The sequence below is a fragment of the Salvelinus alpinus genome, chromosome 37, assembly GCF_045679555.1.
Source record: "Salvelinus alpinus chromosome 37, SLU_Salpinus.1, whole genome shotgun sequence".
Taxonomy (NCBI): Eukaryota; Metazoa; Chordata; class Actinopteri; order Salmoniformes; family Salmonidae; genus Salvelinus; species Salvelinus alpinus.
This window is the reverse complement of record NC_092122.1, coordinates 69,190-141,278: the sequence shown is the minus strand read 5'-3', so window position 1 is coordinate 141,278 and position 72,089 is coordinate 69,190. Positions and strand designations below refer to the sequence as shown.

At 42.4% G+C, this 72,089-nt stretch overlaps 1 protein-coding gene across 1 annotated transcript; it reads right to left on the bottom strand.

The window, feature by feature from the left end:
* Positions 1 to 20,621: 20,621 nt before the first annotated feature.
* LOC139565660 (DENN domain-containing protein 2A-like) lies at positions 20,622 to 61,178 on the bottom strand. The gene is made up of 20 exons (XM_071386142.1): positions 60,788 to 61,178; positions 59,649 to 59,721; positions 53,516 to 54,837; positions 53,323 to 53,390; positions 53,142 to 53,239; positions 52,613 to 52,828; positions 51,492 to 51,585; positions 51,351 to 51,401; positions 50,989 to 51,200; positions 48,135 to 48,244; positions 46,447 to 46,516; positions 34,675 to 34,752; positions 34,376 to 34,516; positions 33,975 to 34,123; positions 25,699 to 25,876; positions 25,512 to 25,553; positions 25,258 to 25,366; positions 23,550 to 23,804; positions 23,380 to 23,466; positions 20,622 to 23,240 (listed from the first exon to the last, which is right to left on the bottom strand). The coding sequence occupies exons 3-20, from the start codon at positions 54,742 to 54,744 to the stop codon at positions 23,209 to 23,211; spliced, it is 3,219 nt and encodes a 1,072-aa protein (XP_071242243.1). The 5' UTR covers positions 54,745 to 54,837; positions 59,649 to 59,721; positions 60,788 to 61,178; the 3' UTR covers positions 20,622 to 23,208.
* Positions 61,179 to 72,089: the final 10,911 nt, after the last annotated feature.

Sequence of the window (72,089 nt, the reverse complement as noted above, 5' to 3'; positions counted from 1 at the left end):
CCGAGATTTCAAGGCTCTTAGCGTTGCATACTTTTGATGCCTCAAAAGCTGTGCTAGCAAGGTCTGAGATTGACAAACCAACATGGAAACATTTGTTTGAATGGTAATAGCTCTTCCATTTCTGTTTCAGTGAGTAGGCCAAAGTAAGCTGAACGAAGACGATGATAGTGTGCTTGTGGGTGTTCATTCCGAGCTTGTTTGACAGTGTTAGCCAGCGAGCTGTCGTATTTGCGAGTCACAGAACCATTGAATTCTATTTTCAAAGCCGTGGCAAGTTTAGCGTAATCGTTTTGCACGTGTTGCTGTTGTAGACGAATGAACCTTGTCACGTGTCTATTCGACGTTCGCTTCAACATGTAATGCCTTTCAGAACCTGTAGTGTTCGGGTAGCCATCCAAGGTGTCCTCTAAATCAGTTAAGAACGTCTCAGTGTCCTTTGGGCTTACCTGGAACGCGGTCAAAGGTGAGGAAGTTTTTGACGGGTTTGTCAAGGCGTTCCGTTCCAAGTGCGCCTAGAGGGTTGGCCTATTTCTAATGTGTCCATAATATTTGTGATTTCCTTAAGGGCACGGTGATGATAGTTTGTAGAGTGATTACCTTTACGGTCCATTGAGGTACTTAACACTGTGTTATAGTCTCCCACCATAATGATTAGATCATTTGTTGCCTGTAAATTCAATAAATTGGTATAAATGTTTTCGAAGAAGTGTGGATCATCCTGATTTGGACCATAAAGATTAATGAGACAAAAGTTGTTTTCGTCCACTTTCATATTCAAAAGGATCCACCTTCCTTGCGAATCATTCCTGACTATTTGCACATTTCGATCGAAATTTTTGTTAATTAATATCATCACGCCCTTTGAGTTCCTTTGTCCATGATAGAAAATGATTTCACCACCCCATTCCCTTTTCCACGCAACTTCATCTAAGGATGTAGAGTGAGTTTCCTGTAAACAGTATATGTTATATTCCTTTTCCTTGAGCCATGTAAAGACTGATCTTCTTTTTTTATAAACTGGCTATACTTATTTCACCCCTTACCACAACTAGATACTTTTTTCAGTCTAAATTGACCATAATTAGTGCTTGTAAAGTTACTGCCATCAGAGGTATTATGAAGGTCAAAACTAGAGCTTTCAAATGTCTGATATTTAGAATTCAAGAAATAGGTTCTAGCGATATTTATTTTATTCCCTTGCCTGTTTGCCTGTGAGCCAATGCCACAGATGTTAGAAAATTGAGACAAGATATTATGTGTGTAGCAAATCTGAGTAGGTTGATGTGTATGATATTGGATGTGATATAGTGAGAGTGTGTACGATGTCTGTATAAGAGTAAGACTATAATGTGTGATGTCCAAATAAATAATAACTCTGCTAATTTGCATGTTTGAGTGTCTATGTGTGTAACATGTAGTGCGTATAGCCTTAATATTCATGATGATAATTGTAATCCATATTGTATCACCATCATTGTTGCATCATAATTACCTTTACCATAATTGAAAAACACATCCCAGCATTTCCATAGCAAATTATGTTTCACATGACCTTGCATTACTCTAGAGACGGCTTCACTACAGTATTCCATACATTATGTTATTATTCCCCAATGCCCCTATTCTGATATCTTCCCCTTGCTTGTTGTAAACTTGTAGACAAATACATAAAAAAGATAGACATACAATAAACACATTAAATTATAAAACAGTTCTCGACAATAGAGCAAGATCAGGTGTGTGTGTATAAGTCCATATGTGTAAGCAAGCATGTAATTGAGTATGTGTGTGTTCATATCCACTTCATAATGTTCAGATATTTTTACAGTTCCCATACCTTCTTTTTTTTAGTAACATGAAGTCTCTGTAGATTTTAGTACAGCCACGGTGTTATGGAGCTGTCTCGGAATTGCTTTCAATCTATTTATTTTTATATTTTACTAGGCTAGTCAGTTCGGGGATTCGAACTTGCAACATTTACGGTTACTAGTCCAACGCTCTAACCACTAGGCTACACTGCCGCCCCCTATAAAGAGTTTGCCCACAATGATAAAGGCACGACTACCATCCTTCCTTTGTTGTCTTTGTATCGGTACAGTCTCTTACGAAGTTCGTTTATCTCCCTTGGAAATTGGTAATTGAGACTGAATTTGGTCCCATTAAGCTCCCTTCCTCTGCTTTTGATCAGCTCCTTTTGTAGGTAGTTCAACTTTTGCGATGATCGGTCGGGGACCCTTGGTCTAGTCGCTCCAAGCTCCAAGTCTGTGTACTCGGTGGAAAGCCACCTTGTTTACAGTCTCTATAGGAAGCTTCGAGGCGGATTGCATGAATTCTCTGATCGCGCCCTCTGGATTATTGGATGCGTCCTCAGAAATCGCAGGGAAAAAATGATTTTCACGCATGCTACGACTTTGTATGTCTAGTAGCGACTCCTTTATCACCCTGTTTTCCCTGAGTAGACAATCCATGTTGGAATCGTGGATTTTTACCTTGGCTGTGAGTGTCTTGTTTTCTCTTTGGAGCGTGAGAATTTCACTCTGGCTGAACTCCAAATCCCCCTTAGCCCTGCTAACTCCTCACACAACCTTTCCAGTGTTGCATGGATTCCAGCTAGCCTCTACCTCAGTGGTAAGTAAATCGTCCATGTCTGTCGATGAATCGTTTTTATTTTTTTTATTGGGTTAAAGTTATTTTGTGAGGTGGTCGGATCTTTCCATGATGGAGTATGTTGTTCCTCCAAAGCATAAAGCTGTTGGTACTCGTCGATTTCACTCAGGATCTCAGGCTTAAGCAGATCTGATTGAATAGAGCACTAAGTGCCCAACTGGCTGGGTCAAAAATAACCCAACGTGTGTTCTGTCTAATATTTATTTCCTCAGCGCTGGCTTGTTTTTAACCCAGCATTTTTTCGAGATGGCTAGTACACTCTTAGAAATGTTTTTGCTATCTAGAACCTAAAAGGATTATTCAGCTGTCCCCATAGGATAACCGTTTCTGGTTCCAGGTAGAAACCAAAAAGGCTTTTCCTATGGGGACAGCCAAAGAACCCTTTGGGAACCCTTTTTTCTAAGTGTAGGTAGTCTGTACTGTGTGAAGAGAGGACTTCCCAGCACTTCCTGTCAGCGTTAATTTGACCTGACGCCCCCTGCAGATGTGGAACAGCTCAGCAGCTTCCACTAATGGCTTGGGATGGCCCAGGTGCGGAGGGTGCCATTATCTCTGAGATGAGGGGTTGGATGTTGAATACTGACTTGTATCACGGGTGACCTGGCTGGTCAGGAATGATGTCATAAAACAATTATTAGCCAAATTATCTCCCACTTGTCAAACAGGATGAAGATTCAAAATGTCATTATAATTTAAAAAAAATCCTAATTGGTTCTTTCTTTTACAGCAGGATTGTTCTTGAAAACCTAATTGGCGCCGGAGGAGATGGCCTCCGTTTTACGGTCTCCTAACCAATTTTCCGCGATATTTGTAAATTATTTTGTACATAATGTTTCTGCAACCGTATCTTACGGAAGAAAAGAGCTTCTGGATATCAGGACAGCGATCACTCACGTCTGATTAGATGAAGATTTCTTCAACAACAACAACAGCAAGCAGGACTCACACGATATTCTCCAAACACCCCACAGGGCAGACATCCCAATTATTCGCAAAAGGAAGCGACGTAGAGGACGAAGAGCCGGATGCCTCGTCCTGACCCGCAGAAGACAGCTAGGAAAGCTGCCGTTACCGTCAATATTACTCGCCAACATGAAATCATTGGACAATAACCTAGACGAGGTAAGATCACGAATATCCTACCAACGGGACATCAAAAACTGTAATATCCTATGCGTCACGGAATCGTGGCTGAATGACGACATGGATATTCAGCTAGCAGGATACGCGCTGCACCGGCAGGATAGACAGCACACTCCGGTAAGACGAGGGGGGCGGTCTGTGAATATTTGTAAACAACAGCTGGTGCATGAAATCTAAGGAAGTCTCTAGATTTTGCTTGCCTGAAGTAGAGTATATTGTGATAAACTGCAGGCCACTACTTGCTAGAGAGATCTCAGCTGTACTTTTCGTGGCTGTTTATTTACCACCACAGACAGATGCTGGCACTAAGACCACACTCAGTTAGCTGTATAAGGAAATAAGCAAACAGGAAACCACTCACCCAGAGGCGGCGCTCCTAGTGGCCGGAGACTTTAATGCAGGGAAACTCAAATCAGTTCTACCAAATCTCTATCAACATGTTAAATGTGCAACCAGAGGGAAAAAAATTCTAGATCACCTTTACTCCACACACAGGGACGCGTACAAAGCTCTCCCTCGCCATCCATTTGGTAAATCCGACAACAACTCTATCCTCCTGATTCCTGCTTACAAGCAAAAATTAAAGCAGGAAGCACCAGTGACTCGGTCTATAAAAAATGGTCAGATGAAGCAGATGCTAAACTACAGGACTGCTTTGCTATCACAGACTGGAACATGTTCCGGGATTCTTCCGATGACATTGAGGAATACACCACATCAGTCACTGGCTTTATCAATAAGTGCATTGAGGACGTCGTCCCCACAGTGACTGTACATACATACCCCAACCAGAAGCCATGGATTACAGGCAACATTCCCACTGAGCTAAAGGGTAGAGCTGCCACTTTCTAGGTGCGCGACTCTAACCCAGAAGCTTACAAGAAATCCCGCTATGCACTGCGACGAACCATCAAACAGGCAAAGCGTCAATACAGGGCTAAGATTGAATCATATTACACCTGCTCCGACGCTCGTAAGATGTGGCAGGGCTTGCAAACTATTACAGATTACAAAGGGAAGCACAGCCGCGAGCTGCCCAGTGACACGAGCCTACCAGACGAGCTAAATCACTTCTATGCTCGTTTCGAGGCAAGCAACACTGAGGCATGCATGAGAGCATCAGCTGTTCCGGACGACTGTGTGATCACGCTCTCCGTAGCCGACGTGAGTAAGACCTTTAAACAGGTCAACATACACAAGGCTGCGGGGCCAGACGGATTACCAGGACGTGTGCTCCGGGCATGTGCTGACCAACTGGCAGGTGTCTTCACTGACATTTTCAACATGTCCCTGATTGAGTCTGTAATACCAACATGCTTCAAGCAGACCACCATAGTCCCTGTGCCCAAGAACACAAAGGCAACCTGCCTAAATGACTACAGACCCGTAGCACTCACGTCCGTAGCCATGAAGTGCTTTGAAAGGCTGGTAATGGCTCACATCAACACCATTATCCCAGAAACCCTAGACCCACTCCAATTTGCATACCGCCCAAACAGATCCACAGATGATGCAATCTCTATTGCACTCCACACTGCCCTTTCCCATCTGGACAAAAGGAACACCTATGTGAGAACACCTACAGTGGGGAGAACAAGTATTTGATACACTGCCGATTTTGCAGGTTTTCCTACTTACAAAGCATGTAGAGGTCTGTAATTTTTATCATAGGTACACTTCAACTGTGAGAGACGGAATCTAAAACAAAAATCCAGAAAATCACATTGTATGATTTTTAAGTAATTAATTTGCATTTTATTGCATGACATAAGTATTTGATCACCTACCAACCAGTAAGAATTCCGGCTCTCACAGACCTGTTAGTTTTTCTTTAAGAAGCCCTCCTGTTCTCCACTCATTACCTGTATTAACTGCACCTGTTTGAACTCGTTACCTGTATAAAAAACACCTGTCCACACACTCAATCAAACAGACTCCAACCTCTCCACAATGGCCAAGACCAGAGAGCTGTATAAGGACATCAGGGATAAAATTGTAGACATGCAACAGGCTGGGATGGGCTACAGGACAATAGGCAAGCAGCTTGGTGAGAAGGCAACAACTGTTGGCGCAATTATTAGAAAATGGAAGAAGTTCAAGATGACGGTCAATCACCCTCGGTCTGGGGCTCCATGCAAGATCTCACCTCGTGGGGCATCAATGATCATGAGGAAGGTGAGTTATCAGCCCAGAACTACACGGCAGGACCTGGTCAATGACCTGAAGAGAGCTGGGACCACAGTCTCAAAGAAAACCATTAGTAACACACTACACCGTCATGGATTAAAATCCTGCAGCGCACGCAAGGTCCACCTGCTCAAGCCAGCGCATGTCCAGGCCCGTCTGAAGTTTGCCAATGACCATCTGGATGATCCAGAGGAGGAATGGGAGCAGGTCATGTGGTCTGATGAGACAAAAATAGAGCTTTTTGGTCTAAACTCCACTCGCCGTGTTTGGAGGAAGAAGAAGGATGAGTACAACCCCAAGAACACCATCCCAACCGTGAAGCATGGAGGTGGAAACATCATTCTTTGGGGATGCTTTTCTGCAAAGGGGACAGGACGACTGCACCGTATTGAGGGGAGGATGGATGGGGCCATGTATTGCGAGATCTTGGCCAACAACCTCCTTCCCTCAGTAAGAGCATTGAAGATGGGTCGTGGCTGGGTCTTCCAGCATGACAACGACCCGAAACACACAGCCAGGGCAACTAAGGAGTGGCGCCGTAAGAAGCATCTCAAGGTCCTGGAGTGGCCTAGCCAGTCTCCAGACCTGAACCCAATAGAAAATCTTTGGAGGGAGCTGAAAGTCCGTATAGCCCCGCGACAGCCCCGAAACCTGAAGGATCTGGAGAAGATCTGTATGGAGGAGTGGGCCAAAATCCCTGCTGCAGTGTGTGCAAACCTGGTCAAGAACTACAGGGAACGTATGATCTCTGTAATTGCAAACAAAGGTTTCTGTACCAAATATTAAGATCTGCTTTTCTGATGTATCAAATACTTATGTCATGCAATAAAATGCAAATTAATTACTTAAAAATCATACAATGTGATTTTCTGGATTTTTGTTTTAGATTCCGTCTCTCATAGTTGAAGTGTACCCATGATAGAAATTACAGACCTCTACATGCTTTGTAAGTAGGAAAACCTGCAAAATCGGCAGTGTATCAAATACTTGTTCTCCCCACTGTATGTGTTCATTGACTACAGCTCAGCGTTCAACACCATAGTACCCTCAAAGCTCATCACCAAGATAAGGATCCTGGGACTAAACACCTCCCTCTGCAACTGGATCCTGGACTTCCTGACAGGCTGCCCCCAGGTGGTGAGGGTAGATAGTGTTGATGAATCGTTACTTGAGAAATGAGACCAAGTTGAGACGCTGGACGAGGTGGATAAGGTATAGTAAAGACAGTTTATTCGGAGGTAAAGATATCTGAGCAAAGCGTGCACGGGCTCGTTCATTTAGCTCAGAAGGAACTAGCAGAAGAGAGTCCCGAAACATAGTGTGCAGTACATTTTATACAGTGAATGACGTAGGTAGATTCTGGTAGTTCGTGCTCCTGACTGGTCGTTGTAAGTGGAGGCCCGTTCCCTCCACGCTGGTGTCAATGTCCCATTGGTTCTTGGCACTGTTCTTTGTTCTTGGAAACCCAGCCTGAAACAAGGGTGTGTGTGTGTGTGTGTGTGCATGTGCGTGCTCGTGTAGTGGCATGCCTGCCTGTGTGTTTCTGCAGTTACAAGATGTTGTTGCCGACACCAGCAGCTGGCGCCCGAGGTCAGAGCGCCCCCCCGCCTTATCAGTGCTCATGAAAGGTCTGAGTCAGCCATCCTCCCCTGCGTGTGGGAGTGAGGTTAGTATCTGTTACGGGCAGAACGTGTTTAACTGTGGGGTGTAGCAAAGTGTCACAACAAAGTCTGCTTTAACCTTTCACGAGCCTCTACCCCGGGTCCGGGATCACCCCCCACCCCCCCCACACACTGATTAGCATAGCTAGCATAGCTTCACAAGTAGATAGTAGCATCTAAATATCATTAAATCACAAGTCCAAGACACCAGATGAAAGATACAGATCTTGTGAATAAACCCATCATTTCTGTTTTTTAAAATGTTTTACAGGGAAGACACAATATGTAAATCTATTAGCTAACCACGTTAGCAAAAGACACCACTTTTTTTACTCCACCAGTTTTTTACTCCATCAGTAGCTATCACAAATTCGGCCAAATAAAGATATAAATAGCCACTAACCAAGAAAAAACCTCATCAGATGACAGTCTGATAACATATTTATGGTATAGGATAGGTTTTGTTAGAAAAAAGTGCATATTTCAGGTAGAAATCACAGTTTACAATTGCACCGACCATCACAACTCGACTAGAATTACTACAGAGAGCAACGTGTATGACCAATTTACTCATCATAAAACATTTCATAAAAATAGACAAAGCATAGCAATGGAAAGACCCAGATCTTGTGATTTCAGACAATATTTCAGATTTTCTAAGCGTTTTACAGCGAAAACACAATAAATCGATAAGTTAGCATACCACATGTGCAAACGTTACCAGAGCATCGATTCAAGCCAAAGAGAGCTATAACGTAATCATCGCCAAAATATATTAATTTTTTCACTAACCTTCTCAGAATTCTTCCGATGACACTCCTGTAACATCATTTTACAACATACATATAGAGTTTGTTCGAAAATGTGCATATTTAGCCATACAAAACCGTGGTTATACAATGAAAATAGTAGCAAATCAAGCCTCAAAATGTCGGACGTCATCTTTCAGAGTGATCTAGTTTAATCGAAAGCTAATCATATACTTGACTAAAAAATACAGGGTTGACAGGAATCGAAAGACAAATTAGTTCTTAATGCAACCGCTGATTTACATTTCTAAAATTATCCTTACTGTGCAATACAGGGTTCGCCAAGTGAAGCGATAACAAACAAAATGGCGGATTATGCGTTTAAAATATTTCAACAGAACAACGATTTATCATATTAAATATTTCTTACTATGAGGTGATTTTCCATCAGATTCTTGGGCAATGTATCCTTTCTTGGGTCTAATCTTCTTTTGGTCGATAGATGTCCTCTGTCCTTCGAAATGTCCACTAACATCGACCGAGACCCTGAAACGTGCCCAAAGCTTCAAAGTGCACGACAAAGAAATTCCTCAAAATCGCACTAAACGGATATAAATTGCTATAAAACGGTTCAAATTAACTACATTATGATGTTTTTAACAACTATAACGAGTAAAAACATGACCGGAGAAATATTACTGGCTAAACAACCATTTGGAAGGAGGCAAGTCCGATGTCCATCTTGCGTAAGACGCGCAAAGGGAAAGAACGGTACTTCCACGTTTTGTTGTTTTATAGTGGCTCTGATTGTGCAATCGACTCCATTCAAAGCGTGATGACGTACTGACACCCAGAGGAAGACGTAGGCAGTGTCGGTTTCTCCATAGCATTTACAGGCACCTTAAAACCGACCCCAGATCAGGGGTCAAAATTTCTGAAATCTGACTCCCTGTCAGGAAAAGTGCTGTAGAAGTAGTTCTGTACCACTCAGAGACAAAATTCCAACGGCTATAGAAACTAGAAAGTGTTTTCTATCCAATAATAACAATAATATGCATATTGTACGATCAAGAATTGAGCACGAGGCAGTTTAATTTGGAGACCAAAAAATGCTAATGCGGAACAGCACCCCCTATAGTTGCAAGAAGTTAACAAGGGAAGGCATTATATCAGTATTATAGCTATGTGTTAAGGTCAAATAAAAACAGCATTTATTACAATAGCAACACATCTGCCACGCTGATCCTCAACACTGGGGCCACACAAGGGTGCGTTCTCAGCCCTCTCCTGTACTCCCTGTTCACCCATGACTGCGTGGCCATGCACGCCTCCAACTCAATCATCAAGTATGCAGATGACACTACAGTGGTAGGCTTGATTACCAACAATGACGAGACGGCCTACAGGGAGGAGGTGAGGGCCCTCGGAGTGTGGTGTCAGGAAAATAACCTCACACTCAATGTCAACAAAACAAAGGAGATGATCGTGGACTTCAGGAAACAGCAGAGGGAACAGCCCCCTATCCACATCGACGGAACAGTAGTGGAGAAGGTGGAAAGTTTTAAGTTCCTCGGCATACACATCACGGACAAACTGAAAATGTCCACCCATACAGACAGCGTGGTGAAGAAGGCGCAGCAGCGCCTCTTCAACCTCAGGAGGCTGAAGAAATTCGGCCTGTCACCAAAAACACTCACAAACTTTCACAGATGCACAATCGAGAGCATCCTGTCGGGCTGTATCACCGCCTGGTACGGCAACTGCTCCGCCCACAACCGTAAGGCTCTCCAGAGGGTAGTGAGGTCTGCACAACGCATCACCGGAGGCAAACTACCTGCCCTCCAGGACACCTACACCACCCGATGTCACAGGAAGGCCAAAAAGATAATCAAGGACAACAACCGCCCGAGCCACTGCCTGTTCACCCCGCTATCTTCCAGAAGGCGAGGTCAGTACAGGTGCATCAAAGCGGTACCAAGAGACTGAAAAACAGCTTCTATCTCAAGGCCATTAGACTGTTAAAACTTCTTCTGGCTGCAAGCCCGACGTCGGTACACTTATGACAACAGCCAGCTCAAGAGCAGGGCGCGAAATTCAAAATATATTTTTTTGAAATATTTAACTTTCACACATTAACAAGTCCAATACAGCATTTGAAAGATAAACATCTTGTGAATCCAGCCAACTTGTCCGATTTTTTTAATGTTTTACAGCGAAAACACCACGTATATTTATGTTAGCTCACCACCAAATACAAAAAAGGACAGACATTTTTCACAGCACAGGTAGCATGCACAAAACCAACCTAACTAACCAAGAACCAACCAAACTAACCAAGAAACAACTTCATCAGATGACAGTCTTATAACATGTTATTCAATAAATCTATGTTTTGTTTGAAAAATGTGCATATTTGAGCTATAAATCAGTTTTACATTGCAGCTACCATCACAGCTACCGTCAGAAATAGCACCGAAGCAGCCAGAGTAATTACAGACACCAACGTCAAATACCTAACTACTCATCATAAAACATTTCTGAAAAATACATGGTGTACAGCAAATGAAAGACAGGCATCTTGTGATTCCAGCCAATATTTCCGATTTATTAAGTGTTTTACAGCGAAAACACAATATAGCATTACATTAGCTTACCACAATAGCCAGAAACACAAGCCATTTACCAGCAGCGAAAGTTAGCGATCGTAACAAACCAGCAAAAGATATATAATTTTTTACTAACCTTGATAAGCTTCATCAGGTTATACATACACTTATGTTTTGTTCGAAATTGTGCATATTTAGAGCTGAAATCAGTGGTTATACATTGTGCTAACGTAGCATCTTTTTCCCACAACGTCCGGATATTTTTCTGACACTCACATATTCTGACCAAATAACTATTCATAAACATGACTAAAAAATACATGTTGTATAGGAAATGATAGATACACTAGTTCTTAATGCAATCGCAGTGTTAGAATTCTAAAAATAACTTCATTACGACATCCAGCTTAGTTATAGCGAGAGAGTGCCCAAAATCTAGGCGCAAACTACTAGTACAACATGTTCGACAGATATATGAAATAGCATCATAAAATGGGTCCTACTTTTGATGATCTTCCATCAGAATGTTGTACAAGGGGTCCTTTGTCGGGAACAATCGTTGTTTGGTTTTAGAACGTCCTTTTTCCCTCTTGAATTAGCAAGCACACTAGCCAAGTGGCGCGAAGCGTGGCGCGAAGCTCTCCTTCCTGAACAAAGGCACACAACGCAACACGCCTAACGTCCCGAATAAATTTCTAATCTAATAAAACTATATTGAAAAAACATACTTTACGATGATATTGTCACATTTATCAAATAAAATCAAAGCCGGAGATAGTAGCTGTCTATAACGAAAGCTTTTCAGAAGGCAATCCCAGGTCCCTCCTCGCGCTTTCCAGGAAACAGGAAATGGGTGACACGTCATGCCAAGAGCTTTTATTCCACCTCAGACCAAGATAAACACTCCATTTCTTCTCTCACTGCCTCTTGACATCTAGTGGAAGGTGTATGACGTGCATGTATACTAATACATATCATGCCCATTTATAGGCAGGCCCTAGAACAGAGCATCGTTTTCAGACTTTCCACTTCCTGGTCAGGAAGTTTGCTGCCAAATGAGTTCTGTTTTACTCACAGATATAATTCAAATGGTTTTAGAAACTAGAGAGTGTTTTCTACCCAATAGTAATAATAATATGCATATTGTACGAGCAAGAATTGAGTACGAGACCGTTTGAAATGGGCACCTTTTTCCAAGTTACTCAATACTGCCCCTGCAGCCATAAGAAGTTTTAAACAGCCATCACTAACATTGAGTGGTTGCTGCCAACATACTGACTCATCTCTAGCCACTTTAATAATGAAACATTTATGTAAAAATAATTCACTAGCCACTTTAAACAATGCCACTTTATATAATGTTTACATACCCTACATTAGTCATCTCATATGTATATACTGTACTCTATACCATCTACTGCATCTTGCCTATGCTGTTTGGCCATCGCTCATTCATATATATTTATATACATATTTTTATTCATTCCGTTACACTTGTTTGTATTAAGGTAGTTGTTGTGAAGTTGTTAGATTACTTGTTAGATATTACTGCATTATCGGAACTAGAAGCACAAGCATTTCGCTACACTCACATTAACATCTGCTAACCATGTGTATGTGACAAATACAATTTGGATTTGATTTGTCCCTTCCACTGAATTCAAGGCACACTTAACCAGCATGACTACCACAGAATTCTGCAGCAATAGGCCATCCCGTCTGGTTTGCGCTTAGTGGGACTATTATTTGTTTTTCAACAGGACAATGACCCAACACACCTCCAGGCTGTGTCAGGGCTATTTGACCAAGAAGTAGAGTGATGCATGTGTAACCTTTATTTAACTAGGCAAGTCAGTTAAGAACAAATTCTTATTTACAATGACAGGCTACCAGGGAATAGAGGGTTAACTGCCTTGTTCAGGGGCAGAATGCCAGATTTTTATATTGTCAGCTCAGGGATTTGATCCAGGAACCTTTCGGTTACTGGCCCAATGCTCTAACCACTAGGCTACCTGCCGCCCCAAAGGCCAGGTCATCTGCTGACCTGGCCTCCACAATCACCTGATCTCAACCCAATTGAGATGGTTTTGGACGAGTTGGACCGCAGATTGAAGGAAAAGCAGCCAACAAGTGCTCAGCATATGTGAGAACTCCTTCAAGACTGTTGTAAAACATTACAGGTGAAGCTGGTTGAGAGAAATGCCAAGCGTGTGCAAAGCTGTCATCAAGTCAAAGGGTGGTTACTTTGAAGAATCTAAAATATGAAACACATTTTGATTTGTTTACCACTTTTTTTGGTTACTACATTATTCCATATGTGTTATTTGAATAGTGTTGATGTCTTCACTATTATTCTACAATGTAGAAAATAGTAAAAATAAAGAAAAACCCTTGAATGGATTATGTGTGTCCAAACTTTTGACTGGTACTGTATAATTTTCTCTTCCCTATCCCTTTCTCAATCTCTCTTTGCCCCTATCTCTCTCTTTCTCTCTCTCTGCAAATATTGCTTCTCTCTCAACAAGTATGAACACCTGGCATGCGGACAGTCCAGCTATGTTAAAAATATATATATTTGAATATCTTGCATTTACATTTGACAGACTTAAATTTAAATTAAACTACAAGTATGTTAAATGTTAAAATAACTTACTTCAGAGTCTTATTGGCCAGTGTGAGTGTGTAGGGTAAATACAGTTGTCACGATCGTGTGGAGGAGAGACGGACCAAAACGCAGCATGTGGAAAATAAGCCATCTTCTTTTATTTTACTACGAAGATGAACATGAAACAAAACACTATTACAAACTATACAAAAACAACACACGACCGTGAAGCTATAAACGTAGTGCACACAAACAGGCTACAAACGTTCAACATAGACAATTCCCCACAAACAGCTAAAGCCTATGATTGCCTTAAATATGGCTCCCAATCAGAGACAACAATAACCAGCTGTCTCTAATTGAGACCCAATTCAGGCAACCATAGACTTTCCTAGATACCTACACTCAACCATAGACACAGCTAGACTTCTATACTAACATAAACCCAACTACTCTAATAAACCCCCTAAACCTTACAACCACCCTAGACACTACAAAAAACACATACATTCCCCATGTCACACCCTGACCTAACTAAAATAATTAAGAAAACAAAGAATACTAAGGCCAGGGCGTGACATAACCCCCCCCTTAAGGTGCGAACTCCGGGCGCACCAGCACATAGTCTAGGGGAGGGTCTGGGTGGGCGTCCGTCCACGGCGGCGGCTCCGGCACTGGTCGTGGTCCCCACCCCACCATAGTCACTACCCGCTTACGTAGCCTCCTCCAAATGGCCACCCTCCACATTAACCCCACTGGATTAAGGGGCAGCACCGGACTAAGGGGCAGCACCGGACTAAGGGGCAGCACCGGACTAAGGGGCAGCACCGGACTAAGGGGCAGCACCGGACTAAGGGGCAGCACCGGACTAAGGGGCAGCACCGGACTAAGGGGCAGCACCGGACTAAGGGGCAGCACCAGGATAAGGGGCAGCACCAGGATAAGGGGCAGCACCAGGATAAGGGGCAGCACCAGGATAAGGGGCAGCTCCGGACTGAGGGACGGCAGCTCCGGACTGAGGGACGGCAGCTCCGGACTGAGGGACGGCAGCTCCGGACTGAGGGACGGCAGCTCCGGACTGAGGGACGGATCCTGGCTGGATGACTGCTCTGGCGGATCTTGGCTGGACGGCTCTGGCGGATCCTGGCTGGACGGCTCATGGCTGGCTGACGGATCTGGCTGCTCATGGCTGGCTGACGGATCTGGCTGCTCATGGCTGGCTGACGGATCTGGCTGCTCATGGCTGGCTGACGGATCTGGCTGCTCATGGCTGGCTGACGGATCTGGCTGCTCATGGCTGGCTGACGGATCTGGCTGCTCATGGCTGGCTGACGGATCTGGCTGCTCATGGCTGGCTGACGGCTCTGGCTGCTCATGGCTGGCTGGCGGCTCTGGCAGATCCTGTCTGGTTGGCGGCTCTGGCAGATCCTGTCTGGTTGGCGGCTCTGGCAGATCCTGTCTGGTTGGCGGCTCTGGCAGATCCTGTCTGGTTGGCGGCTCTGGCAGATCCTGTCTGGTTGGCGGCTCTGGCAGATCCTGTCTGGTTGGCGGCTCTGGCAGATCCTGACTGACGAATGGCTCTAGCGGCTCCTGACTGACTAACGGCTCTGACGGCTCGGGACAGACGGGCGGCTCTAATGGCTCGGGACAGACGGACGGCTCAGACGGCGCTGGGCAGACGGATGGCTCAGACGGCGCTGGGGAGACGGATGGCTCAGACGGCGCTGGGGAGACGGATGGCTCAGACGGCGCTGGGGAGACGGATGGCTCAGACGGCGCTGGGGAGACGGATGGCTCAGACGGCGCTGGGGAGACGGATGGCTCAGACGGCGCTGGGGAGACGGATGGCTCAGACGGCGCTGGGGAGACGGATGGCTCAGACGGCGCTGGGGAGACGGATGGCTCAGACGGCGCTGGGGAGACGGATGGCTCAGACGGCGCTGGGGAGACGGATGGCTCAGACGGCGCTGGGCAGACGGATGGCTCAGATGGCACTGGGCAGACGGATGGCTCAGATGGCACTGGGCAGACGGATGGCTCAGATGGCACTGGGCAGACGGATGGCTCTGGCCGGAATAGGCGCACTGTAGGCCTGGTGCGTGGTGCCGGAACTGGAGGCACCGGGCTAAGGACACGCATCTCAGGGCTAATGCGGGGAGCAGCAACAGGATGCACAGGACTCTGGAGACGCACAGGAGGCTTGGTGCGTGGTGCCGGAATTGGTGGTACCGGGCTGGAGACACGCACCATAGAACGAGTGCGTGGAGGAGGAACAGGGCTCTGGAGACACACTGGAAGCCTGGTGCGTGGTGTAGGCACTGGTGGAACTGGACTGGGGCGGGGAGGTGGCGCCGGAAATACCGGACCGTGCAGGCGTACTGGTTCCCTTGAGCACCGAGCCTGCCCAACCTTACCTGGTTGAATGCTCCCCCGTCGGCCTACCCGTGCGGGGAGGTGGAATAACCCGCACCGGGCTATGTAGGCGAACCGGGGACACCATGCGTAAGGCTGGTGCCATGTATGCCGGCCCGAGGAGACGCACTGGAGACCAGACGCGTAGAGCCGGCTTCATGACACCTGGCTCAATGCCCAATCTAGCCCTACCAGTGCGGGGAGGTAGAATAACCCGCACCGGGCTATGAACACGTACAGGAGACACCTTGCGCTCTACTGCGTAACACGGTGTTCGCCCGTACTCCCGCTCTCCACGGTTAGCCTGGGAAGTGGGCGCAGGTCTCCTACCTGCCCTCGGCCCACTACCTCTAAGCCCTCCCCCAATAATTTTTTGGGGCTGACTCACAGGCTTCCTACCGCGTCGTCGTGCTGCCTCCATTCGCCGGTATCCCTCACACTGCGCCAGAGAATCCCAGGCTGGCTCCGGCACTCGCCCTGGGTCGATCGCCCACCTGTCGATCTCCTCCCACGTAGTGTAGTCCATATTATGCTCCCAATTCCATTCCTCCTTGCGCTGCTCCTGTTGCCGCTTTTCACGCTGCTTGATCCCGCATTGGTGGGGAATTCTGTCACGATCGTGTGGAGGAGAGACGGACCAAAACGCAGCATGTGGAAAATAAGCCATCTTCTTTTATTTTACTACGAAGATGAACATGAAACAAAACACTATTACAAACTATACAAAAACAACAAACGACCGTGAAGCTATAAACGTAGTGCACACAAACAGGCTACAAACGTTCAACATAGACAATTCCCCACAAACAGCTAAAGCCTATGATTGCCTTAAATATGGCTCCCAATCAGAGACAACAATAACCAGCTGTCTCTAATTGAGACCCAATTCAGGCAACCATAGACTTTCCTAGATACCTACACTCAACCATAGACACAGCTAGACTTCTATACTAAACATAAACCCAACTACTCTAATAAACCCCCTAAACCTTACAACCACCCTAGACACTACAAAAAACACATACATCCCCATGTCACACCCTGACCTAACTAAAATAATTAAGAAAACAAAGAATACTAAGGCCAGGGCGTGACAACAGTATGCTACTTTATAGCCTCCCGTAATATGTCCTTATTTGACAGCCAGGCAACAAGCCTGATGATAATTTAAAAACACGTGTCATTATGGTCTGACTGTAATCATGTCAGTCATGCTGCTTTATATCACACTAGCCCCTGTAAAGCTGTCAGTACTGTCTAATAGAGTAGTTTCACAGGTCTGGTCCGGTCATGTTTCACTACTGTAAAAGGCATCCTTTGTGCAGATAGGAGGTCACAGTAGGCTATACTGTATGGCGTTATAATCACTGTGGCTTTTAATTTGTAATCATGTATTAGATTTTGTTGCTTTTGGCGTATGTAGGAATTCTTGAGACTACTGGTGTAATGGTGAGGCTAAATGGTGTTTTATTTGCTGTGGATGATAACTCAACGTATTCATGCAGTTACATACAGTACCTGCACGTACACAAACACACACACACCAGTGGTGGAAAAAGTACTCAATTGTCATACTTGAGTAAAAGTAAAGATACCTTAATAGAAAATGACTAAAGTAAACGTGAAAGTCACCCACTAAAATACTACTTGGGTAAAAGTCTAATAGTAGTTGGTTTTAAAAATACTTAAGTATCAAAAGTAAATGGAATTGCTAAAATGTACTTAAGTATCAAAAGTAAAAGTAAAAGTATAAATAATTTAAAATGCCTTATATTAAGCAAACCAGATGCCACAATTGTTTTTGTTGTTGACGGATAGCCAGGGGCACACTCCAACACTCATACATAATTTACAAACAAAGCATTTGTGTTTAGTGACTCCGCCAGATCAGAGGCAGTAGGGATGAGCAGGGATGTTTTCTTGATAAGTGTGTGAATTGCACAATTTTCCTGTGAATTGGCCAATTTTCCTTTTCCTTTTAGGTGTCAGGGAAAATGTATGGAGTAAAACGTACATTATTTTCTTTCGGAATAGAGTGAAGTAAAATTACAAGTTGCCAAAAATACATGAATAGTAAAGTACATATACCCCAAAAAACGGCTTAAGTAGTACTTTAATAAGTACTTTACACCACTGCACAATGAGAATGCTGTTCATAGACTACAGCTCAGCGTTCAACACCATAGTGCCCACGAAGCTCATCACTAAGCTAAGGACTCTGGGACTAAACACCTCCCTCTGCAACTGGATCCTGGACTTCCCGACGGGCCGCCCCCAGGTGGTAAGAGTAGGCAACAACACGTCTACCATGCTGATCCTTACGGTCAGATGCCGAGCCTCTCAGGGGTGTGTACTTAGTCCCCTCCTGTATTCCCTGTTCACCCCCGACTGCGTGGCTAAATACGACTCCAACATCATCATTACGTTTGCTGACGACACAACAGTGGTAGGCCTGATCACCGACAACGACGAGACAGCCTATAGGGAGGAGGTCAGAGACCTGGCCGGGTGGTGCCAGAATAACAACCTATCCCTCAACGTAACCAAGACTAAGGAGATGATTGTGGACTACAGGAAAAGGAGGACCGAGCACGCCCCCATTCTTATCGACGGGGCTGTAGTGGAGCAGGTTGAGAGCTTCAAGTTCCTTGGTGTCCACATCAACAACAAACTAGAATGGTCCAAACACACCAAGACAGTCATAAAGAGGACAAGACAAAGCCTATTCCCCCTCAGGAAACTAAAAAGATTTGGCATGGGTCCTGAGATCTTCAAAAGGTTCTACAGCTGCAACATCGAAAGCATCCTGACTGGTTGCATCACTGCCTGGCAATTGCTCGGCCTCCGACCGCAAGGCACTACGGAGGGTAGTGCGTACGGCCCAGTACATCACTGGGGCTAAGCTGCCTGCCATCCAGGACCTCTACACCAGGCGGTGTCAGAGGAAGGCCCTAAAAATTGTCTAAGATCCCAGCCACCCCAGTCATAGACTGTTCTCTCTACTACCGCATGGCAAGCGGTACCGGAGTGTCAAGTCTAGGACAAAAAAGCTCCTTAACAGTTTTTACCCCAAGCCATAAGACTTCTGAACAGGTAATCAAATGGCTACCCGGACTATTTGCATTGTGTGTCCCCCCAACCCCTCTTTTACGCTGCTGCTACTCTCTGTTCATCATATATGCATAGTCACTTTAATCATATCTACATGTACATCACTACTTTTATAGCCTCGCTACTGTTTATAGCATGTCTTTCACTGTTGTTTTATTTCTTTACCTACCTACTGTTCACCTAATATATTTTTTGCACTATTGGTTAGAGCCTGATTTGATTTGATTTTAAAGTCTGTTGTCAATTTGTTTACTATAAAATAGCATTGCATCTGCTCAAACACAATTTTATCCCCAAATGTTTACTAAGGGTTAGTAACAGGCTGATTGGTTGGCTATTTGAGCCAGTAAAGAGGGCAACAGTACATACCAAGACACAGTAAGACATACTTAATGTACAATTCACTACAGAGAGATTCAATAAAATAGTAATTGATTGATCATACAGTAGTTGTAGATTAGTTATCTTCCCTACCTCCCTTTATAAATCAAGTAATTAAGTAATCTGCATACCAAATGGCACCCTATTCTCCTCATAGTGCACAACTTTTGAGCAAGGCTCTTCCGCACTCTATGACTTTACTCTGGAAATAAAGTTTGGCTGTGGAAAATCTCTGGTATAGCAGGAGCAGCATAGGATGTCTTTGTAATGTGCTTTTAATGGGCTGTAATAGTGTGCTTTGTATAGCACTGAGTTGGTGGCCCTTGTTGCTTACAGCCCGCTTTCTTTTTTAAAACTGTTCAATTCCTTTCCAATGTTACAAATGAATGGTAAAAAAAAGGAATATCATGTCAAGGGTGAATACCAGCTCAGTTTTTACAGGAATGTCATACATGTAGACATGTTGGCCACCATATTATAGCTCAGGAGTCTACACATGGCTAAACCCCAGCACAACCAATTCCATCTGTATTAATGTTGTATTGAGCCCTCAGTAACAGGTCATTAGCATTGCATTAAGAACCAGGAGTCCTTGTTAGTAATCCACAACTGACATACTGACAAACAGACAGGTGGTTGCACTGCAGGTGTGCTGCATTGGATAGAATAACCAGGTAGCAACCCGGCTGCTATAGAGAGAGATCATTTTATCCTGGAATGAGGCAAACATCTGTCAACAGACTTCTTTCAACAGATGATTCATTTTCTTCAAACTATTGTGATATTTCATTGCATCCTGGGAGGAGTTTGCAGCAAGGTAATGGACGTCACTGTCTGATTTGATGGTACGATTATTTTTTGTTATCCTCTGACAGCTTTACGGTGCAAACTTGTGGCTGTGAGTTTGTTGTGTTGATGTGGATGTCCTTGGGGCATACAGGCTGGCTCACCGGGCAAAGGGTAAAGACGTGAGGCTGAGACAATACAACAGTATACTCAGCAGTCAGCAGCTGTGTTATGTAATGCTTTCCCCTAGTGAAGTATTTGATCCTCTCTGAGGATCTGTTGTGTTTCAATGACTCAAAGCCCAGAACAGATGTTAGACTATAAACTTTTAATTTTAAGTTCCAACCAAACACATTCCCCAAGGTTTATGAATACCAATGCCATCTATTTCTGTGAAACAACCTAATACCCTTTCAACTGTTTCTGTCTCAATGCGCATTGGAACTAAAACATATCCAGTTCCAAATCAGGACTCCAACCACTGAAGTAGTAGGGGCTAAGGGAAGGTGCTGGGGATAGGTGTTGGACTGTCCATGTTTCTGGAGAGTAGGAGGAGAGGAGAGGTGGAGAGTCCATGGGGTGACAGCTGATGGATGTCCATACAGCTGTCGCGTTGGACCTGGACATGAAACCCATCCAGAGCTAATGCGGCATTCATGTCATGTCGGAAACTCTGAAAATTCCGACTTGCTAACCTAGCAGGAGGAGTTGGATCCCGAGTTTCCCACTTGGGAGATACCAGAATCAACCAATAGGAGGCTCTACGCAAATAACTTACGTTCATTTTAACTCAGAGTTCCTGAGTTTCCAACTTAACATGAATGTGGCATAATGCCCTGCCTTTCTGCCATCCTAAACAAGCACAGCTTCAGTCTGCCACATAGACGTCTTCCTGCCAACTTTAAGCCTGCTAGCTAAATAGGTAGCCTGTTGAACATGTAGGCTGACAAACATGCATGCTAGGAATGAGTATGCATCTTCAACTTCATACAGTAGATTTTAAGTTGTCCGTTTTTTAGACCCTCACTGTACTGACATGTATTGTACACAACACTGAAATAAACAAAGGAATTCAAGGGAAACAAAAGCCGTTGGTTTTGTCCGCAAATAATTCTCCAGTCAGAGGGCAGCAGGACAAATCCCATACAGCCACTTTACAAGTCCAAACACTAAAATGATATTGATAGGCATAAATCTCTGAATCCAAATTAACATGACAACATGCATTAGCCTAACATCAATGGTTTGACATTTGAGAGTCATTATTTCGAAGATCGATAGATGATCCTTCACTTTCTAGCGCCGTTTTGAACTTCTAACGCAATAGGTATAATAAATAATGGAGTGGTTTGTGACACTCGAGCAGCCGCTCACCGATATGTCAGCTCATTCTGCAGTTACACCACCAATACATTTGCCATGTGGATATCGGTCAATGCTGGCTAACACTCAATCTGATTGCGTCCTGGTCAGAGTCTCATTCACAAGAACAATGGTCAGGGAAAAGTATCTGTATTCATCAAATCAACCATACTCATAGCAATTACATTATACATACACTGTAGTGCCATGTTAAAATAAAATGAACTACTGCCCTCCTGTGGCCTCTTAAATGCAGTTTGGATAATTTAGACTGGATAAGTACAGTATATAGTACAATACCAGTCTCTCTACAGGCTGTGCTATACAGTCTCCCAGTATACAGGATTATCTCTGTTGAGTCTATCATGTACACACTGCAGGCTTCATGTGTCCCTGAGGGCATGTCTACACTTGACACTTACATGCAACTTCTGCTATCAGAATATGAGGATCGGATTGAAAAGACAGGTGGTCTGATTGTGTTCAGAGATAGCTACCTTTTCATTATAACGTTGGAGGAAATATGTTTCTAGCGTGTGAGGAACGTTTGCTGGCCTCATAAATGCAAGCCAGAACACAATGTGGACACGGTAGACACATTTAAATGTAGGTGTAGATTCATGCTATCTTTTAAAAAGCATGTTGACGAGTTAGTCAAGCAATTACTATTTAAGTTGGGCTTAATAGGAATAGGGCCAACCTTTCTTTTAAATAGTAGAAAACAGATCATTCAGGCTACATTTATTCCTGTTATAGATTATGGTGATATTATATACATGAATGCTGCTACCAGTGTTTTGAAGCCCTTGGACACAATTGATCATAGCACATGTTTTATAACATCTGACAGTTTTGACACTCACCACTGCATCCTTTATCATAAAGTTGGTTGGACCTAGCTAAAAACACGTAGGTCACTTCGTTATTCTGTTTTTATTTATGAAGCCTTACTCAATAAACTACCAATTTACTTAACAGCATTGTTGAAATATAGAAATGCGGATTACAACATTAGGTCACAGGGTTGGTTACTGCTGGAGACTCCACGTGTATCCATAGAGTTGGGTAAATCTGCCTTTTCCTACCAGGCCCCTATCGTGTGGAATAATAATTGAATGTGCTGTTGTCTCTGGGTCAATTTAGGAGAAAGGCTGGGGATTTTTATATATAAATGTGTTTGTTTTTGTTTGATTGTTTATGTAATATTTTCTATTTATTAAATTTGGTGTTTTAAATAGTGTATAATTGTATTTCTGTATTGTTACCAGGGCACATTTGCAAATGAGACCTAGGTCTCAATGCGTTTTCCCCTGATTAAATACAGTTATATAAAATGTAATTATTTTTTCGAAATTCCATGATCAGAACTCCATGATCAGAATACAAAAACTGCATTAACTGTCAAGTCTAGACATGGCCTCTGTCACAACAAACTCATTGTCAGTCGGTCTCTTGGTTCTTCAGTCATTAATGTGTCCAGTCCCATCTTCATCTGGCTGTAGGCTACTGGTTTAACAGATTATCGGTCGAAGAGGGGATCACTTTTTGGACAGGAATTTCATTTTATTTCCTGGAGGTAAAAAAAACACACAAAAAACATGCCACCTTTTAGCACAGGTACATACTTAAACAATATGAGCAGCAGCTTGTCTTCTCACACTCTATTAACACTCAGTTCATACTCTCCAATGTAATGTTGTAATCCTTACCCAGTCCTTTGAGGAACTTGTTAACCCTGCGATGCTCATTACCATGAATTGAGTCCAAATACTCGTGCAACCTCACATCAAACAGTCCTGTAGAAAAACAAACACACGTTGTGTTATCTAAAGTTGGACAATAAAGCTTTAGAACTTTGACTCTGAACTTTGACCCGTACCTCTCAGTGCCTGTCTGTGGTGCTCTCTCTCCTGGATGAACAGTCCAAACATCTGTGTCTCCATGAAGACCTCCAGGAACTGCCTCAGACTCTTAGACGAGACAGACTTACGGAAGGACTCGCGTTGGAAGGAAGAGGGGATGGGGGAGGAGGCCTCAACCTCCCTTTGGGTGATGAAGAGCGGATAGTGGCTGACGAGTTCTACAAAGAAACGCACAAAGGCCTCGGACACAACGGTGCTGAGGTGGCCAGAGTCTGTGTGAGAGAGTGAGAGAGAGAGTCAAAATTGCTACAGTCCAAACACTGGTCTGTCTACCTCAAACTAATGGTCTCGAGGGTCTAAAAAGTTTGACCAGTTCTGAAATGGACCCGGGGGATGTCCTCCACGGACCCTACCTGAATAAATAAACATAGAGACCCGGTCCAAATGGCACTGAGGACAACCAGACCCAGCCCTGTATAGACCTGTCCAGACCAGACCTGATCTGAGCCGTCCAAGTGAGGGAACCAGAGGAAAAGTCCATTTTTAGCGACTTATAGCGAAAACTTATATTAATAGCCTGGTGTTTATATGCTTAAATCACTAAACACAACAGGCACTTAGAGACACGCTTCTATTTGAGTCAGGCATCTATATCCTTAATGCACACAGGTTTAGCAAATTTGCATACTTAATTGTTTCATTGCAGAATTTTTATCAATTTCTTAATTTACATTTTTGTCTTTTAGCAGATGCTTTATCCAGAGTGTCTTACAGGAGTGAGTGGATAATTCTTTTTCCTGGTCCTGGCATTGCAAGCACCATGCTCTACTAACTGAGCCACAGAGGACTATCATTTCCTGCACTAATGCGTTATCATTTACACACGGTCACATTTCTTTTGTCTTAGTATGCCTCTATTTCGAGAAGGAAAAATAAGTTTCCTTGACAGAATAATTATTCTCCTCTTTGACTGTGCATTTCAGCAGTTCTTACTTGCCGGTGTTTATTTGAAAGAGGCGTTTATTTGCTGAAATGTGTGCCGTTGCCCGGCTATTAGGGACAGTCGGCTATTGTTAAGGTAGGCTATTAACTTAAGCTGTTAATGCACAAGCCGGGACCCGAGGGAGAGAGGTATTCTAGGAGCAGGCGGGGGAGGCGCTGTGCATGGAGTGTGTGTAAGTAGCGTGAGGTGCAGGCAGCTTGGAGAAGGGAGAGAGACAGCAGCAACCAAGCTGAATCACACTAGTTACTAACTTCTAGCTGCCAAAGCTAGGTTATTTATCATCAATCTGATTACATAGTAACTGTTTTGACTGCATCAAACCCAGAAGAAAAGCTACGTAAACTAGCTACCTAGCTAGTAGGGTAGGCTAACTGAGGCTACATAGGCTGCTCTTTGCCCATCCTACACAATTACAACAACTCCATTCAGAGTATTAAGTAGCAGCCTACCTGTTGGCTCTTGGTCATTGTAGCCTATCCTTCTCATTAACTTTAATTCCGTCATTTTAGTTCATCTTCCATTGATCTCCTAACTTGTTTGCCACGGCACACAGAGCCAGATGCTAGTGCCATTTTATGCTGCTGCTCAGGTTTTTCACAAAAATGGCGTGTGTAGCTTGTTGTTGTTGTCGTCGGCCAATCACAAGTAATCAAAGGAGACAATTTTCTCTCTGGTTCTCTACTGCAGCAGTTGCGCGGGTTATCGCAACAGTATAATTGTACCATTAAGACCGTCTCCTCCTCGCTCTGACGCCAGTTCTCTCCTCCTCTCCAGGACTGTCTCTAGGGCTGACTGGAGTTTAGAAGGCAGGATAGAGTCCTCATCATCCAGCTGACATGGAAATTCAAGAGAAATACAGTATACATGATTAGCTAAATATCATAGACTTAGATGAAGTGTACTCAATGAAGCTGCATTTGAGTCCAGAACTAGGCTAAATGTGTGTCTTTCAGGGTAATCAGTGAAGAAACAGTACTTGTCTGAGGAAGCGACTGTTTCCAAGGTCAACCACCAGCACCTGTAGAGTAGGGAAAGCAGACAGGGTGTGTGAGTCCTGGCCATCAAACTTCAATTCCTTATGGATTACAGCACCCCAAAACATATCTACAGTACATATATTCTCCTGTTGAGATTCGACCACCAGACAGGGGTTGTATTCTCACCTCCTCTAGGGGTAGCTCTGTGAGCTGAGGGAGGGAGCTGGACAGTAGCCCTACGATGAAGGGGGTGGGGGTACACACTATGTCCAGCATCGCAGGGGGCAGTACGGGGATGTAGGTATACTGCCAGGTGAACGGGTAGAGTAGAGCCACCACCGCATGGCAGCACTGAGACAGAGTACTGCAGAGAAGAGAAATGGTAAGTGATTCAATTTAAAACAGTTAGTTACAGTGGGGAGAACAAGTATTTGATACACTGCCGATTTTGCAGGTTTTCCTACTTACAAAGCATGTAGAGGTCTGTAATTTTTATCATAGGTACACTTCAACTATGAGAGACGGAATCTAAAACAAAAATCCAGAAAATCACATTGTATGATTTTTAAGTAATTAATTTGCATTTTATTGCATGACATAAGTATTTGATACATCAGAAAAGCAGAACTTAATATTTGGTACAGAAACCTTTGTTTGCAATTACAGAGATCATACGTTTCCTGTAGTTCTTGACTAGGTTTGCACACACTGCAGCAGGGATTTTGGCCCACTCCTCCCTACAGATCTTCTCCAGATCCTTCAGGTTTCGGGGCTGTCGCTGGGCAATATGGAGTTTCAGCTCCCTCCAAAGATTTCCTATTGGGTTCAGGTCTGGAGACTGGCTAGGCCACTCCAGGACCTTGAGATGCTTCTTACGGAGCCACTCCTTAGTTGCCATGGCTGTGTGCTTCGTGTCGTTGTCATGCTGGAAGACCCAGCCACGACCCATCTTCAATGCTCTTACTGAGGGAAGGAGGTTGTTGGCCAAGATCTCGCGATACATGGCCCCATCCATCCTCCCCTCAATACGGTGCAGTCGTCCTGTCCCCTTTGCAGAAAAGCATCCCCAAAGAATGATGTTTCCACCTCCATGCTTCACGGTTGGGATGGTGTTCTTGGGGTTGTACTCATACTTCTTCTTCCTCCAAACACGGCGAGTGGAGTTAGACCAAAAAGCTCTATTTTTGTCTCATCAGACCACATGACCTTCTCCCATTCCTCCTCTGGATCATCCAGATGGTCATTGGCAAACTTCAGACAGGCCTGGACATGCACTGGCTTAAGCAGGGGGACCTTGCGTGCGCTGCAGGATTTTAATCCATGACGGCGTAGTGTGTTACTAATGGTTTTCTTTGAGACTGTGGTCCCAGCTCTCTTCAGGTCATTGACCAGGTCCTGCCGTGTAGTTCTGGGCTGATCCCTCACCTTCCTCATGATCATTGATGCCCCACGAGGTGAAATCTTGCATGGAGCCCCAGACCGAGGGTGATTGACCGTCATCTTGAACTTCTTCCATTTTCTAATAATTGCGCCAACAGTTGTTTCCTTCTCACCAAGCTGCTTGCCTATTGTCCTGTAGCCCATCCCAGCCTTGTGCAGGTCTACAATTTTATCCCTGATGTCCTTACACAGCTCTCTGGTCTTGGCCATTGTGGAGAGGTTGGAATCTGTTTGATTGAGTGTGTGGACAGGTGTCTTTTATACAGGTAACGAGTTCAAACAGGTGCAGTTAATACAGGTAATGAGTGGAGAACAGGAGGGCTTCTTAAAGAAAAACTAACAGGTCTGTGAGAGCCGGAATTCTTACTGGTTGGTAGGTGATCAAATACTTATGTCATGCAATAAAATGCAAATTAATTATTTAAAAATCATACAATGTGATTTTCTGGATTTTTGTTTTAGATTCCGTCTCTCACAGTTGAAGTGTACCTATGATAAAAATTACAGACCTCTACATGCTTTGTAAGTAGGAAAACCTGCAAAATCGGCAGTGTATCAAATACTTGTTCTCCCCACTGTAGTTATCCTTCAAGTTGAATCACAACAGGTTTCATGATATACTCACTGTATTCTTTGCTGCATACTAAAAAAGGGTCATGATTTGGCCTAGTTTTTTAGCTTGCTCATTAAGAAATGCAGCAGCCACGACCGTAGCCAAATGAAAGTTGTCTTGGGGGTTTGGTTTAATGTGGGTGACCTCGTGTGTGTGTGTGTGTGTGTGTGTGTGTGTGTGTGTGTGTGTGTGTGTGTGTGTGTGTGTGTGTGTGTGTGTGTGTGTGTGTGTGTGTGTGTGTGTGTGTGTGTGTGTGTGTGTGTGTGTGTGTGGCAAGCGTTTGTACATTCACTCTGCCAAAACAGTATAGAGTTATCTGGAAGGGTGAAAGACTAACTTTAAACAGTCTAACCTGTCTTGAAGTTGCCTAGGTTAGACAACTTATTTTGCCAATTAGCTTCAGTCTGCTGGTGTGCGACCGTGGCAGAGCTGGTTTGACCTTGGATGTCTAGCTCCGAGGCAAGTTAGGGACCATCAATAAATTACACAATGTAAATAGTTGCACACCTTTTAGTTGTCTCATTAATAGCCTTTTACTGCAGTGGGCTAAATCAGGGTCACAGTGTTTCTTGGTAGTCTTAAACAAATCTACTTTGAAACAAAAGTATACACCTCACACACATGGTTATGGGCTTAAAAAAAGAAAACACCTGTACCATGTCAGATATAGAGTTGATTTGTATTCCATTGTTTGTTTGCATTCCAATATTACACTATATAGATCACAGAAGACTGAACTATAACAAAACTGTTTGACATAGAAACACCGGATAAAAAAAGAAGAAAAGTTTATTATTTTGGTCATTTGACTGCAGGAAAGGGCTACATGCTTTCAATCTTTGTATATGCATTTTTAAATTGATATTTGGTTTGAGGTTAAGTCATTGAAATCTGAAGCTATTGACATTGAAAAATATTGTCCCATGTACATTGTGTAATGTACTGATGGTCCGTAACTAGCCCCATATGGATTATGTCAAACCAATTTGACCATGGGCAATACGTTCGGGTCGCATGCAGCTGCGCTCCAAATTGATGATTAATTGGGTGCTGCGGGCATGTGAGCAGGATTGAAATAAACCCAACCCCCAAAAAACATTAATGGTTACCCTTCATTCTGTGGCAATTTTTTTCTCTCCTAAATATCTCGCAAATCTCTGATTTATATATTTAAACTTTGTAGTTAATTTTGAATATATTTAGAATATATTTTAATGACTCATATTAATGACACATAGGCCATTTTGTACCAGAGAAGATGTTTATTGCCATCAGTTGCTCTTTAAAAAGTTTGTATTTGAGTATTTTCACCACTAGTGAGAAAGTGTGGTGTCAAATATTTATTTCTTGTAGCTGGGAAACACTATTGAAGTTCTATCAACACGTTGTCTGTAGTACTCGCACTACAAAAACTCTTGACCATTGTTACTTTCCCTTCCAGGATGGCTACAAGGCCCTCCCCCGCCCACCCTTCGGTAAAATCAGATTACGACTCCATTCTGCTCCGCCGTTCCTATAGGCAGAATCTCAAACAGGAAGTACCCGTGCTAAGGTCTATTCAACGCTGGTCTGACCAGCGTTCGCGGAAAACTGAAAGCGTGAACCACCGCATTTAACACGGCAAGGTGACTGGGAATGTGGTTGAATACAAACAGTGTAATTATTCCCTCCGTAAGACAATCAAACAGGCAAAATGTCAGTACAGAGACAAAGTGGAGTCGCAATTCAACAGCTCAGATTCGAGACGTATGTGGCAGGGTCTACAGACAATCACGGATTACATGTCGCAGACACCGACATCTTGTCCCCGGACAAGCTGAACACCTTCGCCTGCTTTAAGGATAACACAGTGCTACCGACGTGGTCCGCTACCAAGGACTTTGGGCTCTCGTTCTCCATGGCTGACATGAGTAAGGCATTTAAGCGTATTAACCCTTGTTAGGCTGCCATCCAGACAGTATGCCTAGCCACATCCTCAGAGCATGTGCAGACCAGCAGGCTGGAGTGTTTACAGACATATTCAATCTCTCCCTATCCCAGTCTGCTGTCCCCACTTGCTTCAAGATGTCCACCATTGTTCCTGTACCCAAGAAAGCAAAAGTAACTAAACTAAATGACTATCGCCCCGTAGCACTCACTTCTGTCATCATGAAGTGCTTTGAGAGGGTAGTTAAGAATCATATCACCTCCACCTTACCTGACACCCTAGACTCACTTCAATTTGCATACCGCCCCAATAGATCCACAGATGATGCAATCACCATTGCACTGCACACTGCCTATCCCATCTGGACAAGAGGAACACCTATGTAAGAATGCTGTTCATTGACAACAGCTCTGCATTCAACACCATAGTACCCTCCAAGCTCATCATTAAGCTCAGGCCCTGGGTCTGAACCTTGCCCGGTACAACTGGGTCTCTGACTTCCTGACGGGCCGCCCCCAAGTAGTAAAGGTAGGAAACAACACCTCCACTACGCTGATCCTCAACACATGGGCCCCACAAGGGTGCATGCTCAGCCCCCTCCTGTACCCCCTGTTCACCCATGACTGCATGGCCAAGCACGCCTCTAACTGAATCATCAAGTTTGCAGATGATACAACAGTAGTAAGCCTGATTACCAACAATGATGAGACAGCCTACAGGGAGGAGGTCAGAGACCTGGCAGTGTGGTGCCAGGACATCAACCTCTCCCTCAATGTGAGCAAGACAAAGGAGCTGATCGTGGACTACAGGAAAAGGAGGGCTGAACAGACCCCCATTAATATCGACAGGACTATAGTGGAGCGGCTCGAGAGTTTCAAGTTCCTTGTTGTCCAAATCACCAACGAACTATCATGGTCAAAACACACCAAGACAGTCGTGAAGAGGGCCCACAACATATTTGTCATGGGTCCCCAGATCCTCAAAAAGTTCTACAGCTGCACCATCAAGAGCATCCTGACCATTTGCATCACCGCCTGGTATAGCAACTGCTCGGCATCCGACCGTAAGGCACTACAGAGGGTAGTGCGTACGTCCCAGTACATTGCTAGGGCCAAGCTTCCTGCTATCCAGGACCTATATACTAGGCGGTGTCACAGGAAGGCCCAAAAAAGGGTCAAAGACTCCAATCACCCAAGTCATAGACTGTTCTCTCTGCTACCGCATGGCAAGCAGTACCGGAGCACCAAGTTTAGGTCCAAAAGGCTCCTTAACAGCTTCTACCCTCAAGCCATGAAGACTGCTGAACAATTAATCAAATGACCACCCGTACAATTTACTTTGACACCCCATTTGTTTTTCCACTGCTGCTCCTCGCCGTTTATTATCTACACATACTCACTTTACCCCTACCTATATGTACAAATTACCTTGACTAATCTGTACCCCCGCACATTGACTCAGTATCGGTACCCCCTGTATATAGCCTCGTTATTTTAATTTTATTGTGTTACTTTTGCTTTTTTACTTTAGTTAATATTTTCTTAAGGGCTTGTAAGTAAGCATTTCAAGGGAAGGTCTACACCTGTTGTATTCTAGTGAATGTGACAGATAAAATATGATTAGCCACTTTAATTATGTTTACTTACTGGGTTACTCATTTCATTTCTATTTACTGTTCTCTGCTGTATTTTAGTCAATGCCACTCAAACATTGCTCATCCTAATATTTACAGTGCCATGCAAAAAGTATTCATCCGCCTTGGCATTTTCCCTATTTTGTTGCATTACAACCTGTAATTTAAATGGATTTTTATATGTATTTCATGTAATGGACATACACAAAATAGTCCAAATTGGTGAAGTGAAAAAAATTACTTAAAAAATATAAAAACCAGGAAAGTGGTGCGTGCATATGTATTCATCCCGTTTGCTATGAAGCCCCTAAATAAGATATTGTGCAACCAATTACCTTCAGAAGTCACATTATTAGTTCAATAAAGTCCACCTGTGTGCAATCTAATTGTCACATGATCTGTCACATGATCTCAGTATATATACACACACACACACACACACACACACACACACACACACACACACACACAACACCAGTTCTGAAAGACCCCAGAGTCTGCAACACCACTAAGCAAGGGGCACCACCAAGTAAGCGACACCGTGATGACCAAGGAGCTCTCCAAACAGGTCAAGGACAAAGTTGTGGAGTACAGATCAGGGTTAGGTTATAAAGCTGCAAAGCTCCATAGCGGAGATTGGAGTATCTGTCCATGGGACCACTTTAAGCCGTACACTCCACAGAGCTGGGCTTTACAGAAGAGTGGCCAGAAAAAAAGCCATTGCTTAAGAAAACAATAAGCAAACACATTTGGTGTTCGCCAAAAGGCATGTGGGAGAAGCCCCAAACATATGGAAGAAGGTACTCTGGTCAGATGAGACTAATATTGAGCTTTTTGGCCATCAAAGAAAACGCTATGTCTGGCGCAAACCCAACACCTCTCATCACCCCGAGAACACCATCCCCACAGTGAAGCATGGTGGTGGCAGCATCATGCTGTGGGGATGTTTTCTATCGGCAGGGACTGGGAAACTGGTCAGAATTGAAGGAATGATGGATGGCTCTAAATACAGGGAAATTCTTGAGGGATACCTGTTTCAGTCTTCCAGAGATTTGAGACTGGGAAGGAGGTTCACCTTCCAGCAGGTCAATGACCCTGAGCATACTGCTAAAGCAACGCCCGAGATGTTTATTTGGAAACATTTAAATGTCTTGGATTGGCCTAGTCAAAGCCCAGACCTCAATCCAATTGAGAGTCTGTCGTATGACTTAGGTTCTGCTGGTGTACAGCAATCTTTATCACACTTGAAGGAGCTGGAGCAGTTTTGCCTTGAAGAATGGGCAAAAATCCCAGTGGCTAGATGTGCCAAGCTTATAGAGACATACCCCAAGAAACTTGCAGCTGTAATTGCAGCGAAAGGTGGATCTACAAAGTATTGACTTTGGGGGGGTGAATGCATGCTCAAGTTCTGTTTTTTTGTCTTATTTCTTGTTTGTTTCACAAAAAAAAATATTTTTCAATATTTTTCTCGGGGAAATGCCAAGGGGGTGAATACTTTTGCAAGCCACTGTATATATTGCTTAATTCCATTCTTTTACTATTACATTTGTGTGTATTGTTGTGAATTGGTAGATACTACTGCAGAGCTAGGAAGCTAGGAACACAAACATTGCTCTACACCTGCAATAGCATCTGCTAAATATGTGTATGTAACCAATGACATTTTATTTTATTTTGAGCGGATGGTCAGGTGGCCAGAACATAATTACAAATAATATGTAGACTGGAAATTGACCACAAGTAGCCCAAGCAGATATAAAATTTGACTAAAACCCAATCATTTCAAACATGCTTACATTTGTATACGATCACGTACACGGAGTATACAAAACACCTGCTCTTTCCATGACATAGACTGACCAGTTGAATCCAGGTGAAAGCTATGATCCTTTATTGGTGGTACTTGTTAAATCCACTTCAAACAGTGTAGATGAAGTGGAGAAGACCGGTTAAAGAAGCATTTTTAAGCCTTGAGATGGATTGTGTATATCTGCCTTTCAGAGGGTGTGTGGGCAAGACAAACCAAGCGCAACAGTTTGTGTCAAGAACTGTAACCCTGCTGGGTTTTTAATGCTCAACAGTTTCCCGTGTGTATCAAGAATGGTCCACCACCCAAAGGACATCCAGCCAACTTGACACAACTGTGGGAAGCATTGGATTCAACATGGGCCAACATCCTTGTGGAACGCTTTCGCCACCTTGTACAGTCCATGCCCCGATGAATTGTGGCTGTTCTGAGGGCAAAAGGGGGGTGTGGGGGTGTGTGTGCAATGTATGGTATACTCAGTGTATATCTCTCTATTATGCGTGGGAATACTTTGGAACAGATTTCCTCAATTAAAATCACTTCAAGCTGATTTGCTTTTGTTTTTACAGTCTTTTATGTACATCAATGTAACATTTTGTATCATAATCACCCGTGGGCCACCAGTTGGGGAACCCAGCTCTAGGACAACTATGTCATTCCATTCTGCGTACCTCTTCTCTATTACACTGACCCCAGTGGCCCTATTCATCTCTGGCTCTCACAGGCTTTTTCCAAAGAGAAATAAACAATTTCTAAAAGGGACAGAATCAACACAACAGCAGGCATCACTCATTATCTCCCTGTCACATTGAAGAAAAACATTTGAACCATGAGGCTGAGCCACTATTTTATTTTCTCTGTTTATTCTGTCTTGTGTTTTTCCTCTCAGCTATAAAATCCACAGTCCCAGCTTCACTACCCTCTTTGGGGATGCTTTGAAATAAAATATAATTGTCAAATAATACATCAAATTGTTTTGATTTCTACTTATTAACTTTGCCATACAGTAGCTGAGTAGCCTATCAGGCTAATGGCATCACACCTGAGTTTGTCTGCAGTGAAGATGACCCTACGTTCCAGCAGGAGAGAACCAAAGACCCTGAGTAGCAGACGCAGACTCAGACAGGAGAAGAGACACTCAAAGTCCACATGCTCCAGACGAGAGTCAGACGGACGACATAGCTCCATTACCTGAGACAGGTGGAGGGGTGGGTAGAAAGAAGGGGGGTAGGAGCAAGAAACAGACAGGGAGTGACATGGAAAGAAAGAGAACGAGAAGAGGAGAGAGAGAGAGACAAAGTGAATGGAGAGTGAGACATATTTTACTAAGTAATACAAAACGGATGCAGCATAGAAAACTTCAACTCAAACATTTTGCATGGCATCTGTATGTAATATTATTGTAAGTCTTCTTTGGCGACAAACGTAAAATCAAGGACCTACCGCAGTACCAGATCCGGGCAGGAAGGTTTTAATGGTGATGGGTCTGCCAGGAGCAGGGAACGGAGCTTCCATAATGGCCCTCATGAAGGGCTGGACCAGGGCTGGAGACAGGGCTCTCCTCCTCTCCACCTCATCCAGGATCTGACACACACACACACGGCAGGACAGAGAGATCAGCAGGTAGCCTAGACGTTAGAGAGATGGGCCAACAATGGAAGAGTTGCCAACATGAATCCTGCGCTTGATGGGAAACAGGATGAGAGGTGGCAACCAGGAGGCTGAAGTACAGTACATTATACCTTGGAGAAGAGGTGGAAGCATCCCAGGTGGCTGACGATGCAGTAGACTTCAGGGAGACGCTTTCCTTTCCCACTGGGCTGGGAGACGAGAAGAGGATATTTTAATGCTTTGTCATAGCCCCTCTAGGAAAAACTAAGCCGTGTCCCTGCTGTAAAACCCCCAGCATCTGCAAGAACCGTTTGGATCTGAATAAACCTTTTTGGAAGAGAATGATTCTTTGTAAGGCAAAGGGTTCTACCTAGAGCCTTTAACATCATAAGACCTGTTTTTGGAGGAAAGGGTTTTCTGATGATTCTTTGAAAGGCACGATGGATTCTTTGGAAAGCAAGAAGGGTTCTACATAGAACCATATATGGTCTCATCCAAGATGGCATAGCAGTCAGACGTCCTTTGTCCTTGTCTTGTCGTGTCCCGTATATATATATATATATATTTACACCTTTCTTCGCATATCTTTTGTATATTTTCTTTTCCAAAAACTCTACTTAAAAAACACTTTCCTGCAACCCGCCTCACCAATTACAAAAAAAAGTATTATTTACCTCAAATCTGAAAATCCACAATAGAAGCTAGCCAGAAGCTAACCAGAAGCTAACCAGAAGCTAGCCAGAAGCTAGCCAGAAGCTAACCTGAAGCTAGCCAGAAGCTACCCAGAAGCTAGCCAATTTACTGGCTAACGTTAGTATTTCAGCTAACCACGGTTTGTGGTCATCAGCTATTCCTTTAGCTCGATAATCTATCGCCACTTTTGTACAACGCGACTCAGACCAGAACATACCGGACCTATTTTTCTCCATATCCATATTTCAACCGCAAGCTCTGGACATTTACACCTTGATTTCGCAGCTAGCTAGCTGCTACCCGTGTGACTATTGGCTTACGTCAATCCCGGAGCAAACATCAATTATTCCGGAGCTAGCCAGCTGAAGATTTCCATCAGCCACTCCTGGGCGACAATCACCTATCCGGACCCGTTTTACTGCCAATGCGGAGCCCCACCGGGCCTTCACGACTGACTACCGACGTTATCTGCCCGAGGGAGTTATCCAACTGGCACCTCCGTCGCGACGTTACCTGAACGCCCATCTGCGGCCCGCTAATCGTTAGCTGTCTTATCGGCTGCTATCTGAATAAGCCATTAAACCCCTACAACTCATCCAGAACGCCGCAGCCCGTCTGGTGTTCAACTTTCCCAAGTTCTCTCACGTCACCCCGCTCCTCCGCTCTCTCCACTGGCTTCCAGTTGAAGCTCGCATCCGCTACAAGACCATGGTGCTTGCCTACGGAGCTGTGAGGGGAACGGCACCTCCGTACCTTCAGGCTCTGATCAGGCCCTACACCCAAACAAGGGCACTGCGTTCATCCACCTCTGGCCTGCTCGCCTCCCTACCTCTGAGGAAGTACAGTTCCCGCTCAGCCCAGTCAAAACTGTTCGCTGCTCTGGCACCCCAATGGTGGAACAAACTCCCTCACGACGCCAGGTCAGCGGAATCAATCACCACCTTCCGGAGACACCTGAAACCCCACCTCTTTAAGGAATACCTAGGATAGGATAAAGTAATCCTTCTAACCCCCCCCCCCCTTAAAAGAGTTAGATGCACTATTGTAAAGTGGTTGTTCCACTGGATATCATAAGGTGAATGCACCAATTTGTAAGTCGCTCTGGATAAGAGCGTCTGCTAAATGACTTAAATGTAATGTAAATGTAAGTCCATCGGACAATTTTTCTTGGGTCACTATAACTATATCTATTTTGCCAATTGGATTGATCCCCTCTACCACACGGAACCCCACTAATCTACCGACGGAAACGCACGAGGTGGCTAAAACACAGACCTCCATCCTATGCTAGCTTGCTACCGATAGCCCGGCTAGCTGTCTGAATCGCCGTGACCCCAACCAACCTCTACTCACTGGACCCTTATGATGATTTGACTAAGCATGCCTCTCCTTAATGTCAATATGCCTTGTCCATTGCTGTTCTGGTTAGTGTTTATATGCTTATTTCACTGTAGAGCCTCTAGCCCTGCTCACTATACCTTATCCAACCTTTCAGTTCCACCACCCACATATGCGATGACATCACCTGGTTTCAATGATGTTTCTAAAGACAATATATCTCTCATCATCACTCAATACCTAGGTTTACCTCCACTGTATTCACATCCTACCATACCTTTGTCTGTACATTATTCCTTGAAGCTATTTTATCGCCCCCAGAAACGTCCTTTTACTCTCTGTTCTAGACGTTCTAGACGACCAATTCTCATAGCTTTTAGCCGTACCCTTATCCTACTCCTCCTCTGTTCCTCTGGTGATGTAGAGGTGAATCCAGGCCCTGCAGTGCCTAGCTCTACTCCTATTCCCCACGCGCTCTCTTTTGATGACTTCTGTAACCGTAATAGCCTTGGTTTCATGCATGTTAACATTAGAAGCCTCCTCCCAAAGTTTGTTTTATTTACTGCTTTAGCACACTCTGCCAACCCGGAACACCTAGCTGTGTCTGAATCCTGGCTTAGGAAGACCACCAAAAATTCTGACATTTTCATCTCTAACTACAACATTTTCAGACAAGATAGAACGGCCAAAGGGGGCGGTGTTGCAATCTACTGCAAAGATACCCTGCAGAGTTCTGTCCTACTATCCAGGTCTGTTCCCAAACAATTTGAACTTCTACTTTTAAAAATCCACCTCTCTAAAAAGAAGTCTCTCACCGTTGCCGCCTGCTATAGACCACCCTCTGCCCCCAGCTGTGCTCTGGACACCATATGTGAACTGATTGCCCCCCATCTATCTTCAGAGCTCGTGATGCTAGGCGACCTAAACTGGAACATGCTTAACACCCCAGCCATCCTACAATCTGAGCTTGATGCCCTCAATCTCATACAAATGATCAATGAACCTACCAGGTACCACCCCAAAGCCGTAAATACGGGCACCCTCATAGATATCATCCTAACCAACTTGCCCTCTAAATACACCTCTGCTGTTTTCAACCAAGATCTCAGCGATCACTGCCTCATGGCCTGCATCCGTAATGGGTCAGTGGTCAAACGACCTCCACTCATCACTGTCAAACGCTCCCTGAAACACTTCAGCGAGCAGGCCTTTCTAATCGACCTGGCCGGTGTATCCTGGAAGGATATTGATCTCATCCCGTCAGTAGAGGATGCCTGGTTATTTAAAAAAATTGCCTTCCTCACCATCTTAAATAAGCATGCCCCATTCAAGAAATTTAGAACCAGGAACAGATATAGCCCTTGGTTCTCTCCAGACCTGACTGCCCTTAACCAACACAAAAACATCCTATTGCGTTCTGCATTAGCATCGAACAGCCCCCGTGATATGCAACTTTTCAGAGAAGCTAGAAACCAATATACACAGGCAGTTAGAAAAGCCAAGGCTAACTTTTTCAAGCAGAAATTTGCTTCCTGCAACATAAACTCAAAAAAGTTCTGGGAAACTGTAAAGTCAATGGAGAATAACAACATCTCCTCCCAGCTGCCCACTGCACTGAAGATAGGAAACACTGTCACCACCGACAAATCCACTATAATTGAGAATTTCAATAAGCATTTTTCTACGGCTGGCCATGCTTTCCACCTGGCTACCCCTACCCCGGTCAACAGCACTGCACCCCCCACAGCTACTCGCCCAAGCCTTCCCCATTTCTCCTTCTCCCAAATCCAGTCAGCTGATGTTCTGAAAGAGCTGCAAAATCTGGACCCCTACAAATCAGCCGGGCTATATAATCTGGACCCTTTATTTCTAAAATTATCTGCTGAAATTGTTGCCACCCCTATTACTAGTCTGTTCAACCTCTCTTTCGTGTCGTCTGAGATTCCCAAAGATTGGAAAGCAGCTGCGGTCATCCAACTCATCAAAGGGGGGGACACTCTTGACCCAAACTGCTACAGACCTATATCTATCCTACCCTGCCTTTCTAAGGTCTTCGAAAGCCAAGTCAACAAACAGATTACTGACCATTTCGAATCCCACCATACCTTCTCCGCTATGCAATCTGGTTTCAGAGCTGGTCATGGGTGCACCTCAGCCACGCTCAAGGTCCTAAACGATATCTTAACCGTTATCGATAAGAAACAATACTGTGCAGCCGTTTTCATTGACCTGGCCAAGGCTTTGACTCAGTCAATCACCACATCCTCATCGGCAGACTCGACAGCTTTGGTTTCTCAAATGATTGCCTCGCCTGGTTCACCAACTACTTCTCTGATAGAGTTCAGTGTGTCAAATCGGAGGGTCTGTTCTCCGGGCCTCTGGCAGTCTCTATGGGGGTGCCACAGGGTTAAATTTCTTGGACCGACTCTCTTCTCTGTATACAACAATGATGTCGCTCTTGCTACTGGTGAGTCTCTGATCCACCTCTACGCAGACGACACCATTCTGTATACTTCTGACCCTTCTTTGGACACTGTGTTAACTTCTTTGATATAGGGGGCAGCATTTTCACTTTTGGATGAATTGCGTGCCCATAGTGAACTGCCTCCTACTCTGTCCCAGATGCTAATATATGCATGTTATTATTACTATTGGATAAAAAACACTCTGAAGTTTCTAAAACTGTTTGAACGATGTCTGTCAGTATAACATAACTCATATGGCAGGCAAAAACCTGAGAAAAAATACTCCGGTTGGAACGTTATTGGATATACACTGCTCAAAAAAATAAAGGGAACACCTAAACAACACAATGTAACTCCAAGTCAATCACACTTCTGTGAAATCAAACTGTCCACTTAGGAAGCAACACTGATTGACAATACATTTCACATGCTGTTGTGCAAATGGAATAGACAACAGGTGGAAATTATAGGCAATTAGCAAGACACCCCCAATAAAGGAGTGATTCTGCAGGTGGTGACCACTTCTCTTCACTTTTGAATGCTGGCGGTGCTTTCACTCTAGTGGTAGCATGAGACGGAGTCTACAACCCACACAAGTGGCTCAGGTAGTGCAGCTCATCCAGGATGGCACATCAATGCGAGCTGTGGCAAGAAGGTTTGCTGTGTCTGTCAGCGTAGTGTCCAGAACATGGAGGCGCTACCAGGAGACAGGCCAGTACATCAGGAGACGTGGAGGAGGCCGTAGGAGGGCAACAACCCAGCAGCAGGACCGCTACCTCCGCCTATGTGCAAGGGGGAGCACTGCCAGAGCCCTGCAAAATGACCTCCAGCAGGCCACAAATGTGCATGTGTCTGCTCAAACAGTCAGAAACAGACTCCATGAGGGTGGTATGAGGGCCCGACGTCCACAGGTGGGGGTTGTGCTTACAGCCCAACACCGTGCAGGACGTTTGGCATTTGCCAGAGAACACCAAGATTGGCAAATTCGCCACTGGCGCCCTGTGCTCTTCACAGATGAAAGCAGGTTCACACTGAGCACATGAGCACATGTGATAGTCTGGAGACGCCGTGGAGAACGTTCTGCTGCCTGCAACATCTTCCAGCATGACCGGTTTGGCGGTGGGTCAGTCATGGTGTGGGGTGGCATTTCTTTGTGGAGCCGCACAGCCCTCCATGTGCTCGCCAGAGGTAGCCTGACTGCCATTAGGTATCGAGGTGAGATCCTCAGAGCCCTTGTGAGACGATATGCTGACACATGCACATTTGTGGCCTGCTGGAGGTCATTTTGAAGGGCTCTGGCAGTGCTCCCCCTTGGTCTGTGGTCACCACCTGCAGAATCACTCCTTTATTGGGGGTGTCTTGCTAATTGCCTATAATTTCCACTTTTCGTCTATTCCATTTGCACAACAGCATGTGAAATTTATTGTCAATCAGTGTTGCTTCCTAAGTGGACAGTTTGATTTCACAGAAGTGTGATTGACTTGGAGTTACATTGTGTTGTTTAAGTGTTCCCTTTATTTTTTTGAGCAGTGTATATGATAACAACATCCTGAAGATTGATTCTCTACTAAGTTTGACCAGTTTATTCGACTTGTAATATAACTTTTTGAAGTTTTCGTCCGACGTTTGCCTGCATCTGCGCGAACGTTTGGGCACGTGTACTACACATGCTAGCAAAAGTAGCTAATTGGACATAAGTAATGGACATTATCGAACAAAACAACGATTTATTGTGGAACTAGGATTCCTGGCAGTGCATTCTGATGAACATAATCAAAGGTAAGGGATTATTTATGATGTAATTTCGTATTTCTGTTGACTCCAACGGAGAAATGTTGTTAAATCTGAGCGCCGTCTCAGATTATTGCATGGTGTGCTTTTTACGTAAAGTTTTTTTTAAATCTGACACAGCGGTTTATTAACAACCCTTCAGGCGAGCTTCAATGCCATACAACTCTCCTTCCGTGGCCTCCAATTGCTCTTAAATACAAGTAAAACTAAATGCATGCTCTTCAACCGATCGCTGCCTGCACCTGCCCGCCCGTCCAACATCACTACTCTGGACGGCTCTGACTTAGAATATGTGGACAACTACAAATACCTAGGTGTCTGGTTAGACTGTAAACTCTCCTTCCAGACTCACATCAAACATCTCCAATCCAAAGTTAAATCTAGAATTGGCTTCCTATTCCGCAACAATGCATCCTTCACTCATGCTGCCAAACATACCCTTGTAAAACAGACCATCCTACCAATCCTCGACTTCGGTGATGTCATTTACAAAATAGCCTCCAATACCCTACTCAATAAATTGGATGCAGTCTATCACAGTGCCATCCGTTTTGTCACCAAAGCCCCATATACTACCCACCACTGCGACCTGTACACTCCTGTTGGTTGGCCCTCGCTTCATACTCGTCGCCAAACCTACTGGCTCCAGGTCATCTATAATTTTATGCTAGGTAAAGCCCCGCCTTATCTCAGCTCACTGGTCACCATAGCAACACCCACCCGTAGCACGTGCTCCAGCAGGTATATTTCACTAGTCATCCCCAAAGCCAACACTTCCTTTGGCCACCTTTCCTTCCAGTTCTCTGCTGCCAATGACTGGAACGAATTGCAAAAATCACTGAAGCTGGAGTCTTATATCTCCATCTGAAACTATAAGCATCAGCTGTCAGAGCAGCTTACCGATCACTGTACCTGTACACAGCCAATCTGTAAATAGCACACCAACTACCTCATCCCCAAATTGCTAGTTATCCTTTTGCTCTTTTGCACCCCAGTGTCTCAACTTGCACATCATCATTTGCACAACTATCAAATCAAATCATCAAATTAAATGTTATTTGTCACATGGTTAGCAGATGTTAATGCGAGTGTAGAGAAATGCTTGTGCTTCTAGTTCCGACAATGCAGTAATAACCAACGAGTAAACTAACCTAACAATTCCACAACTACTACCTTATACACACAAGTGTAAAGGGATAAAGAATATGTACATAAAGATATATGAATGAGTGATGGTACAGAACGCCATAGGCAAGATGCAGTCGATGGTATAGAGTACAGTATATACATATGAGATGAGTAATGTAGGGTATATAAACATAAAGTGGCATAGTTTAAAGTGGCTAGTGATACATGTATTACATAAAGATGGCAAGATGCAGTAGATGATATAGAGTACAGTATATACATATACATATGAGATGAGTAATGTAGGGTATGTAAACATTGTATTAAGTGGCATTGTGTTAAAGTGGCTAGTGATACATTTTTACATACATTTCCATCAATTCCCATTATTAAAGTGGCTGGAGTTGAGTCAGTATGTTGGCAGCGGCCACTAAATGTTAGTGGTGGCTGTATAACAGTCTGATGGCCTTGAGATAGACGCTGTTTTTCAGTCTCTCGGTCCCTGCTTTGATGCACCTGTACTGACCTCGCCTTCTGGATGATAACGGGGTGAACAGGCAGTGGCTCGGGTGGTTGTTGTCCTTGATGATCTTTATGGCCTTCCTGTGACATCGGGTGGTGTAGGTGTCATTTCAGTGTTAATGATAAATTGTAATTATTTCGCCTCCATGGCCTATTTATTGCCTTACCTCCCTACTCTTCTTCATTTGCACACACCGTACATAGATTTTTATATTGTGTTACTGACTGTACGTTTGTTTACGTGTAACTCTGTGTTGTTGATTTTGTCGCACTGCTTTGCTTTATGTTGGCCATGTCCCAGCTGTAAATGAAAACTTGTTCTCAACTGGCCTACCTGGTTAAATAAAGGTGAAATAAAAATATAAAAAACTTCCAAACTAGACCCTGTGTATTCTTCAAACATGTCAGAGAACTGTCTTATATGGGACACCATACGAAGCGATGACAACTAAGAGACAAAATTATGATAGTTACAGTATCTGTATCGGCAATGGAAGATATACAGTACCAGTCAAAAGTGTATTTTTACTGTTCTAGATTGTAGTACAATAGTGAAGACATCAACACTATGAAATAACACATATGGGATCATGTTGTAACCAAAAAAGTGCTAAACAAATCAAAATATATTTGAGATTTTAGATTATTTAAAGTAGACACCCTTTGCCTTGATGACAGCTTTGCACACTTTTGCTTTTGCATAAAGAAGTTCCTCATCTGTAATTTGGCCTTTACCTGAGTCTTTCTGTACAGCTGTTAGTTTTACATTATTAATAGAAAAAAAATCCATACAATTAACTTCGGTTAGTAGAGATGGAGGAGTCTGAAACGAAAACATATGCTTAAAGTAATTTTGCTTCCTCTTTCAAAATATAGTTTGGTGAATCATGGATGACTCCGTCATTTGTAACAAGTTTCAGTAAGTTATTTTTGGTAGCATTTCTATGTTGAAGATGAAAAAATAATATGGTGAATTTGGTGCACAAAACCTATTTTAATTGTGTGTAGAATATAACCACAGATATAACCCTTGTTCTATCTGTTGTTGTACTCTACACACAACTATAGAGTACAACCACAGATATAACCCTTGTTCTGTCTATCGTTGTACTCTACCCACAACTTATTTTCATTTGATAGGTAAAGTGTAACTAGCCAGTTGTAGAATATTGTGTTGTCAGTTGATATTGTTTCCACTGTAACATGTCTTTACTTTACTTTAGTAGCAAGGTGTTGTAGAACGAGTGCCTCATGAAACACATTCCAGACGCTGGTACTTCTTGCTATCTTGGCATAACTGTGATTTGACAGAGAAATATCAGCTACCTAGATATGCTAGCTATCCCCAAGCTATGCTAGCTGCTGTCAAGTATGCTAAAAACAAGAATATCTTCTGATGGCGAGTCAGTCAGGAGAAGTCCTCAACTTCAAAACTTAACTCCATAACAAAGCTAGCATAGCTTACCTCGCTGTCACTAAGTTACTCACTACTGCCCTTGTTTATTTGTTGTGATTGAATGGCAAAGACAGACCCAAGAAACACCGACATTAAACCACACTCCAAAGACAACCCGTTTGGGCTTCAGTAATAACCACTGCATTTCTTAATGAGCACCGGAACAAACACATGCAGAATCAGTCAGTGCAGTTCACCTTTATCACAGGCTCAATCTAATAAATAATATCAGTTACCTTTTTTTATTTAACCTTCATTTAACTAGGCAAGTCAGTTCAGAACAAATTCTTATTTACAATGATGGCCTACACCGGCCAAACCAGGACGACGCTGGGGCAATTGTGCTCCGCCCTATGGGACTCCCAATCACGGCCGGTTGTAATGCAGCCTGGAATCAAACCAGGGTGTCTGTAGTGACGCCTCAAGCACTGAGATGCAGTACCTTAGACCGCTCCGCCACTCAGGAGCCCCAAAAATTACATTACCTTTATGAATTTTCAAGCCATTATGTGTTTTATGTGGTTGCTTTGATTACAAAAATGCTTCAAAATTCACAAGTGCTGTCAGCTGATGAAGATGATCTCATAGAACGAAACGCATAAGATCTCCCAAGCCTGAGTTTACCACAGATCTTATTTTCCGTGTTTTTTCAAAAACCCTACAAAAAAACATACATTTCTCCATAGGCTTTGGCCAACGAGCCATGGCGGAGTTATTGCCTACAAAAAAAAGCCATTACTATTGCTCTCTCTTCTGAATGTAGCTTGTGAAAATCCACTCTGGCTGGCCAGCATAATGTGTTTTGATGCTGGTTTTTGCAAAGGCTGGTCACCTGCGAGAACACAACGAAGGCTGGTCACCAGCAAAAACACAACAAACGCTGGTCACAAGCGAAAACACAATGAAGGCTGGTCTGCCAGCATAACCAGCTAGACCATGCTGATCAGACCAGCTTGACCAGTTAGACCATGCTGGTCATACCAGTTTGACCAGCATCTGAACAGCACTAACCAGCATAGAGCAGCACTGACCAGCTTGAAATGTATGCTGGTCTATGCTGTTTTTTTCAGCAGGGTGAAAGAGACTGAGGATGTTTTCACAAAAATAACAACACACAAGCATCTACAACACTATACACACAGTAAAGCACACACATAAGCGCACACATACACACACATATTTCCGCTGAATCCATCTCAGGGAATAACTTTTTCCCACCAGTCCATCTCTATTTGCAGTATCATGGTTATTTACTCAGCCAACATCATAGATAACCACTTCCTGTCCGTGACTCTGTCTGTCTGTATGGTACACTATAGATATACACAAAAGTATGTGGACACCCCTTCAAATTAGTGGATTTGGCTATTGCAGCCACACCCATCGCTGACAGGTGTATACAATCGAGCACACGCCATGCAATCTCCATAGACACACATTGGCAGTAGAATGGCCTGAAGAGCTGAGTGACTTTCATCGTGGCACCGTCATAGGATGCCACCTTTCCAACAAGTCAGTTCATAAAATGTCTGCCCTGCTAGAGCTTCCCCGGTCAACTGTAAGTGCTGTTATTGTGAAATGGAAATGGCTAGGAGCAACAACAGCTCAGCCACAAAGTGGTAGGCCACACAAGCTCACAGAATGGGACCACCGAGTGCTGAAGCACGTAGCACATAACATTCATCTGTTGCTACACTCGCTACCAAGTTCCAAACTTTTTCTGGAAGCATCATAAGCACAAGAACTGTTTGTCGGGCACAAGCCTAATATCACCGTGGACAATGCCAAGCGTCGGCTGGATTGGTGCAAAGCACCATTGGACTATGTAGCAGTGGAAACGCGTTCTCTGGAGTGATGATTCACGCTTCACTGTCTTGCAGTCCGACTGACAAATCTGGGTTTGGCGGATGCCAGGAGAGCGCTACCTGCCCGAAATGCATAGTGCCAACTGTAAAGTTCGGTAAAGGAGAGGAATAATGGTCTGCAGCGGTTATTCATGGTTCAGGCTAGGCCCCTTAATTCCAGTGAAGGGAAATCTTAACGCTACAGCATACAATGACATTTTAGACGATTCTGTGCTTCCAACTTTCTGGCAACAGTTTGGGGAAGGCCCATTGCTATTTCAGCATGACAATGCCCTCATGCACAAACGAGGTCCATACAAAAATTGTTTGTCAAGATCGATGAGGAAGAAACTGACTGACCTGCACAGAGCCCTGACCTCAACCTCATCAAATACCTTTGGGATGAATTGGAACACCGACTGCGACCCAGGCCTAATCGCCCAACATCAGTGCCCAACCTCAATAATGCTCTAATAGCTAAATAGAAGCAAGTTCCCACAGCAATTTTCCAACATCTAGTGGAAAGCCTTTCCAGACAAGTGGAGGGGCAGACCAACTCCATATTAATGCCCATGATTTTGGAATGAGATGTTCAATGAGCAGGTGTCCACACACTTTTGGTCAAGTAGTGTATATGTGTACTGAAGGAATACATGTAAAATGTACCAGTAGACGACGACAGTATCCAAACTTCCTGCTTCCATCTTCGCCAGTCAAAACAAAAGAGAACATTTCACTGTGGAAAAATAAAATACAATAAATGTATGTATAATATGCTTATTGGATTGTGATATAAACCCCCCAGAAAACATGTTCACATTGGTATGATGTGGGCCCATTGCAGGCAAACATATTGTCCCCATGCTGACTCCCCATATTGGGCCAATGTGCCTTTGCTCAACAGCTCCCCGTTGGCCCCCAAGGCATTGGCCCAGTGTGACCCAATGTGGGCAGCCCTCACTTTGCCTGGAATAAGCCTGTCCTTTCCCAGCAAACATGTCCATATTAGAACGATGTGGGCTCAATGCGGACAAAAATATTGGCCCCATGTAAGCTGCCCACATTGGGCCGATACGCTGTTGCAATTTCATAGGAATATATTTATTTATAATTAATTAATTATACTTTATTTCAATGCATAAATTGCATAATTGTCAAGACTTAAAGGTATTTAGGGGATCATGGACGACCAAGATGTTGCTTTCAAAATATATTTTTACAAGAGAAACTGTTAAGTTTCTCATATATCACATTTGTCACTTATTTAAGTAATTTTATAGACCTCATCTTTGGCAGTGTACAAGATCCCCCAAAAATGTCTCATCACATAACAGAACACAAAGTCACTGTCCAGTGTTTTCTGATTTTTATGAAATATGACCAATAATTAATTACAATATGAGTGAAATAATTTTTATTCCATAAAAGTTGAATTAAGTATGTTAAAAAGTCGCTTTTCTGTGAGTAGACCGCTGATTGGCCAGCTCATCTATGACGAAATGGCAAGCATTTTTAAGTGGTCTGTTTGAGATACAAGTTTGAGATGTTTTAAGTGTTTTTTCCCCCCTCCAATGTATGCTTTGGCCACAAATACATAGGATGTATAGGATGAGTCAACAACATTATTTTGTTATGAGTTAACATAATATGAACTTTTAAAAGTGAGATTTTCACAGGACAGGTACTATAAATTTTCCCGAAAAGAACTGTGTGCAAACCATGCCCGACAAATATTGAAATGAGCCACTTGGTGTGAGCTGGCCTGTGTTGGGCTGTAGTGGGCTAGCCTGTGTTTGGCTGTAGTGGGCTAGCCTGTGTTTGGGTGTTGTAGGTTAGCCTGTGTTGGGCTGGTGTGGGCTCCAATGTGTTGGCTAGCCTGTGTTGGACTGGTGTGGGCTTGGCATGGGCTAACCTGTGTTGGGCTGGTGTTGGCTAGCCTGTGTTGGGCTGATTTGGGATTGGTGTAGGACTGATGTAGGATGGGTGTAGGATAACTTTTGTTTGGTTGGTGTAGGCTACCCTGTGTTGGGCTTGTTGTGGACTAGCCCGTTTGGGGCTGGTGTGGGCTTAGTGTGTTGGGACGTTGTTGGATTGCTATGGGCTAGCCCGTGCCCACCTTGCCCATTGAATACCGACATGGGGCCAATGGGGTAATGTTTACTGGGCCACATAGTCTCCAAGGTCCGTATTTTGGTTTATGAGGTTAATAAGAGTAAAGTATGGTACAGATCCATAATAAATAGCTAAATACATTCTATCTATAAAGTGCTTTTCTCAAACATTAGAACTTTGTATGATTACAAAGACATGTAGGTTATATTAGATTAGTGCATTATGAGTGTGATCCTGCTGACCTGGGGTAGTTCTCTACTGGCTTCAAGTCCTTAGCATCAGGGAAACAGAACTGGGGGATGATCCTTAGCTGGTCCTCTGTCTCCTTCATGAACTTGAAGCTCCGCTCCAGCTGCAGACAGAGCAGGACAAAGCATAAGTCTGGGTCAAAATACGAAATAACCGAGTCTAGTCCCGACCAAAATCAACACTTAGCCTTTAACTTCTAAACACTTTCCTGAAGACCCATTGCAGATCTCAGAGGATTACCCAATGGTAACGACAATTGGAAGATTAAGTGGAACCATCAACAGATTGCTAACTTTCCTGTCACTTTAAAATTCATAACATTTTTATACTCCCCAAAGTGCAATTTCTGTGCAGCATAATTTTATATCTGCAAATCGAAAAGAAGAAGGGATTAGGTCAGGACACATTTTCTGTCCAGGCACTCAAATCAAATCACATTCTATTTAGCCTTACTTTATTGGTCCTTTTCCAACAATACAGAGTTAAGATAAAGATATAAAATAAAACATGTAAATAGTAACACGAGTAATACACAGTGAATAATAATAAAGAAAAAAGTGACATGGCTATATACAGGGAGTACCAGTACCGAGTCAATGTGCAGGGGTACAAGGTAATTAAGGTTAGCTATGTACATATACTGTAGTTAGAGGATAAAGTAACTAGGCAAAGGATAGATGATAGACAGTAGGAGCAGCTTATGTGGTGTGCGTGTGTGTGTGTGTGTGTGTGTGTGTGTGTGTGTGTGTGTGTGTGTGTGTGTGTGTGTGTGTGTGTGTGTGTGTGTGTGTGTGTGTGTGTGTGTGTGTGTGTGTGTGTGTGTGTGTGTGTGTGTGTGTGTGTGTGTGTGTGTGTGTGTGTGTGTTAGGATGTCAGCGTAAGTATGTGTTAGTGTGCGGGTAGAGTTCAGTGTGTCTGCATAGAGTCAGTGCAAGAGAGTTAGTGCAAAAAAGGGTCAATGCAGGTAGTCCAGGTAGCCATTTGATTAGCTATTTAGCAGTCTTGTTTAGTATTCTTAAGCTTGAGGGTAGAAGCTGTTCAGGGTCCTGTTGGTTCCAGACTTGGTGCACTGGTACAACTTCCCTTGCGCTAGCAGAGAGAACAGTCTATGGCTTGGGTGGCTGGAGTCTTTAACAATTGTTTGGGCCTTCCTCTGACTCCGCCTGGTGTAGAGGTCCTGGATGGCAGGGAGCTCAGCCCCAGTGATATACTGGGCCGTGCTCATCACCCTCTGTAGCACCTTGCGGCCGGGTGCCTTGCAGTTGCAGTACCAAGCAGTGATGCAGCCAGTCAAGATACTCTCAATGATGCAGCTGTAGAACTTTTTAAAGATCTGAGGGCCCATGCCAAGTCTTTTCAGCCTCCTGAGGGAGAAGAGGTGCTGACGTGCGCTCTTCACAACTGCGTAAGGTGTGTTTGGACCATGTTAATTCCTCAGTGATGTGGACACAGAGGAACTTGAAGCTCTCGACTCGATTCACTACAGCCCCATCGCTGTGGATGGGGGCGTGCTCGCACCGTCGTTCGTTTCCTGTAGTCAACGATCAGCTCCGTTGTCTTGCTGATGTTGAGGGAGAGGTTGTCCTGGCACCACACTCCCAGCTCTCTGACCTCCTCCCTAAAGAATGCCTCATCGTCATTGGCTATCAGTCTTACCACCGTCGTGTCATCTGTAAACTTGATGATGGTGTTGGAGTTGTGCATGGCCATGCAGCCCTGGGTGAACGGGGAGTACAGTAGAGGACTAAGCACCCACCCCTGAGGGGCCCCGTGTTGGTTAGTGTGGCGGATCTGTTGTTCCCTACCCGCACTGCCTGAGTGTGGCCCGTCAGGAAGTCCAGGATTCAGTTGCACAGGAAGGTGTTCAGTCCCGGGGTCCTGAGCTTGATGATGAGCTTGGAGGGGTCCATGGTGTTGAATGCTGAGATGTAGTCAAAGAACAGCATTCTTATGTAGGTATTCCCTTTTGTCCAGGTAGGTGAGGGCAATGTGGAGTGCAATAGAGATCATCTGTGGATCTGTTGTTTTCAGTTAGGATCTCAGCGATCACTGCCTCATTGCCTGCATCCGCTATGGGTCCACGGTCAAACAACCACCCCTCATCACTGTTGGGGCAGTGCACAAATTGGAGTGGGTCCAGGGTGTCTGGGATGATGGTGTTGATGTGAGCCATGACCAGCCTTTCAAAGCATTTCATGGCCACTTCCAATGAGCATCAGAGTCAGCGTAGTAGGATTCGATCTTCGTCCTGTATTGGCGCCTTGCCTGAACTATGGCTCACCGGTGGTCGTTGTGAGATTTCTTATAAGCGTCTTGATTAATGTCTCGCTCCTTGAAAGTGGAAGCCTTTAGCTCAGTGCTAATGTTCGCTGTAATCCATGGCTTCTGGTTGGGTTATGTACATACAGTCACAATGGGGATGACGACGTCGATGCACTTATTTATGAAGCTGGTGACTGATGTTGTAAATCTCAGAACATATTCCAGTCTGTGCTATACCAAAACAGTCCTGTAATTTAACATCTGTTTTGTCAGACCACTTCCATATTGAACTACGCTCGCTTCGAGGTAAACAACACACTACCTCCTGTTTGAGTTTTTTTGCTTGTAAGCAGGAATCAGGAGGATCGAGATATGGTCTGATTTGCCAAAGGGAGGGCAAGGGAGGGCCTTGTATGCAGGTTATTGATCGCTGTTCTGATGTCCAGAAGCTGTTTTCGGTCATAGGAAATTATGGCGGAGACATTATGTGCAATAAAATCTAAGATCAGCATAGACAATTATTTTAAAAACAGCAGGAGCCTCTAAGACGGCAGCTCCAAGTTCAAACTCCTTCATTCTCCTCACCTTGAGGGGAAAGTGCTGTGTGACCTCCGGCAGGTAGTGGACGCCAGCCTTGGTGCTGTGCAGCGCCACAACCAGAAAGTACTCAAAGAGCTGGCGTTGATGTAGCTCCTTCAGATTCCTGTTGAGGTCCAGAGAGCTGTGTTTGTTACAGTACTGACCCTCACCCGGCTGGCTCAGGATAGACTGGACTAAGGACAGACGCTGCCGATGGGCTGAGAGAGGGGAAGGAGGGTATGGAAGGAAAGGAAGGAAAGGCAACGGTAATGAAAGAGAAGGAGAGGGGTAGATAAAGGGAATATTAATTTGATACTGACAGAAGCACTTCATGGAAATGTAAAAGATGTCAGTTGGTCACATAGTACCTTTAGCCCTGTCCTCTGTTTCACTCTCTGAGTCAGTCTTTTCATCTGTGACTGCAACAAAAATGAAAAAAGTCTTACAAAATGGAGAGCATTGAAATAATGTTAATCAAGTTTTGGGGGTTGAAAGAATCTCACACTCACCTCTCCCTGAGCTGGTCTCAGCAATGTGATAGACCCTCCTCAGATGTTTCTTTCCAACACGAGCCTCGAAGATGCTGTTGATTTTAAGCACATCCTGTTGGAAGAATGAATGTTAGAAATATCAATATTGGATATGCACAGAGTATACAAAACATTAAGAATGCCATTCCATGACATAGACTGACCAGGTGAATCCAGGTGAAAGCTATGTTCCCTTGTTGATGTCACTTGTTAAATCCACTTCAATCAGTGTAGATGAAGGGGAGCAGACTGTCACGCCCTGGCCATAGAGAGGTTTTTATTCTCTCTTTTGGTTAGGCCAGGGTGTGACTAGGGTGGGCCTTCTAGTTTCTTTATTTCTATGTTTTCTTTTTCTTTGTGTTTGGCCGGAAGTGGTTCTCAATCAGAAGCAGCTGTCTATCGTTGTCTCTGATTGAGAACCATACTTAGGTAGCTCTTTTTTCCACCTGTGTTTGTGGGAAGTTGACTTTGTTTAGGGCACATAGCCTTTAGCTTCACGTTTTTTGTTTGTTGTTGTAGTGTTTATTGTTTAGTTCGGCGTCATTTTTATTGAATAAAAGAAAATGTACGCTCAACACGCTGCACCTTTGTCCACTTCTTTTCACGGCCGTGACACAGACAGGTTAAAGCAGGATGTTTAAGCCTTGAGACAATTAATATATGGATTGTGTATATGTGCCATTTAGAGGGTGAATTGTCAAAAAAAATATTTAAGTGCCTTTTGAATGGGGTATGGTAGTAGGTGCCATGCGCACCGGTTTGTGTCAAGAACTGCAATGCTGCTGGGTATTTCACACTCAACAGTTTCCCATGTTTATCAAGAATGGTCCACCACCCAAAAGATATCCAGTCACCTGGACACAACTGTGGGAAGCATTGGAGACAACATGGGCCAGCATCCCTGTGGAACTCTTTCAACACCTTGTAGAGTCCATGCCCCGATGAACTGATGTTGTTCAGAGGGCAAAAGGGGGGAGGGGGTGTGCAACTCAATATTAGTAATGTGTTCCTAATGTTTGGTATACTAGTGTATAGGAGAGGAAACGAGGAGAGGAGATGAAGCCACTTAAGACTATTGAGATTCCCCCACAGTCTCTTACTGTTGGTATCCTCCTGCAGGCGGGGTTATAGGAATCTCCTCCAGACAGCCAGTGGGGCAGCTCATCTGCGCTGTGAGGGGTGGACGGGGGGCTGAGCCGGGGGGGAGATGCTACTCCTCCACTATCACTACGGTGGTGGTTGGTCTTACGCAGATCTGGAAGCTTGAAACTGCAACTCCCACCAGAGTTCTGTCTGAAGAAACCAGGCCTGGAGATCTGCACAGAGATTAAAAATAATCAGATCAATCTGTGAAGTAAAGTCATTAGCTAATGTTAAGGACATCACACTGCTTGCTTAGCGAGTTCCTCCTGATTTGGCTCATAAAACTCAAACCCAGATCTTTGCCCCGCAAACACACATGACCATCTTACCCAGTCATGCAACCGAAAAGCTGGCTTTCTAACAGCGCATGTGGAGACTCTTCAGGCTGAGGAGTGAGCATCACAGATCCCCATCTGCTACACTGACACAAACTGTCATGACTGTTGATGACATCTGTTATGTCATCATTAAGACAGTGTTATGTACCTTGGAGCATTCTGACCCAGGAGAGGAAGGTAGAGAAGGTTGTGATGAGCAATGACTGGATACCTCAATGTCCTCATATGGGTTCTCCTTGGAAGAGTCTGCAGAAAGACCAAAGATAATTAAACACTATTGAATTTAGGTTCAAATATTATTTGTGATCAATCAGTAGTTTATTCTTCACCTGTAATAATTTCATAATGATGATAAGGCGGATGACATGATGGAATGTCCTCGAACTCAAATGATTTCCTGTGAAGGAACAAAAGAAAGAAAGGGGAAAATAATTAGAATATATTGTGTGTATGTTTATATGAGAGTGAATTAATTACTGTTAGTGTGAATTTAGTGTTGTCTGTTCTGTATGGCTATTTTACCTCTTGGGGTTGTCTCTATCTCTTTGTCTGTCTGTTCTGGGTCTCCTGTAGATGTTGGGGGAAGGCTGGTTGGACAGAGGTGGAGGGAAGATGGAAGGCAGTGGGGGCAGATTCCTCTGCCCTTTCCCATGTCTCGGTAATGAGCGGGTCCTCGCTTCAAATTTGGAGAGATGCTGAAAGGTACATTGCTGGAAGGTGCGCTGGGGTTTGGGGACCGGGTTTATGGGTGGTGACCCTGGCTCTGTGTACACATTCTGTAGGTCTCGTCCCTCTTGCCCACCTTGCCTTGACTCCCCAAACATCTGGTCAGCGTCCAATGTTCCTAAAATGGATTCTATCTCTCTTCTCTTGGCCTCTACTTGTGCATCTCTGCTAGGAGGGCAGAAGTAGTTGCCAGGTAGCTCTAGAGGACTCTTGCTGGGGTTCTCCTCCCTCATGGTCTGCTCCAGCTTCTTGAAGAGAGTGAACACAGCTCTCTGCTCCACCAGTCTCCTACCGTTGTCTTTCTTCAGCATCCCCATCACCTGCTCCTTCACAGGCTCCACAGTAGGCCAAGAAACGCCAGCCCTTCCTATGATCGCTTTCCCAAAGTTCCGCTGCTTTTCCCTGCTGGCCAGCCTGCTGCAGTGTCTTTTATGCTGCTCCTCAGAGGGTCTGACATCCTTCTTCTGCAGGGATTCAGTTATTTTCACAGTAGTGTCCTTTACAGGCCCCACAGGCGAGGTATTCCTCAAATTCCCAGCCATTCCTACATTATCTTTCCCATGGTTCTGATGTGTCTCCTTGCTGGCTGGTCTACTCCAGTGCTCCATGGTGGGTCTGGCGTCAATCTTTTTCAGGGATTCTGTTATTTTCCCAAGAGGAACTGTAGGGACTGTTGGGGAGATATGTATTGAATCCTCAGCCTTTCCTATGTTCTCCTTCCCATTGTTCTTCTGCTTCTCCCTGCTGGTTGGTCTTTTGCAGTCCTCCATGGTGGGTTTGGAATCACTCTTCATTAAGGAGTCAGTTCTTTCCACAATACTCTGAGTGGGCGTAGTTGTAGCTGTTGTTAATGTTGGGGATGGGGAAGACTCCTTTCCTTCCCACTTTGAGATCTTGTCTTTGATGGTGGCATGGGGAGGTTTGGAGAGTGTTCTACCCCCAGCCAAGGTGTTCCTCTCAGCCTGCATAGTTATGCTTGGGACCTCCAGCTTGTTGTTCAGGTTGTCTAGGGAGATGAGGGGCATCTCGGTTGCCCCTCCCTGTCCTGGCACTGCCCTGGCCTGTTGTTAGGGTCTGTAGGTGCACTGTCCCCTTTCAGCAGGTCACGACGCAGTGGTCTGAAATATCAGTCCAAATGGTAGTCAACACAACGGCTACAAAACCATATTAACACAGGCAACTAAAACTTTTAGACCTCAAACACAACCTTGAATGTTCAATTCAGGCAAAATAGACTTTAAATATATTGTAGACCTCAAATTCTCTATTTCGTTAACATAAAAAGACACCACAGACTCATTTAACTTCGTATGGCTGCAGGAGCAGTATTGAGTAGCTTGGATGAAAAGGTGCCCAGAGGTGCCCAGAGTAAACTGCCTGCTCCTCAGTCCCAGTTGTTAATATATGCATATTATTAGTAGTATTGGATAAAAAACACTCTGAAGTTTCTAAAACTGTTTGAATGATGTATGTGAGTATAACAAAACTCCTATGGCAGCCAAAAACCTGAGAAAAGAATCCAACCAGGAAGTGGGAAATCTGAGATTGTAGGTTTTCAACTCATCGCCTATCGAATACACAGTGGGATATGGGTCAGTCTGCACTTCCTACGGCTTCCACTAGATGTAAACAGTCGTTAGAACCTTGTCTGATGCTTCTACTGGGCCGAAGGAGAGAGGAATGAGTAAGGTCTGCCATGAGCTAACCATGCTCTGACCATGCGCGCTTACATGAGAGGGAGCTCTGTTCCATTGCACTTCTGAAGACAATAGAATTCTCCGGTTGGAACATTATTGAAAATTATGTTAAAAACATCCTAAAGATTGATTCAATACATCATTTTACATGTTTCTACTGACTGTTACGGAACATTTTGACATTCCGTCTGCTTTTAGTGAACACGCTTCCTGACTTTGGATTTGTTTACCAAACACGCTAACAAAAGTAGCTGTTTCAACATAAATGATGGACATTACCGAACAAAACAAACATTTCTTGTGGAAGTGGGAGTTCTGGGAGTGCATTCCGACGAAGATCAGCAAAGGTAAGGGAAGATTTATAATGCTATTTATGACTTTTGTTGACTCCACAATTTGGCGGGTAACTGTATGGCTCCCTTTTGTTACTGAACGCTGTTCTCAGATTATTGAATATTGTGCTTTTGCCGTAAAGTTTTTTTGAAATCTGACACAGCGGTTGAACAAGTTTATCTTTAATTCTAAGTAAAACATGTATCTTTCATCAAAGTTCATGATGAGTATTTCTGTTATTTGATGTGGCTCTCTGCAATTTCTCCGGATATTTTGGAGGCATTTCTGAACATGGCGCCAATGTAAACTGAGGTTTTTGGATATAAATATGAACTTTATCGAACAAAACATATATGTATTGTGTAACATGAAGTCCTATGAGTGTCATCTAATGAAGATTATCAAAGGTTAGTGATTCATTTTATCTCTATTATTGCTTTTTGTGACTTGTGTCTTTGGCTGGAAAAATGGCTGTATTTTTCTGTGATTTTGCGGTGACCTAACATAATCGTTTGTGGTGCTTTCGCTGTAAAGCCTTTTTGAAATTGGACACTGTGGTGGGATTAACAAGAAGTGTATCTTTATTATGGTGTGAAATACTTGCGTGTTTGAGGAATTTTAATTATGAGATTTCTGTTGTTTGAATTTGGCGCCCTGCACTTTCACTGGCTGTTGTCATATCGATCCCGTTAACGGGATTGCAGCCATAATTAACTTCTTATACCATTTTAAAGGTAATATTGTTGTTAATCCCACCAAAGTGTCCGATTTCAAATATGCTTTTCAGCTAAAGCAATTACAAACGATTATGTTAGGTCACACCAAACCACAATAAGCACAGCCATTTTTCCAACGAAAGATAGCAGTCACAAAAAGCACAAATAGAGATAAAATTAATAACTAACCTTTGATGATCTTCATCAGATGACACTCATAGGACTTCATGTTACACAATACATGTATGTTTTGTTTGATAAAGTTCATATTTATATAAAAAAATCTGAGTTACATTCACTAGTTCCAAAAACATCAAGTGATTTTGCATAGCCACATCGTTTCAACAGAAATACTCATCATAAATGTAGATGATAATACAAGTTATACACATGGAATTATAGATATACCTCTCCTTAACTTCTCACGAGTCACCAACCCTGATCCGGTAGCACCCCCCCCCCCCCCCCCCCCCCACTGAGTAGCATAGCTAGCATAGCGTCACAAGTAACTTGTAGCATCTACATATCATTAAATCACAAGTCCAAGACACCAGATGAAAGATACAGGTCTTGTGAATAAAGCCACCATTTCAGATTTTTAAAATGTTTTACAGGGAAGACACAATATGTAAATCTATTAGCTAACCACGTTAGCAAAGGACACGATTTTTTTACTCCCAATAGTTTTTTCCTGCGTCAGTAGCTATCACTAATTCGACTAAATAAAAATATATATAGCCACTAACCAAGAAACAACTTCATAAGATGACAGTCTGATAACATATTTATGGTATAGCATAGTTTTTTGGGGGAAAAATGTGCATTTTTCAGGTATAAATCACAGTTCTACATTGCAGCTGCAATCTGAAATAGTGCTGACCCAGCCAGAACAATTACAGAGACCAACGTCATATAACGAATTACTCATCTTAAAACATTTCAGAAAAATACACAGCGTACAGATATTGAAAGCCCAACATCTGGTGAATCCAAACAATATTTCAGATTTATTAAATGTTTTATAACGAAAACAAAATGTAGCGCTAAATTAGCATAGCTATACCAGGCAGATTCGGCTAGGCGCCCACGGCCAGTTCACATGCACAACAGATATGATATAACATCGTAAATTGGGTCTTACTATGGCTGATCTTTCATCAGAATGTTGATCAAAGTGTCCTTTGTCAAGATGAGTCGTTGGTTCCGTTCAGAATTGTTCCTTTCCCACTCCATTTAGCACAGGTACTGGTCGAGTAGCACGGATCTCTCAAACGTAAATAAAATCAGACAACGGAACACCACAAAACTCCCGAAAAAATTCAAATAATCTGATTAAACTATATTGAAAAAACATACATTACGATGATCTGGTCACATGTATCAAACAAACTTCGAGACGGAGATAGTTTTCATCCATAATGGCCGCACAACAGAAGACAATCGCAGCTACAAGTCGCACGATTTAGAGAACCGGAAGTTGTCGGTCACGCCAAAGAATTAGCTCTCATTTCACGTCAGTCCCAGATAAACAAGATATTTTTCCTCTGACGTCCTCTTGACACCCAGAGGAAGGCCAATGAGGTGTGTTTCGGGTCATAGGGGGCACGACCATATATAGGCAGAGCGTTGAAGCTGGCATACACATCTTGCTTTTTTCTTCTTGGTCATGGAAAGTGCTGTCAAATGACTTCTGTATCACTCAGAGACAAAATTGAAACGGTTTTAGAAACTAGAGATTGTTTTCTTTCCAATGGTATTATTTATATGCATATAGTAAGAGCAATAATTGAATAAGAGGCAGTTTAATCTGTAGAGCAAATTATGCTAATGGAAAAATAGCACCCCCTGTTTTCTCAAGAAGTTAATGCAACCGCTGTGTCAGATTTCAAAAAAACTTTACGGAAAAAGCAAACCATGCAATAATCTGAGACGGAGCTCAGAACAATAGTCAAATTAGCCACCATGTTGGAGTCAACAGAAACCAGAAGTTACATGATAAATATTCCCTTACCTTTGATGATCTTCATCAGAATGCACTCCCAGGAATCCCATGTCCACAATAAATGCTTGATTTGTTCGATAATGTCCGTTATTTATGTCCAATTAGCTACTTTGGTTATCGCGTTTGGTAAACAATTCCAAAATCACGAAGCGTGTTCACTAAAACCTGACGAAATGTCCAAAAGTTCCGTAACAGTCAGTAGAAACATGTCAAACGATGTATTGAATCAATCTTTAGAATGTTGTTAAAATAAATCTTGAATAACGTTCCAACCGGAGAATTACATTGACTTCAGATGAGCGATGGAATGGAGCTGCCTCTCATGTGAATGCGCATGGTCAAAGAATGTTCACCTCATGGCAGTGGTGACTAATTCTCCTCTCTTTCGGCTCCCCTTCACAGTAGAGTCATCAGACAAAGTTCTACAGACTGTTGACATCTAGTGGAAGCCGTAGGAAGCGAATACTCATTCATATCTCACTGTGATTTCAATGGAATCTTGGTTGAAACTCGACCAGCCTCAGAATTTCCACTTCCTGTTTGGATTTTTTCTCAGGTTTTTGCCTGCCATATGAGTTCTGTTATACTCACAGACATAATTCATACAGTTTTAGAAACTTCAGAGTGTTTTCTATCCAATACTAATAATAATATGCATATATTAGTAACTGGGACTGAGGAGCAGGCCGTTTACTCTGGGCACCTTTCATCCAAGCTACTCAATACTGCCCCTGCAGCCATAAGAAGTTAAGGAACATTCCAGTGTGTTCAGTCATTGATGGGAAAGTCAGGGTCTTTAGTCTGGCGGTAGCATAGATGTCATGAGGACAGGCCTGTGACTGACCATATTCTTCTCACAGAGCTTCAGTAAACAAACACATACTTGGACCAGAGCCACTTGGACCAGAGACATCTAAAAATGTTTTGTTTTAGATGGAAATAAGCAAATAGAGGAAGTAAGCATTCTGCACCCAAATAAAAACTTAACGGTCGTTAATTAAAGAGAAACTGAATTAGTTGTATGTGTGTTTGAATTGGGAAATGTATTAGTAGTTGAAAGAATAGTATGGCTTAAGGGTAACCACTTTACGTTGTAACCATGATCTTCTTGGTGATCTTTTTTTCAATGGACCCATAAATATTCCCCCAACATTACAGGTCCCCACTCTCATCATACTCACTTGTTGACAATTTGGTAAATGGCAGTCCTGCCCTGCAGTCATCCTGCTAGCAAACTCCATTCTCAGCATACACCTGTAGATAGAGAGACAGGAAGATAGAGACAAGTTTTAAATTACAGTTACACACAAAGGGATACAGCAGAAAGAGAGAGAGAGATCAGATATTTTGGATTCCCTTAATCCTAGTTCTAGAGTCATGTAGATATGTCTATGAAGCCCATAAAATCCCTAGCCAGACATCTAGAGTGGAGGCATCTCTGTCCCAGTGAGACTGGATCAGTGTAAGAATAGTATTCTATAACTGATTTTCCACCTCTCATTCATATCTCACATCTGGTTTCCTACAGTATATTGCACAGCCAGTTAAGTCTCATACAAAACCATGACAAAAGTAGTTCAGATCCCATGAGGGGCTAAGTCAGCACACAAATAAAACATTAGAGTCACAAATCACTATTGGAGAGGGAGTACTGATACTTTTTAACCCCTGTCACTGTCACAATGGCGAATAGAAATGTTCTAACCACCCAGCTCGCTCCTCTATGAGAGTCAACTCTGTCTCTGTCTTTCGGGTCTCAGGGTGTTGTCTCTCAGCTCACTGGCCTCTGAGAAGATCTTGAGTAGAGTTTCCCAAGCAGCCCCTTTTAGACTGCATATCTGCCACTTGAATAATGTTTACATGTCCTACATTACTCATATCATATGAATGTACTGTATTTTACACTATCTATTGCACCTTGCCTATGCCACTCGGCCATCGCTCATCCATATATTTATATGTTCATATTCTCATTCACCCCTTTAGATTCGTGTGTATTAGGTAGTTGTTGGGGAATTGTTAGATTACTTGTTAGATATTACTGCACTGTCGGAACTAAGAAGCACAAGCATTTCGCTACACTCCCAACATGTGTATGTGAACAATAAAATGTGATTTGATGCTGTATACTATGTCGTAGATAAGATGAAAAAGCACCAGGGGTTCACAAACTTCTGGATATACAGCAGGACATACATAATATCACATTATTCTCGTTCATCAGCCTTGTAGAGGTCCTAGAATTTTGACACAGGACAATAAATTAATACAATATTATAAAACTCAGCCAATGTACAAGTAGTCATCAAGTCGTCCTTACCTTTCTCTGTTGCACAGACCTTGTGAGTCTACCAGTGGAACAGGAGCTCATTTCCACATTAGTGACCCTTGATACAACAGCATCATTATCCATAACATCCTCAATCACAAGCAGGTCAACTCCTCTCTATATTGCCATACTAAGATCTGCCTCTCCTTTCCCACGACTCCAACACTAGTCATCAATCATCTCTCACACACTGTGGAAAACATCTCTTGGCTTATTATGAAGAAGTGTATCTCAAAGGTTGCATTAAGTCCAACGCAGCTCCAAGGCTTTAGTAGTCTGATTTAGTATTTCCCTCTATATTCTTTATTTGCCATGTATCCTAAAGGAATAGCTGACCCCTTTCTCCTAAGCTCGCTCTCCCACTATAGCTGCAGACCCCTCCCACTCTTACACAATGGTCCCTTCCCAGCTAACTGAAAGTTCTGGTTCCTCTCCACCACTTCTCATCTTAAGCCAGATCATTGAACCAGAAACGGTGACTCCGGTCATGACGAACTAGCGACATTCCGGATAGGCCTAACAAAAGATTTTAAAACAATTTTCACGAAAAAGTTAAGATTTCTTTTTTGCATATTCGTGACCCAAAAACAGTGACTCCGGTCATGCCGAACTAGTGACTATGCGAATAGGCCTAAAAATATATATTTTTAACTATTTCACGAAAAAGTGCAGATTTTTTTTCATATTCGTGACCCAGAAATGGTTACTCCGGTCATGCCGAACTAGCGACATTCCAGATAGTTCTAAAAAAAGATTTAAAAACCGTAGTCACGAAAAAGTGCAGTTTTTAATTTTTTTTTTGTTACCCAGAAACGGTGACTCCGGTCATGCCCGAACTAGCGACTTTCTGGATAGGCCTGTAAAAAGTCACCGTTTCTGGGTCACAAATATATAAAAGAAATCTGCACTTTATTTAGTGAAAATGGTTTTTTAATCGTTTTTAGAACTATACGGAATGTCGTTTTTTTTAGGCCTTTCAGGAATGTTGCTAGAGTCACCGTTTTTGGGTCACAAATATGAAGAAAAAAAAATCTGCACTTCTTCGTGAATATGGTTTTTAAATATATATTTTTTTGCCTATCCAGAATGTTGCTAGTTCGTCATGACGGAGTCACCGTTTCTGGGTCACGAATATAAAATTAAAAAAATCTGTACTTTTTTGTTTTAAAATATGTTGTTTTAGGCCTTTCCGAAATGTCGCTAGTTCGGCATTTTTGGGTCAAGAATATGAAAAAAATAATATCTGCACTTTTTGTGAATATGGTTTTAAATATTTTTTATTTGCCTATGCAGAATGTTGCTAGTTCGGCATGACGGAGTCATCGTTTCTGGGTCACGAATATGAAAAAATGTAATCTGCAGTTTTTCGTGAAAATTGTTTTAAAATCTTTTTTTATGCCTGTCCGGAATGTCACTAGTTCGGCATGACCGGAGTCACCATTTCTGGGTCACGAATATGAAAAAAATACTACCTTTTTGTGAAAATGATTTAAAAATATTTTTTTTAGGCCTTGCCAGAATGTCGCTAGTTTGGCATGACCGGAGTCACCGTTTTTGGGTCACGAATATGAAGAAAAAAAATCTGCACTTTTTGGTGAAAATGGTTTTAACATATTTTTTTTAGGCCTTTCTGAAATGTCGCTAGTTTGGCATGACCGGAGTCACCGTTTCTTGGTCACGAATATGAAGAAAAAAAACGTCACTTTTTTGTGGAAATGGTTTTTAAATATTTTTTAGACCTATCCGGAATGTTGCTTTTTCGGCATGACCGGAGTCACCGTTTCTTGGTCACGAATATGGGGGGAAAACAATTTTTTTCTCGTGAAAATGGTTTTAAAATATATTTTTTAGGCCTTGCCAGAATATCGCTAATTCAGCATGGGTCACGAATATGAAAAAAAATCTGCACAAATTCGTTAAAATGGTTTTACAAATCTTTTTTAGGCCTATACAGAAGGCCACCATTTATGGCTCACGAATATGAGAAAAATGTTTTTTTACTTTTTCATTAAATAGTTTTGAAAATATTTTTTTAGGCCTTTCCAGAATTTTGCTAGTTTGGCATGTCCGGAGTCACCGTTTCTGCGTCACGAATATGAAAAGAAATCTGCACAGATTCATTAAAATGGTTGAACATGTTTCGGCATTTGACAAGTAGAAGTAGAGGAAGGATTTAATCCAAAATATTTTTGTCTAATTCTTTGGTTTAGTGGTCAAAATGATAGTTGTTTGGAAATGAATTAATATGCTAACTTCTGACATGTTTTACAGAGGCTTGAAAGACAGGCGATGGGTAACAAAAATAGCTCTAGTTACAGATTGGTCGCCCCGATTTGAAATCCGACTTCGTACTTGAAAAGCAGACAAGTAGGGGAAGATTTTACTAAGCTAACATTTTTTTCTGTAAAATGTTGCGAAAGGGGTCAAAACGGCAGTTGTTTGGGAAAGTTTAAAAAAACACATGGTAGTGCATTTAGTAAAACTGCTGTAACGTAAGTTCCATACTGAATAAACTTTTTCGGCATTTGACAAGCAGAGAAGTAGAGGAAGTTTTAATCCAATATATTTTTGTCAAACTCTTTGGTTTAGTGGTCAAAATGATAGTTGTTTTGAATTTAATGAATCTGCTAACTTCATACATGTTTTACCGCAGTCAGATAGACATGTGATGGGTTACGAAAATAGCTCTAGTTACAGATTGGTAGCCCCGATTTGAAATCCGACTTCGTACTTGAAAAGCAGACAAGTAGGGGAAGATTTTATTAAGCTGACATTTTTTTCTGTAAAATGTTGCGAAAGGGGTCAAAACGGCAGTTGTTTGGGAAAGTTTAAAAAACACATGGTAGTGCATTTAGTAAAACTGCTGTAACGTAAGTTCCATACTGAATAAACCTTCTCCGCATTTGACAAGCAGAGAAGTAGAGGAAGTTTTAATCCAATATATTTTTGTCAAACTCTTTGGTTTAGTGGTCAAAATGATAGTTGTTTTGAATTGAATGAATCTGCTAACTTCATACATGTTTTACCGCATTCAGAAAGACATGTGATGGGTTACGAAAATAGCTCTAGTTACAGATTGGTAGCCCCGATTTGAAATCCGACTTCGTACTTGAAAAGCAGACAAGTAGGGGAGGATTTTATATAGCAGACATTTTTTTCTGTAAAATGTTTTGCGAAAGGGGTCAAAACCGCTGTTGTTTGGGAAAGTTTGAAAAACAAGTGGTAGTGCATTTAGTAAAACTGCTGTAACGTAAGTTCCATACTGAATAAACCTTCTTCGCATTTGACAAGCAGAGAAGTAGAGGAAGTTTTAATCCAATATATTTTTGTTAAACTCTTTGGTTTAGTGGTCAAAATGATAGTTATTTTGAATTGAATAAATCTGCTAGCTTCTTACATGTTTTACCGAAGCCAGAAAGACATGCGATGGGTTACGAAAATAGCTCTAGTTACAGATTGGTAGCCCCGATTTGAAATCCGACTTCTTGCTTGAAAAGCAGAAGAGTAGGGGAAGATTTTATATAGCAAACATTTGTTTCTGTAAAATGTTGGGAAAGGGGTCAAAACGGCAGTTGTTTGTTAATGTTTAAAAAACACATGGTAGTGCATTTAGTAACACTGCTGTAACGTAAGTTCCATACTGAATAAACCTTCTCCGCATTTGACAAGCAGAGAAGTAGAGGAAGTTTTAATCCAATATATTTTTGTCAAACTCTTTGGTTTAGTGGTCAAAATGATAGTTATTTTGAATTGAATGAATCTGCTAGCTTCTTACATGTGTTACCGAAGCCAGAAATACATGCGATGGGTTACGAAAATAGCTCTAGTTACAGATTGGTAGCCCCGATTTGAAATCCGACTTCGTATTTGAATAGAAGACAAGTAGGGGAAGATTTTATATAGCCAACATTTTTTTCTGTAAAATGTTGGGAAAGGGGTCAAAACGGCAGTTGTTTGTGAAAGTTTAAAAAACACATGGTAATGCATTTAGTAAAACTTCTGTAACGTAAGTTCCATACTGAATAAACCTTCTTCGCATTTGACAAGCAGAGAAGTAGAGGAAGTTTTAATCCAATATATTTTTGTCAAACTCTTTGGTTTAGTGGTCAAAATGATAGTTATTTTGAATTGAATAAATCTGCTAGCTTCTTACATGTTTTACCGAAGCCAGAAAGACATGCGATGGGTTACGAAAATAGCTCTAGTTACAGATTGGTAGCCCCGATTTGAAATCCGACTTCTTGCTTGAAAAGCAGAAGAGTAGGGGAAGATTTTATATAGCAAACATTTGTTTCTGTAAAATGTTGGGAAAGGGGTCAAAACGGCAGTTGTTTGTTAATGTTTAAAAAACACATGGTAGTGCATTTAGTAACACTGCTGTAACGTAAGTTCCATACTGAATAAACCTTCTCCGCATTTGACAAGCAGAGAAGTAGAGGAAGTTTTAATCCAATATATTTTTGTCAAACTCTTTGGTTTAGTGGTCAAAATGATAGTTATTTTGAATTGAATGAATCTGCTAGCTTCTTACATGTGTTACCGAAGCCAGAAATACATGCGATGGGTTACGAAAATAGCTCTAGTTACAGATTGGTAGCCCCGATTTGAAATCCGACTTCGTATTTGAATAGAAGACAAGTAGGGGAAGATTTTATATAGCCAACATTTTTTTCTGTAAAATGTTGGGAAAGGGGTCAAAACGGCAGTTGTTTGTGAAAGTTTAAAAAACACATGGTAATGCATTTAGTAAAACTGCTGTAACGTAAGTTCCATACTGAATAAACCTTCTTCGCATTTGACAAGCAGAGAAGTAGAGGAAGTTTTAATCCAATATATTTTTGTCAAACTCTTTGGTTTAGTGGTCAAAATGATAGTTATTTTGAATTGAATAAATCTGCTAGCTTCTTACATGTTTTACCGAAGCCAGAAAGACATGCGATGGGTTACGAAAATAGCTCTAGTTACAGATTGGTAGCCCCGATTTGAAATCCGACTTCTTGCTTGAAAAGCAGAAGAGTAGGGGAAGATTTTATATAGCAAACATTTGTTTCTGTAAAATGTTGGGAAAGGGGTCAAAACGGCAGTTGTTTGTTAATGTTTAAAAAACACATGGTAGTGCATTTAGTAACACTGCTGTAACGTAAGTTCCATACTGAATAAACCTTCTCCGCATTTGACAAGCAGAGAAGTAGAGGAAGTTTTAATCCAATATATTTTTGTCAAACTCTTTGGTTTAGTGGTCAAAATGATAGTTATTTTGAATTGAATGAATCTGCTAGCTTCTGACATGTGTTACCGAAGCCAGAAATACATGCGATGGGTTACGAAAATAGCTCTAGTTACAGATTGGTAGCCCCGATTTGAAATCCGACTTCGTACTTGAATAGAAGACAAGTAGGGGAAGATTTTATATAGCAAACATTTTTTTCTGTAAAATGTTGGGAAAGGGGTCAAAACGGCAGTTGTTTGTGAAAGTTTAAAAAACACATGGTAATGCATTTAGTAAAACTGCTGTAACGTAAGTTCCATACTGAATAAACCTTCTTCGCATTTGACAAGCAGAGAAGTAGAGGAAGTTTTAATCCAATATATTTTTGTCAAACTCTTTGGTTTAGTGGTAAAAATGATAGTTATTTTGAATTGAATAAATCTGCTAGCTTCTTACATGTTTTACCGAAGCCAGAAAGACATGCGATGGGTTACGAAAATAGCTCTAGTTACAGATTGGTAGCCCCGATTTGAAATCCGACTTCTTGCTTGAAAAGCAGAAGAGTAGGGGAAGATTTTATATAGCAAACATTTGTTTCTGTAAAATGTTGGGAAAGGGGTCAAAACGGCAGTTGTTTGTTAATGTTTAAAAAACACATGGTAGTGCATTTAGTAACACTGCTGTAACGTAAGTTCCATACTGAATAAACCTTCTCCGCATTTGACAAGCAGAGAAGTAGAGGAAGTTTTAATCCAATATATTTTTGTTAAACTCTTTGGTTTAGTGGTCAAAATGATAGTTATTTTGAATTGAATAAATCTGCTAGCTTCTTACATGTTTTACCGAAGCCAGAAAGACATGCGATGGGTTACGAAAATAGCTCTAGTTACAGATTGGTAGCCCCGATTTGAAATCCGACTTCTTGCTTGAAAAGCAGAAGAGTAGGGGAAGATTTTATATAGCAAACATTTGTTTCTGTAAAATGTTGGGAAAGGGGTCAAAACGGCAGTTGTTTGTTAATGTTTAAAAAACACATGGTAGTGCATTTAGTAACACTGCTGTAACGTAAGTTCCATACTGAATAAACCTTCTCCGCATTTGACAAGCAGAGAAGTAGGGGAAGTTTTAATCCAATATATTTTTGTCAAACTCTTTGGTTTAGTGGTCAAAATTATAGTTATTTTGAATTGAATGAATCTGCTAGCTTCTTACATGTTTTACCGAAGCCAGAAAAACATGCGATGGGTTACGAAAATAGCTCTAGTTACAGATTGGTAGCCCCGATTTGAAATCCGACTTCTTGCTTGAAAAGCAGAAGAGTAGGGGAAGATTTTATATAGCAAACATTTGTTTCTGTAAAATGTTGGGAAAGGGGTCAAAACGGCAGTTGTTTGTTAATGTTTAAAAAACACATGGTAGTGCATTTAGTAACACTGCTGTAACGTAAGTTCCATACTGAATAAACCTTCTCCGCATTTGACAAGCAGAGAAGTAGAGGAAGTTTTAATCCAATATATTTTTGTCAAACTCTTTGGTTTAGTGGTCAAAATGATAGTTGTTTTGAATTGAATGAATCTGCTAACTTCATACATGTTTTACCGCATTCAGAAAGACATGTGATGGGTTACGAAAATAGCTCTAGTTACAGATTGGTAGCCCCGATTTGAAATCCGACTTCGTACTTGAAAAGCAGACAAGTAGGGGAGGATTTTATATAGCAGACATTTTTTTCTGTAAAATGTTTTGCGAAAGGGGTCAAAACGGCAGTTGTTTGTGAAAGTTTAAAAAACACATGGTAATGCATTTAGTAAAACTGCTGTAACGTAAGTTCCATACTGAATAAACCTTCTCCGCATTTGACAAGCAGAGAAGTTAGAGGAAGTTTTAATCCAATATATTTTTGTCAAACTCTTTGGTTTAGTGGTCAAAATGATAGTTATTTTGAATTGAATAAATCTGCTAGCTTCTTACATGTTTTACCGAAGCCAGAAAGACATGCGATGGGTTACGAAAATAGCTCTAGTTACAGATTGGTAGCCCCGATTTGAAATCCGACTTCTTGCTTGAAAAGCAGAAGAGTAGGGGAAGATTTTATATAGCAAACATTTGTTTCTGTAAAATGTTGGGAAAGGGGTCAAAACGGCAGTTGTTTGTTAATGTTTAAAAAACACATGGTAGTGCATTTAGTAACACTGCTGTAACGTAAGTTCCATACTGAATAAACCTTCTCCGCATTTGACAAGCAGAGAAGTAGAGGAAGTTTTAATCCAATATATTTTTGTCAAACTCTTTGGTTTAGTGGTCAAAATGATAGTTATTTTGAATTGAATGAATCTGCTAGCTTCTTACATGTGTTACCGAAGCCAGAAATACATGCGATGGGTTACGAAAATAGCTCTAGTTACAGATTGGTAGCCCCGATTTGAAATCCGACTTCGTACTTGAATAGAAGACAAGTAGGGGAAGATTTTATATAGCCAACATTTTTTTCTGTAAAATGTTGGGAAAGGGGTCAAAACGGCAGTTGTTTGTGAAAGTTTAAAAAACACATGGTAATGCATTTAGTAAAACTGCTGTAACGTAAGTTCCATACTGAATAAACCTTCTTCGCATTTGACAAGCAGAGAAGTAGAGGAAGTTTTAATCCAATATATTTTTGTCAAACTCTTTGGTTTAGTGGTCAAAATGATAGTTATTTTGAATTGAATAAATCTGCTAGCTTCTTACATGTTTTACCGAAGCCAGAAAGACATGCGATGGGTTACGAAAATAGCTCTAGTTACAGATTGGTAGCCCCGATTTGAAATCCGACTTCTTGCTTGAAAAGCAGAAGAGTAGGGGAAGATTTTATATAGCAAACATTTGTTTCTGTAAAATGTTGGGAAAGGGGTCAAAACGGCAGTTGTTTGTTAATGTTTAAAAAACACATGGTAGTGCATTTAGTAACACTGCTGTAACGTAAGTTCCATACTGAATAAACCTTCTCCGCATTTGACAAGCAGAGAAGTAGAGGAAGTTTTAATCCAATATATTTTTGTCAAACTCTTTGGTTTAGTGGTCAAAATGATAGTTATTTTGAATTGAATGAATCTGCTAGCTTCTTACATGTGTTACCGAAGCCAGAAATACATGCGATGGGTTACGAAAATAGCTCTAGTTACAGATTGGTAGCCCCGATTTGAAATCCGACTTCGTACTTGAATAGAAGACAAGTAGGGGAAGATTTTATATAGCCAACATTTTTTTCTGTAAAATGTTGGGAAAGGGGTCAAAACGGCAGTTGTTTGTGAAAGTTTAAAAAACACATGGTAATGCATTTAGTAAAACTGCTGTAACGTAAGTTCCATACTGAATAAACCTTCTTCGCATTTGACAAGCAGAGAAGTAGAGGAAGTTTTAATCCAATATATTTTTGTCAAACTCTTTGGTTTAGTGGTCAAAATGATAGTTATTTTGAATTGAATAAATCTGCTAGCTTCTTACATGTTTTACCGAAGCCAGAAAGACATGCGATGGGTTACGAAAATAGCTCTAGTTACAGATTGGTAGCCCCGATTTGAAATCCGACTTCTTGCTTGAAAAGCAGAAGAGTAGGGGAAGATTTTATATAGCAAACATTTGTTTCTGTAAAATGTTGGGAAAGGGGTCAAAACGGCAGTTGTTTGTTAATGTTTAAAAAACACATGGTAGTGCATTTAGTAACACTGCTGTAACGTAAGTTCCATACTGAATAAACCTTCTCCGCATTTGACAAGCAGAGAAGTAGAGGAAGTTTTAATCCAATATATTTTTGTCAAACTCTTTGGTTTAGTGGTCAAAATGATAGTTATTTTGAATTGAATGAATCTGCTAGCTTCTTACATGTGTTACCGAAGCCAGAAATACATGCGATGGGTTACGAAAATAGCTCTAGTTACAGATTGGTAGCCCCGATTTGAAATCCGACTTCGTACTTGAATAGAAGACAAGTAGGGGAAGATTTTATATAGCCAACATTTTTTTCTGTAAAATGTTGGGAAAGGGGTCAAAACGGCAGTTGTTTGTGAAAGTTTAAAAAACACATGGTAATGCATTTAGTAAAACTGCTGTAACGTAAGTTCCATACTGAATAAACCTTCTTCGCATTTGACAAGCAGAGAAGTAGAGGAAGTTTTAATCCAATATATTTTTGTCAAACTCTTTGGTTTAGTGGTCAAAATGATAGTTATTTTGAATTGAATAAATCTGCTAGCTTCTTACATGTTTTACCGAAGCCAGAAAGACATGCGATGGGTTACGAAAATAGCTCTAGTTACAGATTGGTAGCCCCGATTTGAAATCCGACTTCTTGCTTGAAAAGCAGAAGAGTAGGGGAAGATTTTATATAGCAAACATTTGTTTCTGTAAAATGTTGGGAAAGGGGTCAAAACGGCAGTTGTTTGTTAATGTTTAAAAAACACATGGTAGTGCATTTAGTAACACTGCTGTAACGTAAGTTCCATACTGAATAAACCTTCTCCGCATTTGACAAGCAGAGAAGTAGAGGAAGTTTTAATCCAATATATTTTTGTCAAACTCTTTGGTTTAGTGGTCAAAATGATAGTTATTTTGAATTGAATGAATCTGCTAGCTTCTTACATGTGTTACCGAAGCCAGAAATACATGCGATGGGTTACGAAAATAGCTCTAGTTACAGATTGGTAGCCCCGATTTGAAATCCGACTTCGTACTTGAATAGAAGACAAGTAGGGGAAGATTTTATATAGCCAACATTTTTTTCTGTAAAATGTTGGGAAAGGGGTCAAAACGGCAGTTGTTTGTGAAAGTTTAAAAAACACATGGTAATGCATTTAGTAAAACTGCTGTAACGTAAGTTCCATACTGAATAAACCTTCTTCGCATTTGACAAGCAGAGAAGTAGAGGAAGTTTTAATCCAATATATTTTTGTCAAACTCTTTGGTTTAGTGGTCAAAATGATAGTTATTTTGAATTGAATAAATCTGCTAGCTTCTTACATGTTTTACCGAAGCCAGAAAGACATGCGATGGGTTACGAAAATAGCTCTAGTTACAGATTGGTAGCCCCGATTTGAAATCCGACTTCTTGCTTGAAAAGCAGAAGAGTAGGGGAAGATTTTATATAGCAAACATTTGTTTCTGTAAAATGTTGGGAAAGGGGTCAAAACGGCAGTTGTTTGTTAATGTTTAAAAAACACATGGTAGTGCATTTAGTAACACTGCTGTAACGTAAGTTCCATACTGAATAAACCTTCTCCGCATTTGACAAGCAGAGAAGTAGAGGAAGTTTTAATCCAATATATTTTTGTCAAACTCTTTGGTTTAGTGGTCAAAATGATAGTTATTTTGAATTGAATGAATCTGCTAGCTTCTTACATGTGTTACCGAAGCCAGAAATACATGCGATGGGTTACGAAAATAGCTCTAGTTACAGATTGGTAGCCCCGATTTGAAATCCGACTTCGTACTTGAATAGAAGACAAGTAGGGGAAGATTTTATATAGCCAACATTTTTTTCTGTAAAATGTTGGGAAAGGGGTCAAAACGGCAGTTGTTTGTGAAAGTTTAAAAAACACATGGTAATGCATTTAGTAAAACTGCTGTAACGTAAGTTCCATACTGAATAAACCTTCTTCGCATTTGACAAGCAGAGAAGTAGAGGAAGTTTTAATCCAATATATTTTTGTCAAACTCTTTGGTTTAGTGGTCAAAATGATAGTTATTTTGAATTGAATAAATCTGCTAGCTTCTTACATGTTTTACCGAAGCCAGAAAGACATGCGATGGGTTACGAAAATAGCTCTAGTTACAGATTGGTAGCCCCGATTTGAAATCCGACTTCTTGCTTGAAAAGCAGAAGAGTAGGGGAAGATTTTATATAGCAAACATTTGTTTCTGTAAAATGTTGGGAAAGGGGTCAAAACGGCAGTTGTTTGTTAATGTTTAAAAAACACATGGTAGTGCATTTAGTAACACTGCTGTAACGTAAGTTCCATACTGAATAAACCTTCTCCACATTTGACAAGCAGAGAAGTAGAGGAAGTTTTAATCCAATATATTTTTGTCAAACTCTTTGGTTTAGTGGTC

Coding starts and splice junctions, on each gene's coding strand:
- LOC139565660 (XM_071386142.1), bottom strand. CDS start 54,744: ATGCCCCTCATCTCCCTAGACAACCTGAACAACAAGCTGGAGGTCCCA. Junction 53,240..53,322: donor TCATTATGAAATTATTACAG/GTGAAGAATAAA, acceptor GTCTTTCTGCAG/ACTCTTCCAAGGAGAACCCA. Junction 25,554..25,698: donor CAGAGCTACCCCTAGAGGAG/GTGAGAATACAA, acceptor CCTACTCTACAG/GTGCTGGTGGTTGACCTTGG.